The sequence below is a fragment of the Sinocyclocheilus rhinocerous genome, unplaced genomic scaffold (genome assembly GCF_001515625.1).
Source record: "Sinocyclocheilus rhinocerous isolate Xijiao unplaced genomic scaffold, SAMN03320098_v1.1 scaffold541, whole genome shotgun sequence".
NCBI classification, from domain to species: Eukaryota; Metazoa; Chordata; class Actinopteri; order Cypriniformes; family Cyprinidae; genus Sinocyclocheilus; species Sinocyclocheilus rhinocerous.
Window position 1 is genome coordinate 2,565,857 of NW_015658519.1, and position 72,089 is coordinate 2,637,945.

Genomic DNA, 72,089 nt, shown 5'->3' on the forward strand with positions numbered 1-72,089 from the left:
GTGTAATTAAATGTGTTTATGCGGTTTAAGGTTCAAAAAACGTTATTTTCCACATACTGTACATTATTGTTTCTCCTCTATGCCCGCCTTTCTGAAACGTGTCGATTTTTACAAAGCTCATCGGTCTGAAAAGCGAGGTGTGCTTTGATTGGCCAGCTATCCAGTGTGTTGTGATTGGCTGAATACCTAAAGCATGTGACGGAAATGTTACGCCCCTACCATACTGTGATGCCGTGTCCCGGCGCGACAAGATAAAAACAATAAAACCCATTACAAATGAGGCATTTGTTGCATCCAGTGGGGACATAATTACTTATTATAATGACTTATTCTGTCTTTTTACGCGTTGCGCGTATCGCACTGCGTTAACATAAAACCATGTCTGGAGAAACGACAAACAACAAGTGCTACTCTACACTGCTCAAAACTCGCGTTTGAATCGTCAGTGGCAAATTATTTAAATATAAAAAATGTACTTACAGGCTGTGAGTCAGAAGCGCCAGACTGTCCTTGCAAAGTTGGAACTGCCCCACTTTATAGAAAGCATTGTAGGCTATACTCTCCCAGGAAACAGTCCTCATCCTCCGCAAAATGCGCTGCATACAGATCTTCTTTATGCACCAAGAGCTTGTAACACTCCAAAGAGAAAGGAAAAATTGAAATCGCATCATATGACCCCTTTAAATATAATCATGATTTGTCCGATTTATGGACTAGTGAGGACGCATAAAATGTTCCTGTTAATATGTTTAAATAGATCAAGTTAATAAATTATTTTTTTAAAGAATATTCCAGTTGGTTTTCTTTGAAGACATCTTATATTTATGCTGATATCAAAGGCTTGTCTTAATATAGTTTTGTTCTAGATAAAGTGGCCTGGAGCAGTGGAGGTCCGTAAACAACTTAGTTCATTGTAGGCTGTCTCAGAGGCTCATGCTTCAATCGCATCTTAAATCACAAATGTGCCATGAAAATATGCCAGGCCATTTGCGGCCAATAAAGGCAAAATTGTGATAAGAATAGAGCATCCTCTCTAGTCCCCCATACCAAGAGCCTGCTTTGCACGACCACATCTGATCCCTGTTGTACTGAGTTTAATTCTCTCTGTATTTTCTTCTTTCAGTTGTCTTCTATTCTAAGTCTTGTGATTCTTCTAAAAAGCCCACATGGCAGTTTATAACTCCAAGGTTTAAGATATCAGGGTGGAGGTTGAAAGAATGGAGATATTCCAGTTTGGCACCAAAAGGGGTTGTTGGGGAAAAACAAAGCAGGATGGCTCTTACTGAGGGGTGTCAGATAGAGGTGCTTTGATGTCTTCCCATTTGTTTCCTTGAATGATTTTGAGGAAGACTCAAATTTTCATAGATTTGTACAGACTTGCCAGTGACTGCTTCTTTCATTCACACCTGCAATCAACATGTCCAACACATGCCTGTTTCCCATTGACTCACTGTCTGAGACTTAGTTGGAAATACCCTGCTATCAGTCCAATCAAGAGGGGAATGTGTATAAAGGATTGCTCAATATCATAACATGGGAGCAAATAAAGTTTTCCTGGTTATTTTAAGCATCATGCTCTTTGCCTTGTGCCCTTCCATCGGAAATCTGCTGCTTGATCTCAACGTACAGTCCAACCCGAATGATTAAACATTGCTGCCAATTCACTCTGTAGAATTCCACCCATGCCCATTTATTATGGCTTTAGTTAGGCGGAACCTGAGGATTCATAGACAACCACAGGGCAAGTAAGAAAAGTTACCACCCTGTCTGCCATAGCAGGGTGTTACCTCTCCATTTCCTGCTGGTGACTTGTTTTTTACTATTGAAATAAACTAGGGGAGACCAAGGTGAAGGTATACACTGTCCTATTTGGGGACAGTAGATGTTTTTTTGGAAATATTGTTACGGCCTTCCACATTTGCTGTTAATGTTTCCTATAAACTACTGGTCAAAAGTTTGGAATAATTAAGATTATTAAAACAGTGAAAATAGTAATATTGTGAAATAATATTACAATACTTGAATTGATTTAAAAAAAATACAAAATAAAATGTTTTTTATTCTGTGATGGCAAAGCTGAACAGATACATTAAAACTGTGAAAGTAAAAACATGCAGTAGAAGTCGGTAGAATACAAATGCAAAGAAAACCTATGCTCGTTTAGTACTAGAAAATATGCTTAAACATTTATAAGATATGCCTAAATACGCAAAGGTTGATCTTCTAGCTCTAGTAATTTGTATTCCTATCTTGTGTCAACACGTTTGCATACCTTTCAGATTGGGTCACACCTTTTGACACCTTTTCTCTGTTAATGTGACATCACTGCTCAGCCTCTCTGTAGTAAAACAAGGCTTTATGTTGCCATGGATTTACTTCGACCACAACTGGGCCGTTTTCTTAAATTACAGGACTTCCAGTCAAAACCATTGAGCGCTCGTAGCTGCTGTGAGAGCCCCGGTGGATGTAAACGGAACTGCAGCTGCTGGGTTAAATGGCTCTTTTTCTCTTTTTTCACTTTTGATCTCTGAGCTCACACATTCCGATCATTCCTCATTCGCTCAGTTATTTATGAGAGCAGAGCGCACGCCTACTAGCTCATAAGCCAACCCGACCTGAACACAACGAGGAGATAAAACACACACAGAAGACATTAGTTGGATTACTTGGATTATTACACATGCAATTAAAAGAATCCGCGTGGAATGAAAGTTTTAGTTGGTAAATTCATCGTTAATGTTCATTCTACAGACATGGAGTTTAATGATCAATAGCAGCGAACGCGTTCGTTCACTATAGTGCCTTAATCGGCAGAAAACGGAATATATGAAACTATGTGTAACACCGATTAATCCGAATCGATTTGAGGACGATATATTGTTGTTAAGTAAAAGTTAGAACAAAATTATGGTTTATGGCGTTTAATTCGCTCTGGACGTATTAACAGTAATAACGAAGATTTCACACTGAGTTTCTGTGAGCGCGCTGCTGGTCTGGATGATCACTTTTTTTTTTCTTTTTCTTTTTTTTGAATAGTTGTTGCTAAATGGAATGTGTTGTTTTGGTTTTATTTTGGAATTGCTATTATTTTATATATATTTTTGTAATTATTTGACGTAATTATTTTAATTTATATGGTTGTTTACATTATTATTATTATTGTTGTTGTTGTTGTTATTCTTAATTTTAACCATATGGTACAAAGTGGATATGGCTGACCTGTCCCTATCGCAAGTTAATATAGTTGGTTTTGTCATTAAATATTTGCTTATTATTTGATTTAAGCAAGTTAAAACATGTTGCCAAATAAAGTTTTGGGTGACAACATTTTTACAATGTAAAGATGGCTTAGATTTATTTTATTTTATCTTATTTTTTTAATCTTTTTATACTGTTGCTTAATATGACACTTTCTCTAAATTGATAATAATAGTTTAAAATAATGAAATAATAGAGCATTTAAAAATAGTTAAAAAATAATACAGCTCTTAAACCTTTATTACTATCTATCTATCTATCTATCTATTTCAAATAACTATTGACTATTTGAAAAATCATAATATTTTCTTGGATTGGTCTCTTGCCCTCCAGGTCCAGTTCAGATCATAAATACTCGTCTCCATCAAATAAAATGAGAGGTGAAGAAGCATCTGGTACTGTCCTGCACAGACTAATCCAAGAGCAGCTTCGCTATGGAAACCCCACAGATGCCCGCACACTCCTGGCCATCCAGCAGCAGGCCCTGCGACGAGGAGGTGTTGGGGGTGGCAGCGGAGGAGCTGGTTCTTCACAGTCTTCATCTGAGAGCCTCAGCCAGGAGGAGCCCCAGTCTCCTCAGCTCTCTGCGCGCCAAGAACCCCAGGGTCAAGAGCACCAGGTCGACTACCAGCACTCTGAGAACTACACAACATACCCACACCACGGCGAGGAGCTGCCCACCTATGAACAAGCCAAGGCTCAGTCTCAGCATTTGGCCTCCCAGTGGTGCCAACCGCACAGGGGCTGCTCACTGCAGGATAGTGAAACCATCCCGAAGCCCTGTGAGGAGGAAGACAGCTGGGATCCGAAGCGAGGCCACATACGGTCACTCAGTGAGCGGCTTCTGCAATTTTCAGTAGAGCGCAGTAAAATGCCTGCAACATGTTCTGCCAGTTACCCTCAGATGCATGGATATCATGCAAACCAGCACTTACAATATAGCCAGCAAGGACTGGAGTACAATAAGCAGGTTCCTTATACCGAGTACCCCTTTCCTGCACAACAAGCAGCGGAGTATGAACATTACTACAAAGCACCACCACCATTTCATTCCCAGCACAACAGGTAACAATTGCAAAATTTACACTTAACCACAGCTAACATTTGATTTGGTAACACAGTATATGCATTTTCTCCAGTTCTGACGTACTTTATAGGATGTGTCATTATGACTAACTGTCTGTTGGCTGATGCTATTGCTGAGTATGCAATATGCGACGTGCTGATGTAGTTTGTCATCCAACTGCACTAATGTACTAAGATGAACTGAATCTCATCGTTTAGTTTTTTATCTAACATGATGATTATTATCTTGTGCAGACTTCAAACACCAGAGGTTTGCCATAGACTCTCCACATCTCCCCCTGCTGGCAGGGAGGTCACAGCTTGCAGTCACAGTCAACTGGAAATGCTCATGAACGAGAATAAAAGACTGAAACAGGAGCTAGAGGGACACACTGAGAAGGCCCTCAGAATTCATAAGGTAAAAGCACATGACTCTGAAATTTACTTTTTGTGCAAAAATTTGGAAAATTAGGTTTTTGGGCAAGGCTCTGGTGAAAATACAGATCTTAATGGGACACCTGTCTGAATTTAGTAATTTTTCGGTTTAATAAAATGACACAGGCTATATGTGTCTTACAACAGGTTATATGTAATGTTGTATTATATCTTACAACAATTCTCTTTCTGTTCTATTTAAATTCTATATTTAGCGAATAGTGGCAGGCTGTTTACAACAGATTATATATGAAAAATTTTCCATCACATACTTTGTTGACTTACAAAGACAGAGACACTTTATTTGTGTATATGTGAGTGATTATTACATATGAATTATTACATATACTGGATAAATAGAACCAATAAGTAGAACAAGATTATTTTGTAGTTTTCATTTGACTTTGGCTAAATTCCAAAAGGCAATGAAGTGTTTCCAATGGATTACATCAGTGCAGTTAAGCTGTTGCTGCACTCTGAAAGAATGATAATAACACAGGTTTGAGCGCTTACCCATCAGGCCACTGCCTTGTGTAAACATGCCTGGGATGATGGAGTCATGGTTAATGCCATCCTGGTCTTTCCATATGGGACTCCAGAACACCTTCTCTGTTCTGTGCTCTTAAGGAGCGGTCATATTTACAATTGCTTGTTGAAATTTCGAGAGCGAAAACCAGTCAATCCAATAGGAATCTGCAGTTTCGAATAATGGCGAAAAAGTTCAGTACATAGATTTTGCTAGTTTTCAAAATGGTTGCGTAAATTTGCATGCTGACCAAAGCAGACAGTTTTGAAAGTGACTTCTGTGACTTCCGTTATGCATTTCTACACAATTGACAATAGACCTTTTTTTGCCCACAAAATTTCACTAATGCAACTGCGCCTTTAATCATAACCAGCAATGCTGATTGCTAACCATCTTTAAGTATTTCTGAGACTGTCATTTTTAGATTGACACATCTGACTTGCTATTTACAGTAATTGTCTTTTCTTTTTCCCCCAGCTGGAACAAGAGATCCAAAGGATCTCAGAGGCCTACGACACTCTGATGAAGGGCTGCGCTAAAAGAGAGACTCTAGAGCAAGCGCTTAGAAACAAGCTGATGGCTGAGATCAAGAGGCTGCAGCAATCAAGCATTCAAGCGGCAAAAGAAGCCAAAGCTGCTGAACAGAACCAGCATGTTATTGAGAAGCTCCTTCTGCAGAGTGAGTTCACGAACACAGCAATATTAAGCCTCATTACTGCTTCACATGCTCTGGATACTTCTTAATCCAGAGTTGAACTCCAAATGTGAAGATCTGTTTTTCTGTTGAGTCATTTTGCTTAAAGAGGGAACGTGTTTCCAATTAGAACATTCCAAGGCAGGAATTTCAGTCACATAACAGTGCCTTAGTTGATTTGAACAGTCAGAGAAGAGGATTAAATGTCAGAAGTGACTTTAGCTTTGTATGAGACAGATAACCACTGTCACTGCTCTCGTCTGCTTCACATGGACAATTAATGAAATGTTCTGCTCAGCGATCACTTGCTGTTCGCTAAGAGTGGGAAGGTGATGACAGTGACTGATGGGAAATAAGCAAAACAGTCTGAAGCTCCGGGATGTGGGTCAAAGTGAGAGTGGGTCACTGCTTCTCCTTCCCTCTGCATTCCTTAAGCGCTTGCGTAAATGAGGCGCTCCGGATTTTGCGATTGAATTCCTGAGCAGGAAGTCAATGGGGAGTGGTGCTGGAGAGGGCCTGCATAAACATTCCTTCAGCTTCTTTCTCACGTCCTCACATAAATCTCTATGCTTTTTATGACTGGGCATAATGGATTAGTATGTACTGAAAATGTATGCTTTTGGCAGATGCTTTTATCCAAAGCAGTTCTTGCATTTGAACCTAACTACAAGCTACAAAGACTGTCAAAAGGTCATTTACTATAATATAATATAATATAATATAATATAATATAATACAGGCCAATGGTTGCAGAACCATTTAGCTTTAGCTTTAATTTATTTTTAGCTTTAATTATTCATTAGCTTTAATTTATTTTTATTTTATTAGTTAGTTGCCTGCACTAATATGTATATTTGAGTTAATTTCAGTTTTATCTCAATGAATGAAAACAATTTTAATAGTTAACAATTTCAACTAAGCACTTAAATTTAACCTACAAGAATGGCTTGGAACTGAACCAATACGTTGCTAGATTAATACATTACACAGATGATTTATCAAAACAGTACAAATCATGTATAAATTTAAATATTAAATATTTAAAAAAAATAGATGAACCATATTGTGACATCACAGCCAAAATGCCACCATCCACGCCACTTTTTTAATATCAAATAACACCCATGAACGTGCCTTAACTTGGCATGTGGGGACCATCTTCGGCTCTCAAAGCAATGGACATATCCATTTAATTTACAAACACAGATCTCAATTTTTTTTTCTATCTTCTCTGACAGATGAAGAACAGCAGCTTCAGTGTGCACATCTGGAGCAGGAGGTTCAGCATCTGCGAAACAAAGTGGAGAACCATCAGTGCAGAAGCGAGGCCCTGGAGATTGCACTGAGGTCCACGCAGACACGCAGCCAGCAGCTGTGGACAGAGCTGCAGAGGCAGAGAGCGTATGTGGAGAAGGTTGAGCGTCTGCAGGGGGCTCTAACTCAGCTGCAGGCGACCTGCGAGAAAAGAGAAGGGCTGGAAACACGCCTGAGGACACGGCTGGAGCAGGAACTGCGGAGCCTCCGAAATCAGCAGGTACTGAGACAAAACGGTGCTTTGTTTTTAACTGTTCTGATGTTTCTAAGCATTGTATTTTAGGGCTGTTTCCTTCCAGTGAAGCTAAGAATAGCTTGAGACTTCAGATCAAGACATTGCAGCAATCTTACACTTTGTTTGCTCTTCTCTGTCCACAGCGGCAGCCGCAGTCAGTCTGCAGAGCGTCCCACGTGAGTGTCTTCACACTGCAAGAGCTTCTGCGGGAGAAAGAAGAACACATTCTGTCGCTGGAGGCCGACAAGACGCACTGGGAACAAAAATACTTGGAGGAGAAGACCATGAGGGAGTTTGTGATGGATGCTGCTGCCACTGCTGCAGCTCAGAGGTAAAAAAGGAGATCAGTGTCAAAACCTTCAGAGTATATTTTGTATATGTTAAATTTAACAGTATATGTTAAATTTCTAATTGCTTTCGTCCTAAACTTTACAGAGACACAACCATCATCAACCATTCGCCCTGCCATTCGTTCATTGAGGAGCTCCCATCATCTGAGTACAGGAACCAGAAGTTAGAAAACAGGTAAGAGAGCCACCCTCAATGCACCTAAAAATACATTTCAGTTGCGTTTAATGATCCATTTTAGATTTCAGGATTGTATAGGACTCATAAGTTTAATATGTTGTCAGGATCCGTGCCCTGTACTCCCAAATCCTGGAGAAGGACACAGTGATTAGCATCCTGAAGCAGAAGCTGCAGCAGGAGCAGAAGAGAGAGTCAGGTGCTGAGCCCTCCATCACCATCGCTCATTCAACGGTCACACACACTGCCCAGGGCAAAGGTTAGTGTCAATGCTAAGTAGCGTTCACTAGCTAAGATTTTACCAGCTAAATTAGTGTTTCACTAAAATTAGCATTAGTGTTCTCTGCTAATTTATGTTTACTGCTTAAAGGGTTAGTTCACCCAAAAATGAAAATTCTGTCATTAATTACTCACCCTCATGTCGTTCTAAACCCGTAAGACCTCCGTTCATCTTCAGAACACAAATTAAGATATTTTTGATTAATTCTGAGAGCTCTCTGACCCTCCCATAGACAGCAATGTAATTACCACGATCAAGGTCCAGAAACGTAGCAAGGAGATCGGTAAAATAATCCATGTGACATCAGGGGTTCAACCGTAATTTTACGAAGCTACGAGAATACTTTTTGTACTCAAAGAAAACAAAAATATCCAGAAAAAAGTATCAACTGAACGTAAACAGTGTATTGCTGACACAGAATAGCATACGCTGTTTACGTTCAGTGGATACTCTCCAAAATGGCACCAGGGTGACGCGGAGGAGACGAATTGTTGAATAAAGTCATTGTGTTCTGAAGATGAACGGATTACGGGTTTAAAACGACATGAGGGTGAGCAATTAATGACAGAATTTTCATTTTTGGGTGAACTAACCCTTTAAGATTTGATAGTTGTTGCCTGACTAACATTACCATTAGTGCTTACTGTCAATTATTGTTAACTAGTTAAGAATTTACTAGTTAAGTTATTAGGTTTTACTAGTTGCAAGCTAAGTTAACATATATTGTGACTAACTTTAGCATTAGAGTTCACCGCTAGTTAGCAGTTACTAGTTAAGTTAGTGTCTGACTAACATTAGCATTGATGTTTACTATTAATTAACTTTTACTAGTTAGGTTAGTGTTCACTGATAATTAGTGTTTATTTAAGCCTTTACTAGTTACAAGCTGTGGTTTTACTAGCTAAGTTATTGCTTGACTAACATTAGCATTAGGGTTCACTCCTAATTAGCATTTAGTATCTGACTAATATTAGCATTAGATTTCACTGCTAGTTAGCAATACTAGTTAGCATTGATGTTTACTATTAATTAACTTTTACTAGTTAGGTTAGTGTTCACTGATAATTAGTGTTTATTTAAGCCTTTACTAGTTACAAGCTGTGGTTTTACTAGCTAAGTTATTGCTTGACTAACATTAGCATTAGGGTTCACTCCTAATTAGCAAAGTTAGTGTCTGACTAACATTAGCATTGATGTTTACTATTAATTAACTTTTACTAGTTAGGCTAGTGTTCACTGATAATTAGTGTTTATTTAAGCCTTTACTAGTTATAAGCTGTGGTTTTACTAGCTAAGTTATTGCTTGACTAACATTAGCATTAGGGTTCACTCCTAATCAGCAAAGTTAGTATCTGACTAATATTAGCATTAGATTTCACTGCTAGTTAGCAGTTACTAGTTAAGTTAGTGTCTGACTAACATTAGCATTGATGTTTACTAATAATTAACTTTTACTAGTTAGGTTAGTGTTCACTGATAATTAGTGTTTATTTAAGCCTTTACTAGTTATAAGCTGTGGTTTTACTAGCTAAGTTATTGCTTGACTAACATTAGCCCTACTAGTTAATAGCTTTGCTTTTACTAGCTATGTTATTGCTTGACTAACATTAGCATTAGTCTTCACTGTTAATGAACTTTGACTAGTTAGATGCTCATACTAGTCACTAGCTAAGCTTTTACAAGGTAAGTTATTGTCTGACTAACATTGGTATTAGTGTTCACTGTCAAATTATTTTTTACTAGTTACAACGGTGACTGACTAAAATTAGCATTAGTGTTCACTCCTAATTAGTAAAGTTAGTATCAAAGTTAGTATCATTAGTGTTCACTGCTAAGCATTTCTGAGAATAACATGAAATTAGCTGAGAAGAAATTGTTACAATTCTTATGGATCTTTTTCCAGGGAAGAGTCATTCCAGTGACCCGGCGACTGGTACGTCCCATTTGTCACTCGCTCCGGTAGCAGCCCCGGGACAACCTGAACCAGTTCTGTTAGAGAAACAGACGACAGATCAAACCTCCCACATTGAGACCAGCTCTGGTGAGTCAACTTTTAGCCGTTTCTGTGTGATATGGGATATGAGAACATAACTGAAAATATTACACACTAATTGAGAGATAAAGATTAAAAGTCATTTGTGGAAAAGTCGTTTGGGATCTTTTTAAATAGGTCTACCACTGATGGCTTTCTCCTGATGTAGTCCCTCATTTTGCGATAACTGATTCATATTTGTTAATATTTTTCATAGATAACATCCAGAAAGCACCATCTGCTGTGGACCTTTTCAAGGGCCTGGATGATGTGACGGCTGAAGCAGTGGAGATCTTCATTTGATGAAGAACACTTGGACAAACTGCCCTGCAAAATAAATGTTGAGGAGCTCTGGGAGAGATTAAATGACACCACATCACAATACTGTTGTGAAGCAAGAGTCCAGATAAACAGCAGAGCTGCTCAAAAATCTCATGTGAAAGAGGGAGCTGAGCTCTTCTCTTAAAACTACATCTCCAGTCTGCTATGTTTTGAAAGATAAGACAGTAAACTGAATTACAGAGATGTTTGCTGCTGGTGAGAATCCTATATTTTTCGGTATTTACAGCCGTCCCGTACAGGAGGGTGGACACAAACTACTAAACTGTCCTCACTATTGCATTGTCCCTCCTCTCAGAACACCTGTGGTAACTTCACATTCCAGTTCAATTGACTTTCTTCTTGAGACTGATGCTCTTTGCATGTATCTTTTCCACCCCACCTTTATCGATCGTTATAAATGGTTACATTTTTCTCATGTTTTTCTATTTATGGCTGCTACGCCCTTCAGCAAAGTTATTCTTTTACATTGCATTTCTAGGATCGGCATGCTTAACACTGTCACGATGTGCGAGACAAAAACATTATATAGACCTTGTAGTCTAAAAGAACTGTTAGAGAGAAAACCAATTGTATTATATTATAATTTGCTTTCTTGTATTTTGTTTTTGAATGTGTTCGCTCTTAAATGGCACATTTGCTGGTCAAGGTGTCATTTCAAAGTAAATATTAATATAAATTTTGTACAATTGTTTTGTTGTGTTTTGAATGTAATGCTGAGGAACTGATGCCAAAGAGCATTTCAGTAAAGTTCATGTGTTCAAAACACATGGCCAAGGGTTGACCTCTTCTATTTAATCAATGAAAGATGTGAATGTTCTGAAACATTTCATACATTTACAATAAAGCTATTAATATATAAAATCATGCGTCTCTTGGTTTGTGAAGCCCTTGGGAAATTTTGGTTGGTTCCAGCAAGCACCATCCACTGGATTTCAGCCCGTTTCACACATTCCAGGTTTTCTCTCACACATACAGTCCAAGAAAGATGAGTAATTATAAGCGAATACCAGTGAGGGGCATTCCAGCTCTCATATTTCACCAGAGAAAACCTCACGCTATTTCCCTCAGGCTCACCTTTAGCCACATTTTATACTCAGACTTCTGAGGCATTCAGACAAACATTCTGCTTTTGAGAGAGAACAATAGATAACTCGCTCAAAGCTGACTTACCCAACACTGACTAACCAATCCGGCCTCCGAATACTACTGTCCCTGACAAAGCCAACTCAATATTTCTTAGTGTAGTCACATGCTTTGAAACATTGTATTGATGTCACACTCTGTGTTTCCAAATATAGAACAAGGCTACATCTGTATTAGATGTGATTTTTAGCTTTTAACTAATTCCTCTTTGTGACAGTAATGAAAGGCATCTTAGACTCACACTGCTCATGAGGAAGTTGTTTGTGGGTGATCTTACTGTAAGTCAGTTGTTTAGTACAAGGTATTCAAATGTGTAAAAACCGGGCAGCTCACACATACCCAACATGCAATCCTGCTAAATTTGGTATGTTTTTAGGTCCAAATATCTGAACATGTCATGAAATCTCACTGAAACTTTGGAATTCAAAACTTTATTAAAATCTGGAGATAAAGTTTTATAAAGATTTTAAAATGTCTGTTTTTATTTAAGAAAATATTTGAGATTCTGCACAAACATTTTGCTGAAAATATAATTTGATATAACTTGTCACATGCTTAAACATATAACATATGCTGATAATATAACTTGTAATGAAGCAAAAAAGATCAAATAATAAAATGTCAAATGGAAGAATTTTCCCTTGTGTTCTCAGACTTTTAAACCGCACTGTGCATTAAAACCTCTCAAAACTGACTTGTAATAGAAGGTGTATAAATAAACCAATTAATGTTTTAATTACTAATAAATCTTTAAATACATTTTCTTAAAGGGGAAGGTGTATTTTATGGTTTTAATTATACTTAGCTGAAATTAAGAAGTCAGTGGGAGGTCCATATCATTGGGGTACAATGGGACAAAAAATCTATGGTAAGTAAGCTAAAGCATGCTAGGATGCTTCACTATTTATGGTATTTCACAGACAAAAGTTTGATTGATGAAGGAATCTCAGGAATTCAGGTCTCAGTTGTAATGAGTGAACAATGCTTGTTATTGAAAATAAGACGGCCACGTCTTACATATTTACTACACTAGTAATGCCTCTGATTATGCATTTATGCATAAATTAAAAACATGTTCCCAAACAGACAATTTCCCCATAAAACTTGAAAACTGTAACTTGCCAAGTTACAAACTACTCAACAAAAAGATACTAACTAAAGATAGCTAAGGTTTATAAGTGGAACATATCTGTCAAATTTGAGATTTTTAAGATTATTTACCATTAAAAACAGTATTTTTCTGGCAAAAGAAATAAACTATATCAGGATGACAGCATCAATGTACACTACAGACAACTAACAAAGCAAACAAACAAAAGTGCATCATGAACTAATTAACACAGTTAATTTCATTTCCAACAATGAAAACTCAAGGAAATTGAATTCCTGTAAAATTTCATTCAAAACTACCCTAAATCACTGGACTGCCATACCTACATTAAAAAAGTGAAGAAAAAAAAAGCAAGTCAGACAATGGAAAGTATGATTGGTCAGTAAGGCATAAGGGGGAATTGTACGTTAAATGACAATTCAAATGAATAATTGAATAATTTTTTTGATCCAGGTTGAATACCTTTTAAAGCACATCAGTATGGTGACAAAGAAGTGCAAAACAAATCACAATTCTGAAAACAAAATAACAAATTACAAACGCAAATGCAAGTCTAAAAAACAAAATAACAATTCAGAAAACACAACAACAATTCAGAAAACATTATGACAAGTCAGAAAACACAATGACAAATTCGAAAACAAAATAACAAGTCAGAAAACACAACGACAAATCAGACAAACCGGAAGAGGTAGGTATAGTTTGAGACAGCGCCATTGGTTTGGGATTACTCACCGCTGACTGGACGAGACATCTGTCAATCAAGTATACAGGAAGAACCAGCCGAAGAACAGCAGAGTCGTGGTAGAAAGTTCGAAGATGGTATTAAAGTAGCTCAGTTTAAATGTATTGTATGAATTGCCCTTACTATGGAATAAAAAATACGGGGTGTCTATTTACATTTAGTTAAAAGTGACTATAAGTCATTAGCTCCAGTGGCGCAGCTGGATAAGTGCGTGTCATTGGCTTTTTGACGCGATCGACCTGGATTCGATCCCGTTTTTTGCCGAACTTTTTTTTCCTCCCACACTGTGGCACTGGATCTTCATAACCAACACAAGAACAAACTTGGCTCCAGGTGAGTGTATGTAAACTGAGAAAATCTTAGTTGGAATGAAAAGGTTTAGCATTTTATGGCTGTATGGGAACCAGGAAACGTGCAATACACTGCAATTCATCTTGTTTATAAGCGCAGTGGAGGCCTTTTCCTCCTCACAGAGAGAAATGCTGCCAACATTCTTTCGACTTTTGAGAAGCACTTGACATTTTTTACCCTTGGGTTTCTTCCTCAACATGAACAAAATGGAGGACTCTGGAGCGTTTGAAGGTCAAATGACACATTCCTGAAGCTTGAAATGTGGAACGCCAGCAAATATGAAGTTTGAGCGAGGGTGCAGTAATCCGCCTTACAAATCAGAATTAAAGCGGTTTGTTGAAAAACAACATTAGATTAGATGTTATATGAATGTTGGGTCAGCACAATCAGCCAAGAGCCAAACAATTCTGAAAAGCAGATTAATTTTCAAACGAATCCAGCATGAATTAGGTCAGCTTGCTGTCCTGGCACATGCTGGTCGGATGTGCTGTGCTGTCAGAGAGTAGATTGATTACTTCAGCCGTACACATTTCCAGCATTGATTGATGACTGGATGGAATAACCTTCAATTTGGATTCTGAATGATAGATCTGAAACATGCTGCAAGGGGAATAAATTAAAGCAATCTATATTTGGAAAACATTCATACTTTTATTCAGCTGTATTAAACTGATCAGAAGGGATAGTAAAACATTTACTATGTCACAAAAATTCTATTTACTTAGCAAATTATTAAGCACCACAACTGTTTTCAACACTGATGGTAATAAGAAATGTTTCTTGATCACGAAATTATCACATTAGAATTATTTCTGAAGGACCATGTGACACTGACGACTAGAGTAATGATGCAGAAAATTCAGGAATAAATTACATTTAAAAATAGAAAACAGATAATTGGGATATTTTTTTCCAGTCATCTCAATGGTAAAAAGTGTCCCCAATTCACCTGAATGTATATACTACCTACTTTTACCAAGTAATATTTCAACAATTTGTTTTTGTTCTATAAATCCTTTATGTGTTTACAAGAAGGTCTGTTGACTGATACGATAGCTCCATAACTGCTCAAAGACAGCTGTGCTTGTAATAAAAAACCTTATGTTTTAGTATCCACCAGCATCCTATGGTTTCAACAGAAAAATAGCTCCAGACTGAAGGTTTCAGATGTCAGCCTGGGTTAGTAAGGCTCCATGACGTTGTGGCATCAAGAACATGTTTCTAATAACATGAGGCTCACGTCGGTAAGACAAAATAAGGCTCAGGGCTGGAGAGAAATGGATACATTTCACTTTTAGGCATGACATGAATGAAATGGTTTTTCGAGTCCCCCACAGTGAAGTGTTGTGTTTCTGACTTCTCCCTCTCCTGCCCAGGGTCCTGTGTTATTATTTGGTAATAGTGAGCACATGGCAAAGTGTGCGTCAGGGCCAAAAAGCGTGCTCTACACTCGATTACCATGATTGCTGTGGAGCATTAATGCTGGATTTTCCAGTTTTTGCACAAGGCTTTCTTTCAGTTTCATGGAACGGCTGAATTGCTGGTCAAGAGGCCAAGGGTTGAGAGAGGCACGCTGGGATATTTCTGGTTTAGTGGAAGAATTAAACCGTAAGAGAGGCTGTGAAAATCCCAAAAGTCCTAAAAAATAAATCCTTGTTTTTCAGGGGATTTTGAAGTTCATTCTGCTGTAGTAAATAACATGAATTAAGAAGAAATTCATGTGACAAATAATGATTGCTAAAAATTCAGCTTTGCCATCACAGGAATAAATTACATTTCAAAATATAGTAAAACAAAAAACATTTTAAAAAATCTTACCAACCCCAAATTTTTGAACAGTAGTGTATGATGCACTGTATATCAGTTTGGGACATCAATAGTCAAATAGATCATATCAATATATTATAAACAAACTGCAAATACTTCTGTAAATATATAAATATATAATTATTATGAATGAAATGTGTGAAACGTGTGCAATTTAAATTGTAGAGTATTATTATTGATTACAAATTGTTCAACTAGTCATCATTCATTCAAAATTAAATTCAAAGCCATATTGATTTTTACATTTTATATCGTTAAATATGGTTCCATCAAAGCAGCATTAGGTTAGAATTAAACTGTAAAAATACTGCCACCTAGTGTAACATTGCAATGCAAAGTCAATGAGATGGTGGACTAATGAAATAAAAATAAATACTCAAGCCTATAAATTTTTTTTGAAATATATATGCACATAGAAGAAGCAACAAGCAAAAACATTATGAGTTCACTGACAGATCTATACTAGTTACTGTTACATATTAAAAAGTGATTTCTGACATCAATTATTAAACAATTTGTTTTACTTCCGCAATATGCCAAAAATCACATTAACAAATTCATAGTATAATTATGGTAAAGATCTAAAAAAGAAATGCCACAAAAAAACAATCCAACTACATTTTGATCCTCCTCGATTTCCGCACTTTTGGTATCTCATTCAGATACATGTCCTTGTAAGAGGACAGGAGATCACTTATTCTATAACCCTGCAAGACACAAACAGTCAGAGAGGATATTAACATATGCACATGTGTGACACTTGCTATAGTTGTGTGTGTGTGTGCTGTATTTACCATAGAAGTCTCACAGAGCAGAGTGTTGCCCTGCACCAGGCTGCCGATGGTCAAGTGAAAATAGGTGTTTCCGCTAGACCAGGAAGTGATCTTACTGAACAGATGCATCGCAAGCACCTCCTGCAGGCGAGCCAGCCAAAACACTTGTTAACTTCACAAACTACACAATGCTGAGGTGAGCTGTACATTAGAGCTGCATACAGACAGATTTGTACCTTTGTCTTAGGGTTGATGATACTAACTCCTTGCTTGCTGACTGATAGCGTAATAACACTGGGGTAACTCTTCTCTGAGGTTTGCTGAGAGAAAAAGGACAGTGAGTGTCAAGAAAACAACCCCCTTCTTAGCAATTAGGGTTATTTTTAGAGTTGCCCTGGTTACCTTTACTTCGAAGAAAACACATCCGAAGGTAGGCCACTGTGAGATCGTCTTCAGGAACTGGAGTTTGGCTTCATCTACAGTTATGCCTGCCTGCTTGTTGTACGCGTTGATAATGTGCTGCAAACCAAAGACCAAAACGATTCTGTCATTCATCGTAATGTTAGGGCCAGGGGTTACTAAAATATACTAATACTAAATAATGCGTCATACGTTCTCAAAAAAGTCTCTTATATGTTCACCAAGGCTGCATTTAACATTAAAACAATAATATAGTGAAAAATGATTACACTTTCAAATAATGGTTTTATTTTAATATATTTTCAAATGTGAATTTTCAGCAGCCAGTACTCCAGTCTTCAGTGTCACATGATCCTTCAGAAATCATTCTAAGAAGTTGATTTGCTGCTCATTTCTTAAAGGGATAGTTCACCCAAAACTGAAAATTCTGACATTAATTACTCACCCTCATGTCATTCCAAACCTGTAAGACCTTTGTTCATCTTCGGAACACAAATTAAGATATTTTTGATGAAATCCGAGCGCTTTCTGACCCTCCATAGACAGCAAGGGTACTACCACGATCAAGATCCAGAAAGGTACCAAGAACATCGGTAAAATAGTCCGTGTGACATCACTGGTTCAACCATAATTTTATTAAGCTATAAGAATACTTTTTGTGTGCAAAAAAACTAAAATATATAATAAATAATAATATAATAAATATCTTAATTTGTGTTCCGAAGATGAACGAAGGTCTTACGGGTTTGGAATGACACAAGGGTGAAGTAATCAGTGACAGAATTGTAATTTTGGGGTGAACTTTCCCTTTAATATGATCACTGGTGAAAACAGTTGTGATGATTAAGAGTTTTGTGGAGCCCGTGATACATTTTTTTCAGAATTCTTTTAGGAATATAAAGTTTTAAAAAATAACGATTCAATTAAGAATGAAAAACAAAAGGACACCAAACTTTTGAACAGTAGTGTGTCTATGTAGGCACCTTACTAAGGTTTGGAACAAAGTCAAAACATACAGGACTATAATAGTAAATAAGAGGCTTGAGGATCACCTTTTTCAAGTCATCAGCAGTCATGATCCTCTGCTGATCAGCTGGTACCAGATCTTTCAGCATTCTAGGGATCATGACAAACTGTGATTTATCCGTATCAACCTGAATACGGAACAGCAGTCCTGCCAGACTGATCATGTCCTCTTTAGATACACTATGGTAACCCCGCAAATATTTCGGCAATTCCTGGGAAAATATAAAGAAGACAGTTAGGCAAAGTTGCACAGCAGGAAAGGGTCATAAAACCCAGAAATGAGTTGCCATTTTTACACTTTTGGTTTTATTGCATGGTTTTATTCCTGCTTTATCAAAAGTTTTTGAAATGGGTTTACGGTTAAATGGGTAATACCCCCATCCTGATGTTTTAACTCTTTACTTATGAAAAAGGTGGTGGCTAACAAGTTGATAAATGGGATCTTGGCTAAATTGGAGGTTGGAGACCCTTTAATGTCATCACACCACATAGGTAAACTCTGAGTTTGATTTTACTTGTAGATTTAAAAAAGAAAGTTGAAACAGGTGTCGGAAGCTTAGTGGTGGTGATACTGAAGTTGTGTGACCATGTTGTAGTTTGTTGACAGCCTAACTTTTACTTTTTACATCTGCAATTGTATTTATTCTTCATTTGATTATCTTGAATAAAACGTGTATGAATCATAACTTTGGTTGGTCCCAGAGCTTATTTTCTGCAATAATTCAAAAGCCATTGGAAAAATCCTAGTAGATTTTTGTAGAGGGAACCAGGGTGATGCACACTGTAAGGCAGGTTAAAATGATGCTGTTCTAGAATTCAGCTGACAGTATTTGGCTTGACCAGATAAGGAATGATGATCAGATAGACAACATACCTGGGGAAAGTGGAAGGTTAGGTCAGCAGTTAGGTCTTTTCCTGAGATCACATTAAACCAGAGCTTCCTCATGAAGAGCACCAGGTAAGGGACAATAGCTGGAGCAGCTGTATTCAGGATCAATAATATTTATAGTGAGTGAGAGTCTGATTATAATGCACCTACTGAATAAAAAGTTGGGTTAATTACAGTAGCTAGTATGTTATACAGCTCACCCTCCTTGACTTTTTTTCCTTTCTTGACGACATCTGTGAGTTGCCTGAGGTTGTCAAAAAAGTACTCTTTAGAATCCATACTTACTACCTGAAAGGATCAGACCAATGAAGATTAGCATGGACCTAAAACAACACCATCAGGAAAAACATAATGACTGAAAGGAAACATGTCTGAAACCTTCGTGGATGTTTTAACAAACAGACTGTATCCATCTGATGAGGAGAGCCGGAGCTCTTTGGCAATGTTGCGGCATAAGTCTTTTATCCTCGTGGTGGTAGTCACCTCAAATATCTAAAATTAAAAACAGGGAGTTTTTTTTTTTTTTACATGGAAAAAGTAAAATGAGTAAAATGGTTAAAACAATTTGAAATGTCACTTCTTACTTCAGATGTATCGTTGGGAAAATGAACTTTATGGAAGATCTGAGTGCTGTTATTCTGAATGGCGTCCACTTCCACCTGGTGAGGAGGCAACTTCCTTTCCTCGATACTGTATAAGACAATAAACATTGCTTTTTGGATTGATTTTAGCCCTCATGTTCTGTTCACGTTGGCATCTAATGTCTAATTCACTCTACACTAATAGACAAACACCAACAGACACATTTGTTGAGTTTTGTTGGACCAGTGTGTTACCGCTGTGGATGCAGTAAAATTGGCTGTAGGAGTGAGAGTGTGTGTTTGTAGTCCGTTTGTTCATTGGTTCCCATTGATTAGTCTCCCCAGTTGTGTCATGTTATCTGGTTAAGCTAGTTAGCAGCCTGTATACAGTATATAGCTCTAATGTTTCTCTTGTTCCTTGTCAGTTGTTGAATGTAATGTTTTTGTTTTTGCTCATATTACCTGTTCCTTGTATTCCCTGACTTTTGTTGTAACATGGATGAAAACTAGGGATAGTCGTCACAATGGCACACACTGTATAAAGGTCCTAGAAACTGTTTTATGAAATGTTTGTCTACTGAAGGTTTTTTTTTTTTCAGAAAGATGTTTTCATCAGCTGAACAATGTTGTTATACAACAGTATAATCCGTTGAACGAACTGTACTTCTATCCCTCACAGCCTCATTTTCATTCCTGTCAAAAATTAAATATGGTGCCACCCTAGGTCAATACAGGCACGACTTTCATTGCACGTTCATACACAAGTATTCAAGCCACTATTGTAAGCTGCTGTTTGAACAGTAACAGTAAGAAATAAGGTCTTTATGATATCAAAATGTTAGATACCATATAAATGTCATAATTCTTGTCACCAGTGTCAATATCACAAAAAACTAATACTAGCCTAAATTAAAAAAGCTCAAGCTCACTTAAGACAAGTAAACAGTCAGTGAATAAATAAGAACAAACCCACCGCATATTCCTCACTGTGTAAATGAAATATATATTTCTTCTTTTACAAAAGTGATTTAGTCAAGAGCAGTGAGAGATTTTCTCTCTTTTGTTGTTTGATTAACATGAATGACAGACAGCAGGAATATAAGACTGCTGTCATTTTAAGAGCTGCCCGGATCTAATATACTGTTATACGTGCAATCTTTCTCAGCTGTTTGCTTTCACTTAAGACCTAAATTACTGTGCTTACGAGGATACTTGTAAAGATGGGCATTTTGACACATACAAGTGTGTATATTTAACCGTTCAAGGTCTATAAAGTGGCAAAAATAACTCAGTTGTTTCAATACTCCCACGCTCTATGAGCACCGTCTTCACATGCGCCTCTCTGACACCGCTCAGAAACAGTCTCTCAGACAGCGCCGCATATAGCGCATATATGAATACTCTTTCACTGCAGATTGCATTTCAATGGCTCAAAATCAATCGCTTTTAAACCACAATGCTTAAAATCACATGCAAATGAATAATTTTCGTGACCACAGAAAAGGCACATGAGTGCAAAATCTCTACTGGTTGACAATTTCTACCGGTCTTCTGGTATATCGCCCACCCCTAGGCACATTTCACCTGTTAGTAAATGCAGTTGTGAATGTAGCCATACTATAATCTAATGGCTGTCTGCATTGGTCGGTGTGTGTAGTTGCAGCATGAATTAGCCTTAAGAGACAAACTGTTTGAGTATGTAACGCTCTACCTGAGCATAGCTTGCATCCTCTGCAGGCAGGTGGAGGCCAGAGGCTCTCTGGGTCTGGACTCCAGAAAACGTTGAGCATATCTCAGTAGCAACTGACTTGGTGGAAAGAGACCACAACACAGCCACAAAAGCTGCCAACCTCGCTCCATACTCAACCTGAGAGATAAACAGAGAGAAACAAACAAGACTGCAATTTAAAAAAAAAATCAGATAAAACAAACCAAGCAACATTAGATCATATTTGGGTACCAAAACTAAATGAGTTAAAACTAGCTGACAAACCCATGGCTGTTATTAGTCATCTGCTTCATTATTTGGCAGTAGATCTCATCTCTTAGTTCCACGTGTGCTGTTGCTGGCCCAAAGATCTGGTTTGTTAAATCAATGGGTGTCCGCACATGCTTGACTGGATAATCTCCCATATATTTAAGGATAGGTAGAGACAATGTTAAAGAAAACGGTAAGCATCATTCATTAAAATTCACTCGGGTCACATGTTTTGGGAAGTCGTGGCCTAATGGTTAGAGGGTCAAACTCATAACCCAAAGGTTACGGGTTCGAGTCTCGTACCGGCAGGGATTGTAGGTGGGGGGAGGGAATGTACAGCGCTCTCTCCCACCTTCAATACCACGACTGAGGTGCCCTTGAGCAAGGCACCGAACCCCCAACTGCTCCCCGGGCGCCGCAGCAAAAAATGGCTGCCCACTGCTCCGTGTGTGTGTTCAATGCTGTGTGTGTGCACTTTGGATGGGATAAATACAGAGCACTAATTCCGAACCCCCAACTGCTCCCCGGGCGCCGCAGCAAAAAATGGCTGCCCACTGCTCCGTGTGTGTGTTCAATGCTGTGTGTGTGCACTTTGGATGGGATAAATGCAGAGCACTAATTCTGAGTATGGGTCACCATACTTGGCCACATGTCACTTCACTTCACTACTGAAGTCTTTATCACTTATACTGTAATCCACAAAATACAACTTATTTCAAAAGAGCTATATTAGATGATACAAATGATTCAGTTTTCATTTTCCTCCTCATTTGATCAATGAACAGGAAGGATATCTGTGAAGCAGTCAGAAGCGAGGTGGCAGAGCTCAGAGTTGCCCTGCAGGCTCCTGAGCAGCGGCTGTTTTAGAGGCTCTTTGCTGTTGGCCCACAGTTTCTCTTTGGCCCCTCCTTTGCCACGGCCACCTTCTTTTGACTCCCTGTGACCCATTGAAAGAGGTACAAGATGAGCATTTCAGAAGCTCTGGCATGTTATCAAAACTAGTAACTTTCAAGTAACTTTTTTGGAGGGAGCAGCTTTCATTTATATCAGGTGAGATGAGTGCAAACTGTGCATGTGTTACCTGAAATAATCAAAAGAGAACTCCTTGAGCGTCACAACTGCAACTTTCTCTGTGCTGAGCTCCTCCTTCTGTGGCAACACCGGCATCACTGACTTTCTTCGCGCTGGGGTCAAATTCAGCAAATTCTAGAGGATAGAAATCACTCTTTACATTTCTATTCTTGTCAAACTTAATTGACTTACAAAACAAAGCTTATTTTGCGACCCTAAAAAAGAACCTTGTTGGGGGTTTTGAAAACCATTTTCTAATAAACGCGCATTAAAAATCTTTAAAGGAACTTTCTTTAAATGTTTAGAGGCAGTTTAAAATCTTTAACTCCCTTTAAATATTTATTTCCAAGACAAACCCTTAAAACACTGATAAAAACAATTAACATAATAATGGCCAGTGCTGAGAAGTAATTTCCTCCACAAATTAGCGTGAAATAAAAGAATCATGTGTACCAGTGTTTCTTCTGTAGGCCTGGTCAACATCGGCAAAATCCGAATGGCATCTAAGGAAACTGCTCCGATTTGATTTGTCCTCTCATTCCTTGCTTTGATCCAGCCTTCAGAAGAATACTCCCCATCCTTTATGATAAACAGTACATCACCCCTTCTGTAGCTCAGCAATGTGGGATCCCCTGAAGGGAAGAAAAAAAAAACTGAAAGATGAATATCTAAGCAATTTCAACCAGTTCAAGAACCAATTTAAATGTTAGAAGATGCCATCATCCCAAATTAATGTAAGAGTGATTCTTAAATTTTAGTTCTTTACATTTTACTTACATTTTATTTTCAGGAGAGATTATACTATTGTATTTTTTTACCTAAGAATTTCTATATGTGGACTTAAACTTCCCCTCTGTAACTGTAATAAATGTAAAAAAAAGCAACACTGAAAGAAAATTGGTGTAGAAACAATTTTCACTCAGAAATTGCTAGCAAATTTCATAAATAATTACAAAGAAATGGCAAATAACGTCGAATTAAATGTGACATTTTGAAATACAAAGACTGAAAACATACTCCAATAATCTGTTTTATTTACAACTTTGAAAATTTGACACTTCTGACTGTTAAATTCTTTGAAATTTTTTCACCAAAAAGTGAAACATGTTATTACTATCATACATCATCATCACACATTATTTGTCAAAATTTGAAATAGTCCTTAAGTTGAATAATCACCCTGAAATGTGAATACTACAAGGAAAACTGTAAAAGAAGCACCTTGTCTGCTAAGGTCCTGTATTGCCACAGCATACACTGATCTCTTCTTAAGCCCTGAGATGAACATGCTGACCAACTCCACTAATTCTCTTCCCTTCACAGCCTTCAGCTCATACATCCCCTTTGGAGTCATCAAGCACACAATCCCACCAGACTTTTCCTCACTGTCGGAGAAAAGTTAGGAAGGGAAGGAACGACGGAAATGAAAAAAAGGAAAGTCAGCTGGTTCATCTAACAAATTAGACTGAATCTAGTCTTTGAAGCGTAAGTACTTTATCAATGCTCTGGTGTAATTTAGGTGCTTCTCCATGGAGGTTTATCATAAAAAGCAATATTTTACCTCATCTCAATACTTGACACCTCAGGATAAGAGAGCTGTAGAAATGCGGCTTCTGTCACATCCTGAAAGAAGACTCCCTTCCAGTTCACAACAACTACAAACTGGTCTTGAGGCACTGAGGGACCTGAACACAAATTTTTCACAGTAACTGATAAAAAACTACAACAACTTCACAAATTCAATGCATTAAAGGGACAGTTCACCTAAAAATGATAATTCTGTGATCATTTACTTAGACTGACTTTAGAAACACATAACTCTTTCTTTTGTAGGACAAAAAACAAGTCGTCCAAGACGAATGTCCAAGCTGCTCTTTTCAGTACAATGAAAATGAATAGTGACCCTGACCGTCAAGCAAGATTTTTAGTGAATAACAACTACATTTTTAGTCTGTTCCTCATACAAAACTATCATAGGGCTTCAGAAGACTTGGAGTCATATGGTGTACATTTATGATGTTTTTATTGTGCCTTTTTTTTATCTTTACAGCTTTGTATGGAAAAGAGCAACATAAACTTTCTTCAAAAGCTCTCATTTTGTGTTCCACAAAAGAAAAAATGTCATACAGGGTTGGAACGACATGAGTACAGTATATGTAATGACAAAATAACTACTACTTTCTTTCTTTCTTTTTTTACCTGAAACAATTTGAGCCTCATAGAACTTGGAGAAATAAATTGGCCACTTCTCCCGTGCATATTCAACAGTTTCCGCTTTCACTTCATAGGCAGGTTTAGTAGAGTTTATGTAAGGACCCTAAGAAATTACGAAGGATTATGGCTTGCCAAGCACTACCCAAATCAAATTTTGTGATATAACGGCATATACCTGTATTTACAGCATACCTGTGTGTGTGCAGAATGAATCATCTGCATTAGCTTGACCACAGACTTGCTCTCAATTAAAGTCATGTTCATGCACTCACGAACAATCTTCTCTGCGGTTTCCATACTGCTTTCAGAGCCATGCTGTACATAGTAATGTTTGGCCGCGAGCTGCACATAATCATCCTCCTAGATCAAGATTATGGGTCAACAACAGAAGATAAGTTACAAATCTCATTCCTATTAAAATATATATGAACAGTTCAAATAAAGAGCCTAGATTTACCTTATCAGACTGATAATCACCACTTTTGAGTCCGTGGATGATCTGCCTATAGATGAGCTCTGTGCTGACTTGGTCAGATGAACAGTCGTGCCATGGAGTGAAGATCTCTTTGCGGAAGTAGAAACGCCAAGGAGCATGTTGTTCCTCTCTCCCCTGCCTCTTTTCATCCTGCTCACAAATAGACACGGTGTCCAAGACGTGCTGACTGCCACTGCCAAGAGACCAAATCTGCAGCAAGAGATGCATAAATGAAGACTCTATTACTATTGCTCATTAGTTATATGTGAGGTGCATCTTGATATATAGCCATTCAGATGATACAAACCTTCTCATACATTGCAACATACAGGGAGAAGCCGTAAGTGTCCTGCAGGTTTATTTTCTGGATAATCGAATTGCACACCTCTGCAGAAGTGCTGGCTGAATCCACAGTGAAAGTGATGCTTTTGCCGTCCATCAGACTCACAACTACTGTAATGGGCTTCTTGTTCTCTACAGACTTGCAGGAAAAAAGGGCTTGTCATTTTTAGAATAAGAGGAGTATTCTTCATCTTTTCAGAGGGATTGCCTACCTGTAGTTCAACCCAGCATGGTGGCTCACTTCTTTCTCCATTGGCTAAAGTCCTCCGCAGTCGCTCTGAACAGTAGGAGGAGTACTCACTTGGCCCATAACATATGAAGCTCTGCAGGTACTGTGGCCAAAAGATTATGGAACATAACACACAACATAACCTTAACATGATGTGACGTGATGTGATGTGACGTTACGTAATGCCACGTCACATAACATCACGTAACGTAACATAACATAATGTAATGTTGTCACATCACATCAAGTCACGTAATGAAACGTAATGTGACAAAGTAACGTAATGTAACACAATGTAACCTAAGTAACAACATACCAAAACATAGCATGAAATAAAACATTACACTACATAATAACAATACATAAAATGTAAAAAAAAATAACGACATAACACAACACAAAACAAAACGGTATAACATAACATAACAACATAAAACAAACATAAGAAAAACCGCATGACAATACACGATATAACAACATAAAATGAGATGACATAACACATAAAACATAGCACATATAAAACAGCATAACAAGACATACAACATATCATAAAATATAAAACATGACAAAACAACAACATAACATAACACAAAACATAAAACAGCATGAAATAACAAACAAGAAAACATAGCATGACATATAACAACATATAAAACGGTCACACTTTATATTAGGGTCTCTTAACTAGTTGCTTATTAGCATGCATATTACTAGAATATTACATTACCTTATTCTACATCCCTAATCCTACCCAATACCTAAACTTAACAACTACCTTACTAGCTATTAATAAGCAGCAAATTAGGAATTTATTGAGGGAAAAGTCGTAGTTAATAGTGAATAAGTGTTCCCTATATTAAAGTGTTAAATAACACTTTTCTCAACACATTTCTCATACCACAACATTACATGACATACAGTATAACATGACATAACATTACAAAACAACATTAAACAACATACATAACAACATAAACAATCTGCATGACAACACATAACACAACTAAACATAACATAAACCAACATATAATAACATGACATATAACACAACAACATGTAATATGACATATTTTGTGATAATGAGTGGATAAATTCACATTAGCTCTTAAATAACAGAACAGAAATCAAATAGTATTTCATACCTTACTGAGGCGATCCGTCGGGGGGAAAATACCCAGACAGATGGACAAAAGAACCCAGCCTCTGTTTGTACTTTTGGGGTTCTTATTGGCTGTTAACTGCTTAAGGATCTGACAGTAGATTTCATCTCTGAAAAATATATATAAACTCATAAAGATGATCTAACAATTATCTCTCTGTGTGGGAAATATATTCCACATTGTGAAGAATGTAAATGACCAATGGCCCATCACATTCACCTTATATCTTGTCGTACGATAGCATATCCTACAATAATATGCAATTTCTCCAGTGGTGTCATTGGACGATCATAAGTTGCTCTCTCTCCAAACAGCACATCCTCTTCCTCCTGAACAGCCTGCATTTTAGGTTGTGGTTCTTCTTCTGGCTGCAAATTTCATTGGAATGATTATTAGGAACCATGATGCAGTTAGCTGTGGGTAATGATCAGTGCTTTAGTATACCTCTTCTTCAGGAATGGCTGAGTGTTTTTTCTTCCCTGTCCCCTTCTGTTGCTTAATTTTTTTTCTCAAAAATTTCTACAATTACAAGACCAACAGACAAATAAACCCACAAAAGTTTGTTCGATGTAATATAATTCTATAAGACAAGTAACAGTCACATTTCTGTTGGGTTACTGACTATTATGACAGTATTTAGCAGTTCTTTATTTGTGGTTTGGTCCTTTGATGTATTTTTTAAAAGTGTAAATATTTAATTTTCTTCCTCTGTATTCACATCAAAATCTTTATATTGTTATGTCTTGCATTTTTTCACCAGAAGGCATTTTACCTGTGTGTGTACATTCAAATATTTAAAGCAATATAATATATACTAATATCAAACAGCACGAAAATGCATGTTGATCTGGTTGGTCTTTTCAGCAGCGTAGGCACTGGAGGTTCTGTATGAGCTGAACATCTGGTAAATGTAAAAAAAAAAAAAAACCTTTGTTTTATAGTGTCTTGTTTGTTTACCTGATCTAATCCAACAAGGTTACTGAGTCGCCGTGCTTGTCTCTCACCAAGGTTCATCTGAATGGGGTCAGGTATAGCAGAAACACGTTCTTGCTTCGGCTCTGGAAGATCTCCCATAAACCTCAGTATGATCCACCATACTGTCAAACAAGCCTGGAGGAGGAAGGAAAAAGCGGAGAAAACCCCCCCCCCAAAAACAATACAAGACACAGTTGATCATCAAGATTTGCTTTTGATGGGAACATGTTTCTAATGAGAACAGCACTTGCCAGGGCATCCCCTTCATCTTCATGGTAGAGCAGGGGCTGTCGTAATCTCTGTTGGATATGTGAGAGAGTAGATGATCCTTGGAAGTGTAAAGAAGCAAATTTAGAGAAAGAGAACTCATCGTTCTCCTTCTCCTTCTCTTTCTCATTCTCCATTTCTTTCTCCTTTTCCTTCTTCTTCTGCATTTGCTTTTCCTTTTCCTTTTCCTTCTCCTTCTCGTCCTCGTCCTCTTCATCTTGACTGTCTTCACTGCTGTCTGGTAATGACATCACCTTCCTCTCCCTTACAGGGCTCTCTACTAATTCAACCTCTTCTAACTTCACCGGCTCGGCCTCCAAATCCTAGAAGAACATCAGGAACCAATCACACAACATCTTGCATTCCTAAATGTCTTTGAAAGGCATAATGTACAGTATTATCACTGGATACAGTATCCATTAATTGATTGTGTATCAACAATTAAAGTTGGAGCTGACATAGGCTTATTGGAATTTTTTGAAAAATGAATTTTGATCAGGAAGTGTTAGTTGTCCTGCTTCCTTGATGCGCTGTGAAGATGACTCTAACCTCAAACCCCTCAGGAGCTGGGCCCTCTTGTCCTACTATTGCACTTGGAAGGAAGCCAAAGATATTCTCCACCATTTCCTCATCATCCTTATCCTGGGATTTGCCAGCTTCCTCGTTTTTTCTGAGCAGCTCCTCTAGGTGTTGCTGAAGCGCTAGTGCTGTACGTTCCTGAGCCTCTTTTTCTTGTGCAGTCAAAAATGCCTAAGACAGAACAAGGGTATTAATGATAAATGCTTAAAAAAAATGTTTTTGTGGAAACGGTGACATATTTTCTTCAGGGTTCTTGAAATGAACAGCATTTATTTGAAACAGAAATCTTTTGTGACATTATAAATGTCTTTACTGTTAATTTGGACGAATTTAACACATCCTTGCTGAATAAAGGTAGGCCTATTTTTTTTTAAAATAATTTAATCTTACTTGAAACCTCTGAATTGTACTGCATCATGGTTTCCACAAAAATATTAAGCAGCACAACTGTTTTCAACATTGATAGTAATAAAATATGTTTCTTGAGCACCAAATCAGAATGATCTCTGAAGGATCATGTGACGCTGAAGACTGGAGTAATGGCTGCTGAAAATTCAGCTTTGCCATCACAGAAAAAAAAAAACATTTTAAATACAGTGAAACAGAAAGAAGTTATTTTCAATTGCAATAATATTTCACAATTTTACTGTATTTTTAAAATAAATGCAGCCTTGGTGAAACTTATGCTATGACATAAGAAATCCAAACATTTGACCGGTAGTGCATATAAAACAAAAACAAGACAAAAAATTCTGCAAAAAGTACTAAAAACCAAGAAATCTGCTCTGTTCCACTGTACAATCTCACATCTGTTTTCATTCTCTTGAGGGTCTTCCTGGCCAGCAGTCCTCTGGTCTGTGCCTGCAGCAGTATCACTGCATCCTTTTTGCGTTTCAGGTCTTTCCTCGCGAGGTAGCCACGGGTCTGTGTTTGCAGAGTGATGGCTGCAGCCCGTCTGCGCATATACTCCGTATGGAGCTGCCGACTGCGCACTTTTGCCTGCAGCCGAGCAAATCCTTGCTTGAGCTAACAGGGAAAACAGAAACAATAGGAGGCATTGTTATGAACGTAACAATATTGTAACAATACGTCATTGTTTCAACGTAAATTATTTCATTACACTAATTTTAAGAGCTATTGCATATACTGTAGACATTAGATGTTCCTGCATAGCTTACTTTGCAAAAGTCTCTTCTGTCTCTGTGGCCACGCCAGTTTTTCTGCAAAACCAGAGCTGCCCTCCTCTTCTTTACAAAATTTGCTCTGTATGTGAATGACGAATGACTTAATTTAACATTGCTGTACAATTACATAAAAAATACTATGTAGACACGCGACAGTGGGGAACGAACCTGTCCTTATGGGCAAGCATTACTCTTTGGATGATAAGTGCCTTGCTGTAAAGCTCTTGCTCTCTCTCCAGTTCTAGGAAGGAGTCATGATGATCCTGTGACAGAGTGAAAGAAGAAAACACACAGTGCACAAAAATTCTTATGTGAAAAACGATGACATAAACAGTACAGATGTAAAATTAGTATTGAGAAATATTACTCCTAAGGTACCCTGAGAAAGACTTTGGTTTTGCCAATCTTCCAGTCCTCTTCGTCTTTGATCATAGCCCTGCAGATGGCTGCACAGCAGTTTGCAGCAGGCTCCTGATGAACAAATAACAAATATTTCCATTTATATCAAATCATTCCAACCTAGAACATTCATCATTGTTTAAAGCTGAACATGTAATTCTTTTCATTTCTCATATGTCGGCTTCATTGTGTACACAATTATAAGTGAATCATTAATAGTTTGATTCACAGTGCATTAACTAGTGTTAACCAATACAAATTCTGCAGGCAACGTCTGCAAATGCAGAGACTGACATTAACTAAGATTAATAAATGCTCTAGAAGTGTTGTTTATTGTTGTAAGCTCATGTAAACTAATGTAGTTAACTAACGGAACCTTATTGTAAAGTGTTAATAGAGACTTTTAGATCAACATTATATATACATGATTCCTAGCAACCAATCACAGCTGAATTCAGCTATATTCATCAGTTATCACTTTATAATAATTCTCATATTCAGAGCATCACATCTGTAAACAATCATATTAGGCCCATACAGTGTTTGGGTCACAGTGCACAGTCTTCAGGAGCACACGGTAGCGCTGCAGGAAGTCTTTGAAGGTGTGCCGGATGGGATATCCCGACTTGCGTATTTTAATGGTCTCCAGCATTCCAGAGTAGCGAAGCTGCTGCATGCAGAGCTCTCTATTAAAAACCTGAAAAGCAGGAAAAAGAGAAAGCACGATTTGATTATAGTTCTGATGGCTACACAATATAAAATATGCAACTATAGGCATGTGAATTGGTACCATGGGCATCTTTTTGTCATTTGGTTTGAAGCAACGTATGAAGAAGGGCTGACAGAGAGACAGGGCCTTCATCAGAGAATCCAGGGACTGACGGAACTGGCCACTCAGAGTAGATATCTGCCGCCTTGAATCATTTACTTGCTGTGTGACACAAAAAAAGACACAGTATATTGCAAAGCTGTTGCCATTGTCCAGTCAATACTGTCAGTCTACCGTATAAATGTGCCATACTCGTAGTGAGTTCTTTGGCGTCATGAGGATTTTGTTGATTTTGTTATTGTCCTTGACTGAGTTTTTATTCGTCTCCTTTTCAAAGATCTGTTTGAGCAACTTGTTGGAAGATTTCTGAACCAGCTCCATGATGTCCACGCTCAGGGAGTCTCTGTTCTTCTCCAAAAATCCTGACAAAATACAGCACTTTTAGATCAGAGGCAATTTGCTTTTTAAAATAACTATTGGGAAATGCAGCATGCATGTCAAAACCGAGTCTTTAAGTAATGAATTGTACCTTCACAGTCATAATAAACCGTCCCAGCAAAGTGCTTAACCCCAAATTGCATGCCATGGTTGCTCTTGGATGACATGTACAGTTTGTTTCCGTTATGTTCTTTGTTCATTTTGTTTAACATTGTGGCATCTGTTCCCTGCATTGAAAACAGGACAACGCAAGGTGAGCACAGACAAAATATCCATAAGCATATACACCACTCATGTAACTTATGAAGCTCACCTTAGGAAAGGTGCTCTCCTCATCAATCAGAGCCAGTATGTTGAGAGGTTTAACAGCCAGCAGGTCAAGGGTTTTCTGGTTGTCACTGAAAGCAATGCGCTTCCATGAGATTTCTTCTTTACTGTACTCATCCTGCTCCAGCTTGAAGATGTGCCCCACAAAGAACTGCTGCAGGTGCTCATTGGCATAATTAATGCACAGCTGCTCAAAACTAAACAAAAAGAGGGCAGAAGTACAGAGAAATTATATTTACGACTCGAGTATGGGTACTGTGTCAATATCTATCTATCTATCTATCTATCCCTGAAATTATACTTAAATGTAGTAATGACCCTAGTAAAAAGTAATATATTTAAAGTACATTTATTTCATACTAAGTATAGTTCAAATCTATTAACATATTTACTGACATATTGCTCGAGACTTACTGATATAAAAATTATAATCAAACTTCATTTGGAGTATCACTTGTGCACAATGCACATTTCTTAATATTAAGCCTAAAATTTGTTTTAATATCACTATTGATGAGGATCGTATGATCTTTGAATAATATCGGCAAGATATTTAAAGTGTACCTAAAGCAAACTTGCAATAGTTCCACTTCAACACAATCCAATCTACTATATCTTTAATTGGATCTCAGCACTACTTCCGCACAATTAAAGTGCATTAAGTACTAAATTAGTTTAAGACTTTAAGTATACCAGTTTAGTATACTAAAAGTATGGGTATTTTTATTAAGTACATAAATACGTAAATGTATTTGTAGTATACTTAGCATATAACAAATGTTAGTATATTTATTTTTCACTAGGGGAAGTACAATTGCTCAAGTACTTTAAACCCCTGCTAAATAGTCGCATTAATTTATCATAAATTTTTTTAATTTAACATAATTTTTAGTTTAGACAACAGACACTTACCTGTTCTGAGGGAAATTCTCAAAGCCAAAAATGTCAAGCAGACCAGTGGACTTGCGCGTGTAATTTGGCTCATCCGTCTGGGGTTTGTGAATGGCGCTGTTTATTTTTGTGAAAATCCAAACAAACAGCCTTCCGTACATGGCCTGGCAGGGGGTAGAAAAACATTAATTCACATGTGCAACAATAATGGGAATTTATGAAGCCTGAATGTTGATTGTACTGTATATACACCATTGTTCAAAGGTTTGAGGGTCAGTAAGTTTTTTTTCTTCTTCTTCTTCTTCTGGAAAAAAACATTTGGACAGTATGGTATGAGGATGTGGGTACCTTGGCAAAAGCATCTCTGGTGTCTGTGGCCTGCTCTGAGCTGAGGGGTTTCATGACTATCTCTCTGTTTGTCATGAAGGAGCGATGGGTAAGACTCTTTTCGAGAACAGCATCATCCACCTGCAAAGTGACAGAAGTGCTGTCATCAAATACATTCATCAGCAAACGTTCGATTGCATAAATATAGCAAGCTTTTAAAAAAATTAATTGAGGATAAAGTGCTAAAAGCAGCTAAAGAACATTTCTCTGTACCTCCAGCAACTTGGCAGTGACAGAGAAATTATTGGAGGACATGACGTCACAGCTGTCCATGTTATTCATTATAGTGCCTGAAAAAGATCAGGAGCAAATCACTTAACTTTATGACATTCCTAACTACAATAACTTCTGTGTGTGGGAAGACAGTTGAAATGTTATTACTGTAATAGAAAGGTTATTGACACTAACTCTGAAAGTCAATATTGCCCATGTGGAGAATGGTAGCGAGTAATTTGAAGATTTCCCAGCAGTCCCTGTCTGAGAAAGTGAGGATCTTTAGAGCAGAATGAATCCGTCCGAACTCATCATTATCGTCCCGACCATCACAAGTCAAACAATCACCCTAAAGAACCATCGGAAGGGTCACTTATTGCACTTGTACCTGAGTCAGTGATTATCAGTATTAAAACCTGATAAAGGAATCTGAATTTAGGGAGCAGGAGTGATTTTAACACTCAATGGATATAAGACCAATAATGTTAAGATGTAATTGTGAATTTACGTTATTTGACTTAATTATGGTATACATTTAAAATAGCAGAAAAACTACAAAAATTTGGGCTAAACATTTAGCAAATACACAAGCAAAAATAAAAGCGTTACAAGTACTCTCCGCTCTAAAACATAATCAACTTGAATTGAAGCGCTCACCTCAGTCAGGTACTTGAACTGTGATGCATCACCAAGAGAGAGAGTCTTCTTATGGTCACTTTGCATCCCAGATAACATACAATAAAAAATGTGGTAGTTCCTTTCCTGAGGTGCCTAAAAATTAAATTAAATACATTCATAATTAAATTATCTTAAAATAATGAAATTAAATTAATAAAAGAACATTTATTTACTCCATTTAATTATTTTAGGTTTTAATCATTCTTTTAATCATTTTATCATTTTAATAATTCAACATCATAAATATCAATTAATATTTATCAAACAGCAATTTCAGACTATTTGAAACTAATGAAGCTCATAAAAGTGCAGAGCCAGTCCAAGGCTCTTAATGTTTTTCTTCAGCACGGACATATTAGTACAGTACATATTACAAGGTACATATTAGTACCTTGGATGTACATATTGGTACTTTAAAAGTATATGTGACCCTGGACCACAAAACCAGTCTTAAGTTGCACGGGGATATTTGTAGCAATAGCCAAAAATACATTGTATGGGTCAAAATTATCGATTTTTCTTTTATGCCAAAAATCATTAGGATATTAAGTAAAGATCATGTTCCATGAAAATATTTTGTAACTTTCCTACCGTAAATATATCAAAACTTAATTTTTGATTAGTAATATGCATTGCTAAGAACTTCATTTAAATGTGCCATACTCGTAGTGAGTTCTTTGGCGTCATGAGGATTTTGTTGATTTTGTTATTGTCCTTGACTGAGTTTTTATTCGTCTCCTTTTCAAAGATCTGTTTGAGCAACTTGTTGGAAGATTTCTGAACCAGCTCCATGATGTCCACGCTCAGGGAGTCTCTGTTCTTCTCCAAAAATCCTGACAAAATACAGCACTTTTAGATCAGAGGCAATTTGCTTTTTAAAATAACTATTGGGAAATGCAGCATGCATGTCAAAACCGAGTCTTTAAGTAATGAATTGTACCTTCACAGTCATAATAAACCGTCCCAGCAAAGTGCTTAACCCCAAATTGCATGCCATGGTTGCTCTTGGATGACATGTACAGTTTGTTTCCGTTATGTTCTTTGTTCATTTTGTTTAACATTGTGGCATCTGTTCCCTGCATTGAAAACAGGACAACGCAAGGTGAGCACAGACAAAATATCCATAAGCATATACACCACTCATGTAACTTATGAAGCTCACCTTAGGAAAGGTGCTCTCCTCATCAATCAGAGCCAGTATGTTGAGAGGTTTAACAGCCAGCAGGTCAAGGGTTTTCTGGTTGTCACTGAAAGCAATGCGCTTCCATGAGATTTCTTCTTTACTGTACTCATCCTGCTCCAGCTTGAAGATGTGCCCCACAAAGAACTGCTGCAGGTGCTCATTGGCATAATTAATGCACAGCTGCTCAAAACTAAACAAAAAGAGGGCAGAAGTACAGAGAAATTATATTTACGACTCGAGTATGGGTACTGTGTCAATATCTATCTATCTATCTATCTATCCCTGAAATTATACTTAAATGTAGTAATGACCCTAGTAAAAAGTAATATATTTAAAGTACATTTATTTCATACTAAGTATAGTTCAAATCTATTAACATATTTACTGACATATTGCTCGAGACTTACTGATATAAAAATTATAATCAAACTTCATTTGGAGTATCACTTGTGCACAATGCACATTTCTTAATATTAAGCCTAAAATTTGTTTTAATATCACTATTGATGAGGATCGTATGATCTTTGAATAATATCGGCAAGATATTTAAAGTGTACCTAAAGCAAACTTGCAATAGTTCCACTTCAACACAATCCAATCTACTATATCTTTAATTGGATCTCAGCACTACTTCCGCACAATTAAAGTGCATTAAGTACTAAATTAGTTTAAGACTTTAAGTATACCAGTTTAGTATACTAAAAGTATGGGTATTTTTATTAAGTACATAAATACGTAAATGTATTTGTAGTATACTTAGCATATAACAAATGTTAGTATATTTATTTTTCACTAGGGGAAGTACAATTGCTCAAGTACTTTAAACCCCTGCTAAATAGTCGCATTAATTTATCATAAATTTTTTTAATTTAACATAATTTTTAGTTTAGACAACAGACACTTACCTGTTCTGAGGGAAATTCTCAAAGCCAAAAATGTCAAGCAGACCAGTGGACTTGCGCGTGTAATTTGGCTCATCCGTCTGGGGTTTGTGAATGGCGCTGTTTATTTTTGTGAAAATCCAAACAAACAGCCTTCCGTACATGGCCTGGCAGGGGGTAGAAAAACATTAATTCACATGTGCAACAATAATGGGAATTTATGAAGCCTGAATGTTGATTGTACTGTATATACACCATTGTTCAAAGGTTTGAGGGTCAGTAAGTTTTTTTTCTTCTTCTTCTTCTTCTGGAAAAAAACATTTGGACAGTATGGTATGAGGATGTGGGTACCTTGGCAAAAGCATCTCTGGTGTCTGTGGCCTGCTCTGAGCTGAGGGGTTTCATGACTATCTCTCTGTTTGTCATGAAGGAGCGATGGGTAAGACTCTTTTCGAGAACAGCATCATCCACCTGCAAAGTGACAGAAGTGCTGTCATCAAATACATTCATCAGCAAACGTTCGATTGCATAAATATAGCAAGCTTTTAAAAAAATTAATTGAGGATAAAGTGCTAAAAGCAGCTAAAGAACATTTCTCTGTACCTCCAGCAACTTGGCAGTGACAGAGAAATTATTGGAGGACATGACGTCACAGCTGTCCATGTTATTCATTATAGTGCCTGAAAAAGATCAGGAGCAAATCACTTAACTTTATGACATTCCTAACTACAATAACTTCTGTGTGTGGGAAGACAGTTGAAATGTTATTACTGTAATAGAAAGGTTATTGACACTAACTCTGAAAGTCAATATTGCCCATGTGGAGAATGGTAGCGAGTAATTTGAAGATTTCCCAGCAGTCCCTGTCTGAGAAAGTGAGGATCTTTAGAGCAGAATGAATCCGTCCGAACTCATCATTATCGTCCCGACCATCACAAGTCAAACAATCACCCTAAAGAACCATCGGAAGGGTCACTTATTGCACTTGTACCTGAGTCAGTGATTATCAGTATTAAAACCTGATAAAGGAATCTGAATTTAGGGAGCAGGAGTGATTTTAACACTCAATGGATATAAGACCAATAATGTTAAGATGTAATTGTGAATTTACGTTATTTGACTTAATTATGGTATACATTTAAAATAGCAGAAAAACTACAAAAATTTGGGCTAAACATTTAGCAAATACACAAGCAAAAATAAAAGCGTTACAAGTACTCTCCGCTCTAAAACATAATCAACTTGAATTGAAGCGCTCACCTCAGTCAGGTACTTGAACTGTGATGCATCACCAAGAGAGAGAGTCTTCTTATGGTCACTTTGCATCCCAGATAACATACAATAAAAAATGTGGTAGTTCCTTTCCTGAGGTGCCTAAAAATTAAATTAAATACATTCATAATTAAATTATCTTAAAATAATGAAATTAAATTAATAAAAGAACATTTATTTACTCCATTTAATTATTTTAGGTTTTAATCATTCTTTTAATCATTTTATCATTTTAATAATTCAACATCATAAATATCAATTAATATTTATCAAACAGCAATTTCAGACTATTTGAAACTAATGAAGCTCATAAAAGTGCAGAGCCAGTCCAAGGCTCTTAATGTTTTTCTTCAGCACGGACATATTAGTACAGTACATATTACAAGGTACATATTAGTACCTTGGATGTACATATTGGTACTTTAAAAGTATATGTGACCCTGGACCACAAAACCAGTCTTAAGTTGCACGGGGATATTTGTAGCAATAGCCAAAAATACATTGTATGGGTCAAAATTATCGATTTTTCTTTTATGCCAAAAATCATTAGGATATTAAGTAAAGATCATGTTCCATGAAAATATTTTGTAACTTTCCTACCGTAAATATATCAAAACTTAATTTTTGATTAGTAATATGCATTGCTAAGAACATTTGAACTTAATTTCACCCTCAGATTCCAGATTTTATTAGTTGTATATGTAATAAAACTATATAATATAATATAATATAATATAATATAATAAACAAAGTCATTCTACTCATTGGGTTTGATGACTGTTTACATTCACTTTTTCTGACATTTGACCAAGTACGCAAAGAGCAGAACTTATATCTCTAATTGTACATTGACCACTCACATATTTTATGATATGTGACCCTGGACCACAAAACCAGTCTTAAGTCGCTGGGGTATATTTGTAGCAATAGCCAAAAATACATTGTATGGGTCAAAATTCTTTTATGCCAAAAATCATTAGGACATTAAGTAAAGATCATGTTCCATGAAGATATTTTGTAAATTTCCTACCATAAATATATCAAAACTTAATTTTTGATTAGTAATATGCATTGAACTTCATTTGGACAACTTTAAAGGCGATTTTCTCAATAGTTTTTTGGGTTTTTTTGCACCCTCAGATTCCAGATTTTCAAATAGTATCTCGACCAAATATTGTCCTGTCATAGCAAATCATACATCAATGGAAAGCTTATTTACTCAGCAGAAGTCTTACCTGATGACAGACACGAGACTTCTCCAGCAGGTACTGCTCCATGTGAGCTCCCTCTATATCGCCTTCTTTATTGAAGAAGACCTCCACATATTTCCCAAAGCGGCTGGAGTTATCATTCCGAATGGTTTTGGCGTTCCCAAAGGCTGTAAGACATGCATAAGTGAGACAGCTTTCTATGGAAATGATTAAAATAGTCCAACAAACAAGCCTGTTCAGCACTTACCCTCCAGGACAGGGTTGGCCTGGATGATCTGCTGCTCTATCCAGGAGTGCTGCCCGCTCACAGCAGCCAGGAACTGAAGAATCAGTTTAGTGCTTTCTGTCTTCCCTGCACCAGATTCTCCACTGACACACAAACCAAAAGCATTTATCATGTATTGTTTGCCAAGATTTGCACAGATAACTTTATCTTGTAAATTAATAAATATAGCTTTCAGATGATTTATAAATCTCAATTTTGAAAAATTGACACTTATGACTTGTTTTGTGGTCCAGGATCACATATGTAAATCATATCTTATAATCACACTTATAAATCATATGTAAAAACATTCTCTTACAAGTGCAGCATTAGTGTGGCCACTAAACATGCCATTAGATTAGATTCTTAATATTCAGAAGAAAAGATCATATATGTACCTGATAATGCAGCACTGGTTGCGTTTGTTGCGGCGCATGTTGTAGTAACAACTGTCAGCGATAGCAAAGATGTGCGGTGGGAGCTCGCCCAGCTTACGCCCGTGATACAGGTCCACCTGCTCCGCCGTGTAGATGGGCAGCATCTGATAGGGATTCATGGCCACCAGGACAGAGCCAATATAGGTCTAAACAGCACACACAGAGAAAACTACATATATCACATAGCTTATACACAGCAGGATCCAAACAGAAGAGGACACATCTGGAAATCTGGGATTAAATTGAACTTAATCTAAAGATTAAACAGAAAGTTTAAGGATTTACAACAAAGAAACATTATGATGTAAAATTAATAATGAATATTTTAGATTCTGCACTATTGCTAGGTTACTAATCAAACCAAGTAAATTTGTGAGACTGAGCGATTCTTTATACAAATGGTCAGATGTTCTTCTTAAGATCTCACACCACTTTTTGGATCATGTCAAATCATTCTAAAAAACATGATCTTTCAGTTTTATACAACGCTGTTCAGTGTTGCTGTCATTAAGGCAAAAGCACTATAGGTACTCTACTAAGACACTATGCAATTCATTCACTATGCAATATTTTAATTAATCTTTTCACTCAAATTGTTATCTGCATAACTAAACTTGTTATTAAACAATTACTCATTTTAAAAAATTCAATTTTCCCCACTGCTCTCAGACATAGATATGTATACGATATGCTCTCAGACCCTACTGTACGCAGATATTGCAAATACATCTAAAAATACATCACACAACCCATGAGGTTTATGCACTGAAAAATTTTTTCCCAAGGACAAGTTATTTATTTTTCATTGGCTCAAGTTAAAAAATATAGATGTAAATCATTACCCTAATTTTTTTTAATTGGATGAATGAAACATTTTTTTCAGTGTGGTAAAAAAATAAATAACATTTGTTTGCCAGATTTTTACTGCATTTTTAATTTTATAATTTAAAAAGGGTTAGTTCACCCAAAAATGAAAATGAGCCCACAAATTGCTTACCCTCAAGTCATCCTAGGTGTATATGACTTTCTTCTTTCAGACGAATCCAGTCGGAGTTATATTAAAAATTGTCTTTGATCTTTCAAGCTGTTTAATGCCACTCAGCGGGTGTTGCATGCATCAGTCCAAAAGAAGTTAAATAAAAAGCGCCCATCCATAAAAAATAGTGTCTCACACAGCTCCGGGGGGTGAACAAAGGCCTCCTCTAGCTAATCCATGCGTTTTTGTAAGAAAAATATCCATATTCAAAAACGTAATAATCACTTTAATGTAGCTTGTGCCAACAGTTGTGAGCTAGATTAAAGTGATTATTACATTTCGATTAGGGATATTTTTCTTACAAAAATGCATCGATTCGCTACAGGAGGCCTTTGTTCACCCCCCGGAGCCGTGTGAGACATTTTTTATGGATGGGCGCTTTTTATTTAACTTCTTTTAGACTGATGCATGCAACACCCGCTGAGTGGCATTAAACAGCTTGAAAGATCAAAGACAATTTTTAATATAACTCCGACTGGATTCATATACATATACATATAAGTCATATACACCTAGGATGGCTTGAGGGTGAGTAATTTGTGCGCTAATTTTCATTTTTGGGTGAACTAACCCTTTAAATCTAAATCTACATTTAACAGAAATTTTATATTGTAAATGTGAGCTGTCACACAGAGAATACAGTTTTTCACTGTAAATTCTAAGATGTTTTTTTACTTCCAAAAACTGTACATTCAGTATTATATATCAGTATTTTAAAGTAGAATTACATGAAACGTCTCATAAGATCTATTACAGTTTTTCATCATAGAGTAAGCGAACTTACCATTAACCAATGAACAGATTTTTACTGTATTTTTAGTCTTCCACCATTCAAATTATGATCATTATTAAAAACAACTCAAATACTAATTAGGAAAAGCATTATATTTAATTTGATGACTACAGAGGCTGACTAAAAATCCACAAACCAATTCATTTTATACAGTAAGCTGAATAAACTTACATATATACTGCCCTGTTTGTGGCGCACCAGCAGGTTTCTGAGTAAACCGGCTTCACTGAGGTCCCCCAGTCGGATCATGTCATCCACACCCTCCACTGAGGTGGGGTGCATAAGCTTCAGACTGGCCTTCTCCCCCTCCGGGATATTGCACTCCTGGGAAACCAGCACTATACATGAGATTCATCCGACTACGCAAATGTAGATGAATTAGAATACTAGAATAATACAGAATGTGTTGTGATGTAATATTCCATTACAGTGGATTATTAGGGGATAGCAGGGCTAGTTGAATATTTGCAAGGGTATATTTAATAATTTAATGTTTTTAAATAAAAAACATTAAATGGCCTATAGGTTTTTCTGTTAAAAAACAAGATTATGATTCATATGTAATATTATTATTACATTATGTAAACATTATTAACACATTGCTAATTATTTATTAATATAGCACATTTAGCATCACAATTAAATTAAATATCCAATTAGTAAAAAAACTGTAAAATGACAAGACTACATAGACACACTAGCAAATGTTTATCAAATATCTCCACTACTCAAGACGACAGTGTGAAAAAATGTGTTGAACTTAGATTTAAAAGTCTTCACTGATTAATTGAATGTTTCAAATATGTAACATTTAAAAACACAAATGACAATTTGCTCCACTTGTATTTTATGAAACATACCCTTGTACTGATAATACAGATCAGACTTTGTTTTAAAATGTCCCCAACAACGACAAAATATCTGATTATAGAGACATTTTAGCCTGAAGGACAGAATTCTCAAAAATAAAAATTTAAGATGGTACTGTAGACCACGTAGCTAGAGAAAACACGTTTTGAGTAACTGGATCTTAGACTCAAAACCTTACAAATAAAAGCCCTTGTGACAGTTAGCACCGGTCTCTTTACTGTACAAGTCATCGCCGAGTCATGTTTTTACCTTCCCTTCATCATCAATCAGGCAACACTGTCCACTGGCTGAGACCTTCACATACCCTCCAATAGGGACCCCAATACTGGAGTCAATCCAGAAGTGATCCCCCTAGATTCAGATTCACATTCACATGAACTACATTTGAAAACCAAACACTACTCACAACCAATTCAAACATCACAATTTCACAACAAAAACTTAGGGCAAGAAAGTAAATAAATGAACACACACCTTTTTTAACATCACCATTTGAACAATCCCTTTTGTCCCACAGGCATCTAATTGAAATTAAAATCCCCAAAAGATAAGTAAATAAATATATTAACCAGTTGGAAATGTAACCCTCATTGAAGCGTGTACAGCTGAAAACTATGAATCTTTTCGTTAACTGTGGACGACCCTCGCTGACTGATTCCGAGAAGGAATTAAAAAAACATTCGTGTCCAAACGTAATTTTTCCATTCGCTTGTGTGACAGCAACAAGGAAGTGTCCCTAGTGTTCATTCTTTATGGCCCCTAGACTTTGCTCCACCATGGGCTGATTATCACCATCAACCACTGAAGAGATGTCATTAGAAGTCCAAAAGCTTGACTTTTTGAGGTTCCAATGAGCTGAATTGCAACAAAGTCAGAAACAAATAATAAATTAGACAATGACTTGAAAATCACAAGCTTTTAGTGGCTTGATACATTTACACGTGAAATCTGAAATCCCCTACCCATTAACTACGCACGACATGTGCCTTTTGGACTTTTCACACAAGAGGAAGATGGTACCAGAGGACAGCTTTATTATTTGAGTCAGAGCGGCTGTTAAGCAGTAAAACTGTGAGATTCTAGAGGATACATTCATTCAGTCTCACTGCACAGATACTGGAATTGCTTGGGCGTCATATATAAGCAGTGGTTTTCATAAGACGATGATGTCGCACACACTGATTATGAAAATATACAGAAGCAGTCAGCAGGTTTCAAAGTACACAGTTAAGGTCAACACTAATACATCCTTATTTCCTGGAGGTTGACGGTATATTCAGACTTATTATAGCCCTTAAAAACAAAGCTTCAGTACTGTAGCTGCCACTTAGATAAGCATAATTAATGATTATGTTTGAGGAATAAGGATGTAAAGTGTTACGTTCTGTGTTATTAGTCTCCATGGTGATACGATGGAAACCAAACCAGCTGGATAACTCTAGAACCATAAATGACTCAAGAAAGGAGGGATCAATTATTTAAGTGCTTAGAAACTCCAAATGTTAGTCACAACCTATAAACCGATAACCATTACTTATCTAAACACATTCTATTCCAGCCCCTAAGACAACCAGACAAGCATCTTGACTTGGACAGTGGCTTCATAATGTAAATAAAAAGTGTCTGGATTGTCACAGAGGGAAAACACAATAAACAACACCTTATTTTCAGTTTTTCAGGAAAAATACTAAATTTAAAGACCCACTTGTTTCAAGGAATTAAACTACATAGACTGTCATTGAAAAGTTTGAGGTCAGTTCTTTTTTAAAGAAATTACTAGCAAGGACGCATTCAACTGATCAAAAGTGACACAAAAATGTTTCACGTTTTCCACAAAAATATTAGCCAGCATGACCGTTTTTAAACACTGGTAATAGAAAAACATGTTTCTTGGGCAGCAAATCAGACTGAAGTAATGGCTGCTGAAAATTCAGCTTTGCCATCACATAAAAATATATTAAATATATTAAGTTATTTTAAATGGCAATAATATTTCACAATTTTGTGGTTTTTATTTCCCCTTACTTCCTTTAATGTTTTGGCCATTCAGTAAATCATAAACTAATCAAAATGATTTCCAAAGTAACCACATGAAACTTTACTGCTCAAGCCAGCTACTGTCATTAAAAGTTTGTTTAAAGGAACACTCCACTATTTTTGAAAATAGGCTCATTTTCCAACTCCCCTAGAGTTAAACAGTTGAGCTTTACCGTTTTCGCAGCAGGCGCAATGATATTATGCAGTGCCTGAAAATAGGTTTATTGGAAGTTACCTAGCTGGGGACTATTTTCAGGCGGTCTCTTATGCTCACAGAGACTGCATTTATTTGATAAAAAATACAGTATATACAGTAATATGACATTATAATTTCAAATAAGTTCTCTGTAATATATGATAAAGGGGGTCATTTAGAACTGCTTTTTTATTATTTTGTACTGTTCTCTGATGTCCCCTTATATCCCCTTACAATGTTATAATGTTATCAAGATTCTTACATTAAAAACATCATAATTTAGATGTAATAAGCTATTTTCTGTCCTGTTTTCAACCCCCCTCATCAGATTCAGAACACTGTTTGAATAGGCGTGGTGGATTGTAGACGCGGAGGTAAACGCCCACTGCTATGATTGGCATGTTGTGTATGTTTGACAGACAGCCTAGATTCCTCACAGATGGACACTGCTGTGATTTAGGTTAAAAACATATAAATGCTCAGTATATATCAAACGATCAATAACAGACAAAAAATAGTGATCACATATTAAAACCAGTTACTCACAGTTGTGTGGTGCAAAATTACTGTTGGATCCAATATAGTTGGCACAGGATTGTCTTGTAGTTTCAATCATTCTGAAAATCCCGCGTCGAATTGTGCCTTGTTTGTAAATGAATCCGCGGTCAAATTAAGTGAAGAAAGGATCAAGTTCTTACTGACTCGGTCTGGAACTTCATTAAAAAATAAAGTTAATCCACTCTTTCCTAATATTGGGATCAGAAAAAAGGTAGTGTAGACTGTTTTTCCACAACTTGGCACTGAACAGCATCTTGTGTTCGGAGCCATGTTTATCGTTTGATTTCTGCATAATCCCGCGTTCGACCCTCCAGTTATGCGCGAATCGGTGGGCGGGGCCAAACAGGCAGCGATGTAGAAGCAGGCATTGATCTTCCTCTGCGGAGGCGGAGTTTAGCCACACTATTACATCATAAAGTGGTACATTCCACAAGCTGTCATTTTGGCCGACTGGATTGAATATTTAGCTGTTTTTACTAACGAGAATGTTTTGAGTTCTGAAACTTACAGAACGTTTTTTTATAGTACAATCAATGACTTATATGTCAGAAGATCAAGGGAATTTTGGTTTCTCAGTTCATGACCCCTTGAAATTAATATATTGTTTTTAAAATGCATTTATTCTGGGCATTTTTGCCTTTATAGGACAGATCAAAAATGACAGGAAGCTAAGTGTGAGAAAGATGGGGGACGGGGGACAGGGGGGTAGTTGGGTCCGGAAAGGTCCTCAAGTCGGGATTCGTACTGGTGACACCCCTAGCACAACAGTGCTGTATGTTGACATGGTGCCCACAAGGTTATCAGCGCCAACAATTAATATATTGTTAAGTATATGCTGATTCAATGTGAAAAGAACTTAAATTTATCAGTTGAAAACAGTTAGCCTCCTTAATAATTTTGCGGAAACTGATATATTTTACCACATCATATTTTTTACTGTTCTTTTGATCAATTTAATGTCTGTTGAATAAAACTATTATTATTATTATTATTATTTAAAAAATGTAAATACAGTGGTAAGCGATGATTTTGTTGCTTTTATCAGAGGGAATACACCAATATCAACATTTGTATTAAATTAGACTTTGTAAAAAAAAAAAAAAAACAGATTCATGTACAAAGTGTCTTTACTTCAGCAGCGGAGTGCAACATGAAATGTCATTCAAAATGAAACTGAGTGATCAAACAGTATACAAGGCTTTATCTTTGCCACAAATTACACTGCTTCAAGCAACTTAACTGGAAAAATAAACATAATATTGTTCATTTATGAAGAAACGAAAATGGAAGAGGACTTATTTTATTAACATACTTGGGTTTAACTTAGATACACAACTGTGTGCATACGCACAATCAAATCTCTCCTCTAAATTGTAATTGACATGTCATATCTGAACATGATTTTCACACCTTTAATGCTTGAATGAAATCCCCCCCCCCAAATAAAGAGCCAATCCAGAAAGCCATAGCTGGAGCAGTGCTAGCAAGACTGATGACACATAAAACATTCCTCACAAATCAACAGGCAGAGACGTGAGAAGGTAAAATGACACAGACATTTAGACTCCATTAAACCTTCACCAAACCCATCCTATGAGGCACACGGAAAGGCACAATACTCCATTTCACCAAAGCACCTTTAACGTTTCCCACAATACACGTGGTAAAAAACTTCAGTCTTTGTTCACCTAGGACGGAGAGGATGGTGTTGTTATGGCTTCTCAATTCTTATTGTTTCGAACGCTACAATACAAAATGGAAACCTTTCAGTACGAAGAACAGCCATTGTGTAATACAGCCACAGTACAGACTGTCAATAGCAGGTCACCATTCAAGGCACCCAAATGAAAAAGTGGTGAATATAATCTATAGACTTGAAGATGTACAACATTGCTTTTACGGATATCTGTGGCTCATCCATGGATGATTACGTATAACATCCAACAACTACTCTCAAGTAACCTCTTTGTGACTGAATTAAGATGTCTTGATTGAAATCAAACATTCAGACATTCATATTTCAGTGAATATACAGTTAAGGATGCATGTTGTGGTTAATTTAACATTGCTGTTCCCTACAGATTCTGGGAAAGGAAGGGTGTGCCAGATGAAGACATCTTGCCGACAGACCAGGACTGTCTTCTGGTAGAGATAGGGTGAGGCAGGGCAGTGTGCCTGCATGCTAGGGGTCGAGGTGCAGGAGGGTCTGTGGTCGTGCTGAACTCTGTCCCATATCTGGTCAGTTTGTCTCATGCTCTGTCCTTACGCTTCAGCTTATTGAGCTTCTTTGTGCTGCTGTTCTTGTTGAGCATCTTCATCACACGCTCCTTGTGATCCAGCACCTTCAACATGGAGTCACGGGCTTCTGTGATCTGGTCCATCACCAGCTTGCAGCGCTGCATGTTGCCCTATTCAGTGAAACAGTATTATGATTAAGATTTATTAATTATTCGGCAAGGGCACGTAAAGCTAATCAAAAGTGACAGTAAACCATTTATAATGGGACAAAGGATTTCTATTTCAAATAAATGCAAAGGATGCTGAATAAATCTGATCAGTTTCCACAAAAATATTAACTGTTTTCAACTGTTTAACTGCATTGATAATAATAAGAAATGTTTCTTGAACAGCAAATTATTTCTGAAGGATCATGGGACACTGAAGACTGGAGTAATGATTGCATCACAGGAATAAATTACATACTAAAACATTAAAATAGAAAAGTTTTTTAAATTGTAATAATAATAATAATTCACAATATTCCTGTTTCTACTGTATTTTTGATCAAATAAATGCAGCTTTGGTGAGCATAAGAGACAAACTTTTTTATTATAGTAAAGATGCACGGATAATAAAATTAAATACAGGCATCACAACATTATAATGTATAGTATGAAAAAATGTATACTTATTCTGAGATTCTACATTTAACAGGGTTATTACACTAAATCATTATTATTAAAGAATTTAATTAAATCATTTATTGGGATGTTAAAAATGTAAGTGAGCACTGCAATGACACAAAGGTAATCAAATATAAACATTGACTGTAACCAATGAATAAAAATAAACACATGATAACAACCCGTACGAAAGTGTGGGTAAAAGTGATCAGCAGCTCAAACCTGAATGAGCTCATTTATACGGTGAAGATCATCATTGGCTCCAGCCTTCTTCTTCGGGACGAGGCCTTCCTGAAGAGTCGTCAGACGACTGTAAACATCACGTTCCAGATTTGTCTGCAGACAGGTGACAAAACACACTCATTCTGACATAAGCTTGACATCACCACCGTCTTGTAATGAATTAAAGAGAAAGTCTCACCAGCTGCATGAGCTGAGCTGCACAGAGGTGAATTTTCCAGCCCTGGGCTCTGCACACCACTCCTTTCTGATTGGCCACATCCTGCAGGGTGCCTTTCTTGTCCTCTGATTGGACAACACAAGCTGGTATTAATGAATGATGATAGACTATATAATTGTATTAATGCAAATAAGATACTGTGTGATGAACCTAGACAGACCCTTGACACGGATGTCACTGTATCTCGGAAAATGGTGGTATGCCGCCTTCCAGGGGTTGCGGTAGTGGCGCAGTAGAGTGATCGGAGGCCGAACTCTGGTAGGAACATACCGAACTCCCTCTTCATCTGCAAACAGATTAAGAAACAGACACACTTAATATAGGCATTAGAGGCTACAATGTCTTAGTAATGTAACTGGGTTTCTTAAAGTGAAAACTTCAAAATCAAATCATATTACATAACTTGTAATAAGTCAAAATTGTACAGATAGTCCCACAATTGGTGCCATCAGTGCAACTGTAGTTGCTAGTCATTTCCAGGACAGCTTACAAAGATGTTTCTGATCTTTATCTCTATGTTGTTATATCTTAATCCAGCAATGTTATTACGTTTGGCCTCTGTTCTGTTATGTTACGACACCGTCACTGTTGCCATTTCACAATGTACCATTTAGAACAAAGGTTGGCTGACTTTCACAGGTAGAAGGCGGTAAGGTGTCTTAAGATATTCCAAGTTTTTTTTCAGACATAGGAGAGACAACAATCAAAGACTTGTTATTAAGTATTATTATAGTGTTTGTTGTACTAGTTTTTAAATTTTATTTTAATGTGATGATTAAGTAAAAATAAAAATAAATATATACAGGTGCATCTCAATAAATTAGAATGTCGTGGAAAAGTTCATTTATTTCAGTAATTCAACTCAAATTGTGAAACTCGTTTATTAAATAAATTCAGTGCACACAGACTGAAGTAGTTTAAGTCTTTGGTTCGGCGTGGCATGGAGGTGATCAGTTTGTGGCACTGCTGAGGTGGTATGGAAGCCCAGGTTTCTTTGACAGTGGCCTTCAGCTCATCTGCATTTTTTGGTCTCTTGTTTCTCATTTTCCTCTTGACTATTAATCGAATGAAACTTAGCATAATTTAACAGCAATTTATTAAAAGTTAAAGCACTATGAAATGTTTTATTTTTTCCCTCAAATTTATTTTTATTTTTACCCAATTCTGTGTTTTCCATTAATATTCTGTATTCCATTTTAATGGTTTCATTAAATTTTAATAATCAAAAGCATCTCTAAATAAGTTGAATTAAATAATTGATTTTATTAAAAAAAAAAAATTTTTTTTATTGTTTTTTCTATTTCTTTTGTTCCCCCCAGAAATACTGTGTTGTGTATTTACATTTTTCTGGTAAATAAATTCTGGTAAATATTATCTTCTGGTAAAAATTCCTTAAAAATAATGTTTTAATAATAATAATAATAATAATTTATTAGCAGTAATAGTACTATGATCACATTAAGGAATATGTTTCTGTCACAGTTTCTTCAAGTTAAAACTTTTATTTTAATGGGTTGCTGTGAAGACCCTTAAAGGATTAGTTCACCCAAAAATGAAAATTCTGTTATTAATTACTCACCCTCATGTCATTCCAAACCAGTAAGACCTCCGTTCATCTTCAGAACACATATTAAAGAGACAGTTTAATATGTCGAAGGTACGACAGTTAGCGGAAGCTAGAGATTAAGGTTTATAAAGTTGTAAATATGGATATTTTTCTTACACAAACGCATCGTGTCGCTTCAGAAGGCATTTATTAACCCCCGGAGCCGTGTGGATTTCTTTTATAATGGATTGGTTAAATTTTTTGGACTTCAAATTTTGGGCTACCATTCACTCCCATTATAAAGCTTGGAAGAGCCAGGATGTTTTTTAATATAACTCCGATTGTATTCGTCTGAAAGAAGAATGTAATGTACACCTAGGATGGCTTGAAGGTGAGTAAATCATGGGGTAATTTTCATTTTTGGGTGAACTATCCCTTTAAGATATTTTTGATGGAATCTGACAGCTCTCTGACCCTCCCATAAACAGCAAGGATCCTTACACGATCAAGGTCCAGAAACATATGAAGGAGTTCGGTAAAATAATCCATGTGACATCAGGGGTTCAACCGTAAATTTACGAAGCTACGAGAATACTTTTTGTGCGCGAAAAAAAACAAAAAAAACGACTTTATTCAACAATTCGTCAACAAAACGTAAACAGCGTATGCTGTTCTGTATGCTGTTCTGTGTCAGCTGTGCCATGAGGATTCGTTTTCTACGTTGTTTGCACTTTGATCTGAACGAAAACAACGTATCCGCGTGACGCAGCTGGCACAGAACAGCATACGCTGTTTACGTTCAGTGGATACTCTCCAAAATGACACCAGAGTAACGCGTAGGAGACGAATTGTTGAATAAAGTCGTTTTATTTTATTTTTTCCTTTGCGCACAAAAAGTATTCTCGTAGCTTCGTAAAATTACGGTTGAACCCCTGATGTCACATGGATTATTTTACCGATCTCCTTGCTATGTTTCTGGACCATGATCGTGTAAGGACCCTTGCTGTCTATAGGAGGGTCAGAGAGCTGTCAAAATTCATTAAAAATATCTTAATTTGTGTTCCGAAGATGAACGGAGGTCTTACGGGTTTGGAACAAAATGAGGGTGCGTAATTAATGACAGAATTTTCATTTTTGGGTGAACTAACCCTTTAAGTTTCTGTTTGTATATGATATGATAGCTATATGCAAAACAAATGGTAAAATGTTCATAAAGTGACTCTCAGAGCAGTTCTAGAGATTAAGTTCATGTGTTCATGTAATCATATATTGAGGCGGCAGAGGCTGAAAACAATGCGAGTGTCACGCGCGCTTCAGTATGTGTGTCTGCGCCATTCATTCACACAGAGACACAGAATATGCAGGATTTTATATTTAAATTGTATTTTTGCGGCTTAATATTCACAGACACTAGTTCATATAGCATTTTGATTTAAGTGTACTGACCTACTTTTGATTTGTAGATCCAAAATTTGGCAAATTCCGTGACATTCCACATTATACAGTAAATAAAATTTTTATTACTGGATTCCGCGATTCTGTCCACGTTTTCCGCATCGCAGAAATCACAGAGCCCTACAAATAACCTTTCCCCAACTAGCAGTTCTGCAATGCAAATACCTCATTCTTATTACTGTAATGTGAAAAAATGTTTTATTATTAAATAATTTAAATATTTTGTTATTATTTAAAAGACACTTATAAAGTAACATTTGAAATATCGTACAAGTATTTTTATTGAATTTAATTTGTGCTGATCCTAATAAAATAGAATACAAAAATTCTAATAGTTTTAAAATCCTATTCTAATAAAAAACAAACAAACAAAAAAATAATAATGAAAACACCACTGTCCTACAAAGTGAAAACTCTCAGATTATAAAGCCACACGTTCAAGGACCTTTCTGAATCTTCTAAAAATCTTGAAGAAACAGCTTCATAGTAATGAAGCTTACCAATGTATTCTTTAGGAGGGGACTTGCGCTTCTCTGCACGTTGGCTGAGGGGTTCGGGTGGGAACTTCTCCTCATCTGTGCTGTTGGTCTCCATCATCTCGCTCTCCTCAGTGGAGATGACGTGCTGTTGCTTGCGGGGCTTCTTTCTGGGTGAGGCTCCAGGGGTGATGTCTGCAGCAGGGACTGCCAACATCTGTGCACCACTGTTTGGCCCTGATGCCACTGAGGGAAAGCAACCGCTTTATTAGTTACACCATGAACTGACTGACAATTCTGCCTCCTGATACGTGTTTCTCTGAAGTATAACATCATTCTACATCATCTTTTCATTGTTTTAAATAAGTAAAATATTGGTTGAATTAATTAATCTCATTGTAAAATACAAGGGGATTCATTTTCAGGCTGATATATAGGTTGACTATTAGCGTAAAATCTTGTTTGCATGAAGACCCCACCTGGTTTTGTACTATCCATAGGCTCCACCTCCTGCTTAATATTCATCTCTGGGAGGGTGGAGCTGATGGCACATGCTGAATTAGTGCTGGCAGCTGGCTGAGTGGGCGGGGACACTACATTGGCCATGGAGGGGATTTGCGGGGCGACTGCCATGGCAGCAGGTATGCTGGGATCAGGTTCTTCCTAACAGCAGCACTTTAATAAATCAACAGAGACAGATTAATGACAATTTTGAGAACATCAATATATATATATATATATATATATATATATATATATATATTTTCTCAAAAAGAATTTTAAACTACTAAATTAAAAACATACTAGAATGTCATAGAAACTATTTATGGTAGATTTTCATCAGTGCTGTAATTGTTAACAAACTAAACCGAAAACTATAAAAAATTGTTTTCAGTATTTCAAATACAACTGAAATAAAATAAAACACAATCATTAGGCAACTAACTAATGTAAACATTTGTTGAAGTACTAAAATTACTACAACTATAACAAAAATAATACAAACTAATAAAAAATTAATAAATATGACAAAAGCACAATTACTAAAACTTAAACTAAAGTTAAAATGAAAAAAAAAAAAGCTAATTCAAAACATTAATAAATACTATAATATATAAACAACATGATTCTCATGAAAAGAAGTGTTGGTCATATACATTTAAAATTGTTGGTCATATTTATACAAACCATTCTGAATTACATAAATTCAGAAGGAAAAAATGAAATTATATTTCAAGTAAAGAAACAAACACCTAAAACCTAACACCTTTTAGTATCAATATTTTGTGAAATATTTTGCAATATGAAACTGTTTTGATGATAATTAACTAATATATATATATATATATATTTTCTCAAAAAGAATTTTAAACTACTAAATTAAAAACATACTAGAATGTCATAGAAACTATTTATGGTAGATTTTCATCAGTGCTGTAATTGTTAACAAACTAAACCGAAAACTATAAAAAATTGTTTTCAGTATTTCAAATACAACTGAAATAAAATAAAACACAATCATTAATTAGGCAACTAATGTAAACATTTGTTGAAGTACTAAAATTACTACAACTATAACAAAAATAATACAAATAATAAAAAATTAATAAATATGACAAAAGCACAATTACTAAAACTTAAAACAAAAGTAAAAATAAAAAAAAAAAAGCTAATTCAAAACATTAATAAATACTATAATATATAAACAACATGATTCTCATGAAAAGAAGTGTTGGTCATATACATTTAAAATTGTTGGTCATATTTATACAAACCATTCTGAATTACATAAATTCAGAAGGAAAAAATGAAATTATATTTCAAGTAAAGAAACAAACACCTAAAACCTAACACCTTTTAGTATCAATATTTTGTGAAATATTTTGCAATATGAAACTGTTTTGATGATAATTAACTAGTTAGCAATTAGCAACAGACTTCGTTAAAAAAAACGAAAAAATATTTAAAAATTCAGAAAATATCTGTTTCAATTGTTATGTAGTAATGGAAGAATCATGGGGGTAGTCATTAATGTAATTTTTTATTATTTTTTCTGGAGAAGATGATTTTCATTACTCCATTACAGTAATGAAAATGTTTTCTGGAATTAAAAGATATTATACTTTATATTAGAAGACATTATACTTGGGAGGAAACTAGAAAGTAGTACTCCTAAAAATAGTTTTGATATTCTTAATTTCCAAAATATAATTTTGTTTTTTGTTTGTCATTTTAGGGTGAAGCAGCAATCCGTATTCCCTTTTGTTTTCTACTGTGCAAATTTAATCTACACACACATATAATATTTGTCAATATATAAATTGGTGCAGGACTGTTTTGTATTTTTTTGTGCTGGTAAAATATGACATGGACATATCATAGTGAGAATTCCACTTGAACAATACTACAGAGAACATGTCAATAGTGGGTTTTTCGTGCTCACCCCTCATTGGCAGGTTTCTTGCGCAAAATACTGGGTCGAGGAGACGTCACAAGTAAGGGGGTTCCAGCGTTGGCACTCTGATTGTGCGTCTGGGCCACAGTGGTGGCAGGCTGACTGTTGTTGAATGCATTGCTAATAGAGTTAGCCACTAGTGTGGAACCATCAGCCAGAACCACTGAAAAAACAACAACACAGAAACACACTCATCTTTACCATTTTTTGTAACTTCAATGCTTGAGTGCTTGGTATGAACACATGTGGAGAACTGAAGGTGGATCTTAAGATTCAGAGCTGATCTGAGGCGCCTCACCTGAAGCTTTAGACTCTGTTGGGGGCTGTTGTTGGTTGACTGGTGTATGCTGAATGCTCGGGGTGGTGATCTGGGCAGACGTATGAAGGCCCTGGGCTGGGATGGGTGTGGGTTGGATGCCCTGCGCTGCCATGGCAGCCGGTTGGATGTTCTTAGTGTTGATCTGAGTAATGCGGTCCACCGTCATCAGCTGCATGGAGTTCAGATGAACTGCAGACGCGACTCCTACACTGGCTTGAGTGGGCATGGCTGCACTGGGCGCCTGAGCAGTTACTGTGTCCACATGACAAACAACTGTTAATAATCTAAAGCCAACATTTATTAGAACCCACCAATGTCAATCAAGTTTGCAGTGGAAGGAATCATTTATCTAATTTGATGTAGCACCATGGTACCTGGATAAGGGCGTATGGACGAGACAGAGCTGGTGATGGGGGTGTATGTGTGGGTCAGCGGGTACGGTGCTGATGGGTAGGTGGGCAGGAAGTACTGAAACTGCACTGGAACAGATTGTCTGTGGAGAGCCATAAAACATCCCAGACATATGGTTATCCTATACCTAATGTGAAAATAGCCAGTTTGCTGCCAAAAACACATTTTAAATGTAAAGTAGTTGGAAAAAGAGCTTATGTTCTTTAACATATTGAATAGACAGGATTTAAACCTGTTGTCAGTGCGGTTCTCCATGGTGATGGGGTTGGGAGAAGAGCGGTGACCAGAAATAGGGATGAGGTTGCCCCTTTCTCCAGTGTACTCGGAATGGATACGTGGTGACGTGTGTGTGATGGGCTGCGGGACCACTTTAGCTAAAACAGACGGGGCAAAATCGACAGTTAATTCCATCAGTTAAAGCTTTTACTATTTTACAAGCAAAATCTTCCTGGAAAATATGCTTGTAAAAACAACAGCTCTGTTGCGACTATGTAAAGGTGCATTCCCAGTTTAGTTAGACTGTTAAATGAATACATGCACAAAGTTTCCTGCATTCAACTAAAGTCATTTTAGAGCAAGTCTGTTCAGTCTGTCATTACAGTCGTTATGCCTCCAGGCAGCTATTTCCTGCCATGCAAGTACAGCTCCTATCTGTTTGAATGCAGAAAGAATGAAATCTATGTAAATAACGATTTAATAATATATTTCAAACCAAGAAAAAAATGACAACAGTGATCAGACAAGTATGAAAACTGCGCAGTGTTTTCCCAGCACAAGTGTCTTAAGGACTGTTCCACAGCTGTATGTGCAATAATCGTTTATGTTTCATTAAACAAACATGAAAAACATTGTTTAAACTCTTTCCAATTACAAAATTGTTATTGTTAAAAAAATACAGTAATCTGAAAAAGGGACTTTGATATATATTTTATAGTTTATTTTTAAGTATAATGTCCAGTTTTCAGTGTCACATGATCCTTCTAATATGCTGATTCGGTGCCCAAGAAACCATCATAAATGTTGAAAACAGTTGTGCGGCGTAATACTTTTGTGGAAACCGTAATACAGGATTTTTCAGGACTTTAGGATGAACAGAAATTTTAAAAGAACAGTGTCTATTTGAAATAGGTTTTTTATAACAATGTATATTCCCTGCTGAGTAATAATCTTTTAATTCTGACGGCAAACTTTAGCACGGCGATTTATGTAATCAAGAGTAAACGAACAGCCAATTGGCTGTGCGATATTGCAATTTGTGTATGATTGGACTGTCTCTGCCTTACATAGTCTCTGATTTTACCTTTAGGAAATACTGTATTATTGATCACATTTCACCATTAAGATTTCATAGTTTAAATCAATCAAATAATAATCTGCTCAAACTGTTACTATAAAGTCTTAAAGATAAATGAGCTAATCATTTTGTATACTACATCATACTACACTGAATGTCACAAAGATTGACACATCTGACTAATAAGTACAAAATCTCATATCTCTGTTTTTACTGTATTTCTATTTTTACTGTACATTTCTGCCATAGTCACCACTAATAACCTACTCCTAAATATAATGTAGAAACTTAACATTTTCTGTAAAGCTGCTTTGCAATGATTTGTATTGTGAAAAGCGATATACAAATAAAGTTGAATTGAATTTTTGATTTGAAGATTTAAAGATTTGAATCTCTAGCATTACTTGATATATTTACAATATTAGACAAAACCTACAATACAATACCTATATACGTCTATGCTACTAGAAATAAAAACAATTCCAGAGCAGATGAGCTAAAGGTAACTTACCCACAGGGATGGTGGATGTGGTCACTGCTGTGGCATGAGAGGAGTGGGAGGCCACCGTCATAGTGACAATACTGCTACTGGATATTTGAGTGTGTGGGGTGAAGCCTTTAAAAATGTGTTAAAATGACACACCAGGTCTTTAGTACTGTAATACATACGTAAATATAATAGTCTATGCAATTGGCATGGAGGTCTCTGAATCACTGGTGTGTAGAGTAGATTTATCACCCACCTGTGGTAGTGGGTGCTGGTGCAGTATTGGTGGCCTGAATTGGAGCCACTGTTGCAGCAGCAACAGGTGTCACAGTGCTGAAAATGGGCTTCTACGACAGAGCAAAAGAGAGGTATAACTTCCTGCTTTTTTTTTTATACATTTCCAAAAGGATGAGGCAGAATGATTTCAACCTGTGCAACAGAGTGAGAAAGGGCTTTCTGAGCAGCAATGGCAGGGTGGGAGGGCAGGGTGATCCGTGTGGGCATATCCCGTGAGGGTGGGGGGCGCTGAATACTCAAGGTGGCTTGGGGTGGGTGGATCGTCATTGCCGAGCGACTGGAATCCAGAAAAACAAAACCAGACAGTTTAATATTTTCAACAATTCAACTACTACAAATATAGAGATGCACAGAAATTATTTTTTTTACTGAAACACCGAAACTGAAAGTTTATTTAATAACACTTACATAAAACTGAATTGTAAATATTTACATTGCACATAAGGCAGTTTCTGTATCAACTTTTTAATGATATAATGATTTTTCTACTCCAATTAATTTTTTGACTAATATAAACATCTAAACAGAGGTTGTGATAAACCATTCTATTCATTACATAATGTATGTTTGAATAAATGTCATGAAACCAAGTTAAGTAACAATATAATTTATATGTAATAATGTGCATAAAATGTTCCTCACTAAGGTCATTAATTTCAGCTGATAAATAAACAATAGACAATAAATGGCTTATGTAAACGTATGTTTACGTAACAAGTTTACAAGCTGATTTATTGATGTCTTTCCATGGTTGAAACACTGATTAAACGATTACATGATGATACAGTAAGTTGTTCTATAACCTTCAACAAATCTTATGTTTATTCATATTTATTTCTTGCTATAACTAGTACAGAGAAAGAGATGTTTAGTTCATGTGTGCTCTGCGCTGCCGCCTGATCTGAAGCAGATACAGTCTGTCTTGCCACATTAAACAGCATAAATTACATTTACTGTTTAAATTTCATAATAAAATTGGCAGAATTTGAAACACCAGACTTGAGATTATATGATGAAAACCTTATTCTGATTATAGGTGAGCTACAAATGTTTAGTGAAGTTTTGTTCATGTACCACCTGAAAATAGCAGACTAAAGGTTCATCAAAATGAAAACTGATTGAAACTGAGAAATCGATATTGGCAACCCAGCACTAGTTTCCACACAAGTGACATGTTTACCTGTTGTAACTTATCCACGAAACAGATACTGACACAGTCAAAACGCACAATCGAAGAAGTGCTAATTAACCGTTATAATTTCAGCCCTCCCAAAATGTTTCATTACGGTGCGTCTTACCCGTGTACCATGTCTCCAGAGTGGGCAGCCACTGTAGTGATAACCGGAGACTGAGGTCTGGTTGCAGTCACTGGAGCCACTACTATAGGCAGCACTGCCGTAGAGGTAGTGACTATAGGCCTAGACTGTAATACAAACAGATATGTATGAAATGCATCAGGATGAATCTGTGTTCAATAGAACTGACAACATGTGTTAGATGTATGAACCTGAATCGGTTGGTGGATAATGTGCTGGACTGTAGGCTGCCCCGTGGCGGAGCTCGGACAGGCTGCTGGTCTCAGCACTGTGGTTCCTTTGGAACTTGACATCACAGCCGCAGCAGCCGCTCCTGTGACAACAGAACAAAATCAGTCAGTGTGCCAACATTACAGTTGGTTGAAATGGAAACCTGGGTGAAATCTGTAACTTGCCTCTGGGTAAATGGGAGGTGAATGGATGCGGAGGGGCAGCAGTGGAGCCGATCTGCAGCGCAGGGGCTCCGCTGCGGATGATCTGCACGTTGGTCATTAGATGATGCAGGTTACCAGTGTGACCCTTATTGTGCCAAAAACAACAGCAATTAAAACCAAACCAAACGTCACAGCAAGACCTACTGATGAGGAAATATGACCCCATACCTGTGGGGCAAGAAGCTCATGGGGTGAATCCTTTCACATTATTTTTTTTTAGAATATATAAAATGCATATCTCATATATATTATTTTTAACTTTTTCTTTTCTTTTTTTTTTTTTTAAATGGGCATTATTGTAAAATACTAGAATAAATATTCTGTGTAAATGTAGTCATTTTTATTTAGTTGAATAATTATGAAGGAATAATAATGACATGACTCAGTAACTCCATCAATTATAATAATTCAAATTTAAAGGGGTGGTTCACTGTTTTTTTCTAGGCTTGATTGTGTTTATGGGGTGCAGTCTAACATGTAAAAAAATTGAAATCGCAATCAACCACCCCTTTAAAAAATAAAAACACCAGCAACAACATGCCACTCTGGGCCTTCTCCCACAGTGCATCTTTACCCAAAGGCTCCAATTTGGACTTTTCCATAATAAAAACAATAAATAAAATACAAAATAAAATAAAATAGCAAATACAATTTTACGATATAAATCAAAATGAATTAGTGTCCAACATAATATCCAACATAAAGTAAATTTATATATATAATAAATGAAATATCTTTAATAAATTGTATATATAATAAATTCAATATAATATCCAACATAAAGTAAATGTATGTATGTATGTATGTATGTATGACATGACCCTGGACCACAAAACCAGTCATAAGTATCACAGGTATATTTGTAGCAATAGCCAATAATACATTGTATGGGTCAAAATTATCGATTTTTCTTTTATGCCAAAAATCATTAGGATATTAAGTAAAGATCATGTTCTATGATGATATTTTGAGAATTTCCTACTGTAAATATATCAAAACTTAATTTTTGATTAGTAATATGCATTGCTAAGAACTTCATTTGGACAACTTTAAAGGTGATTTTCTCAATAAATTGACCCTTATGACTGGTTTTGTGGTCCAGGGTCACATGGCTACGTTCACACTGTCAGTTTTTGGTATTGACAACCACATTTTCTTTAAAGGTGTGAGTCTCGAAATGTCCCGTTCACACAGCAGCTTACAGTTGTGTTTGGAATATACGTGGGGAAAAAAAAGATTGGATAGGGAAAGCTCTGGCTTCCTGTGGACGTAGCCTAAAATGTGATCTAAAGATGACACACAGCTCATTTCTCCGTCAATGTAAGTTACCGAAAACACACATGAAAACACGTAACACACGGTAGACACGCGTTTGTGTGGCAGAGCGGCTTTCTCTCGCACTGTATGAGGTGACAGACAACTAGTTGTCCAGTCCTGTTCCGTTCACACAGCGCGTGTGTTCCAAGAATGCGGTTGTGAGTCCTTTTTGACACGACAAGAGTCCAATGGAGCCGCGAGTTCTTTCGTCAAATCTTCATTAACCGACAGCAGCTTTTATATTTGGGTGGAGAGCAGAGCATTTGAATCGCGTGCAGAACACAAAACTGACGGGAGCGGCTCCGGTGGAAAATTGACGAGATCAAAGGCCCCGTCCACACGGAGAAGCATTTAGCTGTATACGCATACATTTTGTATCATATAGGCGTTTCGTCCACACGGATCCGGCGTTTTGGGAGAGTGAAACTGATATTTTTTGAAACCGGGTCCCAGAGTGGATAAATCTGAAAACGCCGCCCTTGCGTTTTCGTGTGGACAGCGAATCCGTATATTTTCTTTGGATAGGGAAAGCTCTGGCTTCCTGTGGACGTAGCCTAAAATGTGATCTAAAGATGACACACAGCTCATTTCTCCGTCAATGTAAGTTACCGAAAACACACATGAAAACACGTAACACACGGTAGACACGCGTTTGTGTGGCAGAGCGGCTTTCTCTCGCACTGTATGAGGTGACAGACAACTAGTTGTCCAGTCCTGTTCCGTTCACACAGCGCGTGTGTTCCAAGAATGCGGTTGTGAGTCCTGAAAATTTACAGGTGTGAGTTCGGTTACAGAATGCAGTTGTCACACCCGGAAATAGCCGAACTGTGTGTGAACGTAACCGTATTAAGGACTCAAAAACAGGACTGACAACCGTATTCTGCTGTTGTGTGAACGTGGCCATATATAATTAGCAGCATGTTTATTTCTGAAATTAATTTGGAGATTCAATGTGAAAATATAGTAATGATTTCAATTTTTTATGTAATGTGAGATAAATCACTATTACAGAAAACTATGCACTTGATTAAAAAAAAGTCCTTATATGTAAGCCAAATAACTTAAAATTAAAATAAAAAGTATTACTAACCTGCTGACCACTGATGGTCGCCACAGGAATACCAGAGGCCTGTGAAGACTCCATGGCAGTGGTGATATGACCAGACACCTTAGGGGGGAGAGTGAGGTGGCCCGGTGTTGACAAAGGTGCTGGAGCTATTACACGGCTTGGCGTGGGCGTCTTCAGAGCAGACTGGAGTAAAGAGAAGATAAATGTAGGCAAACATGGACATCCCTTTTTACATTTGCTTACTTTTGACTTTTCAGGAAGACGACAAGAGGGATCAGCTTTATAAACTGAAGGTACTTGTAAATATGCCGGTGTACCTTCAGAGGACCCTCAGTGAAGGCTAGGGAAAGACCCTGAGGGAGGTGGGATGGTGGTGCTGACACAGAGACAGGCGTGCCTGGCTGGATGGGGAGGTGCTGAGGGAGAAGAGGGGGCAGAGACTGAGCTGTTCCGTGGGGCGAGGGTTGAGTCTGGGGTTGCGGGTAGGGTCGCACCACTACCGTCTCCTGCTTGTCATCTCTGAACGCTGTGGCTCCGCTGGACATCAGCTCACGTGGAGCATGATTAGAGTCTTCATATCCTCCTTAAAGAAACCACATTAAGTCAATTGATGGTGTAAATTCAAGACTGTTTGTTTATGAACATCTCCCAAGTTTGTTGTCATCCACATGCAAGGTTTTCAACCAGGTGTCTATTTCAAACTGCACCACCGTTCAAAAGTTTGGGTCTGTATGTTTTTTTTTATTAATACTTTTATTCAGCAAGGATGGATTAAAATGATCAAAAGTGACAGCTAAGACATTTATAATACTACAAAAGATTTCTATTTCAAATAAATGTTCTTTTGAACTTTCTATTCATCAAAGTATAGATTCCACAAAAATATGAAGCAGCACAACTGCTTTTGGCAATGATAATAATAATAAATGTTTCTTGAGCACCAAATCAGCATATTATAATAATTTCTAAAGCATCATGTGACAATGAAGACTGAAGTAATGGTTGCTGAAAATTCAGCTTTGCCATAGCATGAATAAATTACATTTTAAAATATAGACAACGCTTGTAATAAATTGTTATAATATTTCAATTTTGTAACTGTATTTTTAACCAAATAAATGCATAATGCAAGCCTTGGTGAACATAAGAGACTAATTTTAAAAAACATTTTTTTTTAAATCCTACTGACCCTAAACATTTGAATAACAGTGTCTATAACTAAACATTTACTAATAATCCATTAAGCATCCAGTAAAATTACAGAGGTGTTAGAGTACAATTCTAGTTCTTAAAGGGGTCATATGATGCGATTTCAATTTTTCCTTTCTCTTTGGAGTGTTACAAGCTCTTGGTGCATAAAGAAGATCTGTAAAGTTGCAAAGACTAAAGTCTCAAATTAGTCTGTAATAGTCAATGCATCTTAAACCTGTGTTCTTCTGACTTCCTGGAAGTCCTGTAGTCTTGCTGCCTGGTGTTTGTCCTTGTCCCAGGCCAGATGGGAGTCCTGGACGTGGATACTGCTGAGAACTCATCTTCACGACCTCTCACGTTCTTCCTGAAGAATCAGAGGATAAAAAGGATGCAGCGTTCAATGGAGAAAATATGTGTTTAATTCAAACAAAGGACTACATCACATTGTCTGCAGGTTATTACTAGATATCTGAAAAGCTCACATTAGAGACATGGTGTACTATACCTAATGCTGAACAAATCCAGTCAATATTTTGTGTTCAGGTGGTTCTCTTTCATGCATTTTAATGTTATAATCTCCAAAACAAGAACTATTAAGTTGAATAAACCACAAAACATCCCTAATGGAAGGTGTATTTCTCAAATATCAAGTAGCAATGCCCTTCTCGCAACAGTGTCATGTCAGTGAAATACGCTTACTAGAGTTAGACAACCTTCAATTTAACGACAAATGCGAAATCAACACCACCTGATAGCAAAGTAAGCGCATTTAATCTGGCTGCATTATTTCTGAACGCTGGTGAATGTTACATTGACGATTGTCAGGACACCAGAACGGGCAGCTTTTGTTCCTGGGTGGGCTCGTGGGGTTACTATTCATCTTGTAGATGTTAAAACACATATGTAGTCTAATTTAAAATACAAATCAGTTCATAACCATATAACCCGTCTTTTAAATAACAAAGAATGAGTTTTAGAAATCAAAACAGTCGCGGCTGTTAGTCGCCCAAAGATCTTACGAGTCATTTCAACGAGACATGATCATTTCTCTCAGATACACATTAACGGTAGTAATTCTGCAACTGTATGAATGTGAACGCGACGAAAACGTTACTCTAGCAGCACTGTTGTGTTTACAAATGAAAAATCGCAGATTTACCGTAAACACGACGTCTGCACTCTCCATCCGTTTCGTATCCCGGCAAATCGACCATTGGCATCAATGGGAATCTAGCCGCAGTAAGCCACTTCCGGTCTTGAATTTCAAAATAAAATCCGGATTCCACTTCATTGGAGTCAAGTGAGCGAACCTGATAGGGTTCTCATGTTCCTATCTACACATGACCTTCTTCTTCTTCTTATATCTTTCCGGCAGTGTAGACGCTACTGGGCGTATTACTGCCCTCCACAGGTCAAAGTTTGAACTAAATTCTTATATACACACACATGACCTTCATCGCATCACACTTCTTATAAAGACCCTAAACAATTTTACTGCACACTCCTCCAGTTTACGCCATAGGTTTAGATGTTATTGGTCTGTATAGGGATACATATAGGTCCTTCCAATTTCAAATTTGGTGCCTTTCAAATTTCAAGTACAAGTTATGAAACTTATATTGTTAAATATGAATCGATTGCAATTTGAAAATTGGCTGGACACTATCTAAGGGACACACTATCTATTGATTAAAAAGTAAAAATTCACATCTTTATAATACTTAAGTCTATTAGGCTATTATAAGTTCATAACAGGCTGGACAATGAGTCAGTCATGTTTAAAATTTTATAAATAATCAGCATGAGGTGTATTCATTTTGTAGGCATGACACAAAAAGATCATATAAAATGTCAATTTATAAACACATATATAATACACACTGATATAAACTAAACGGAGAATGAGCTTTAATGGTTCCACAATTTCAGCTTTCCATATATGATAGCCTATATAATGCACATTGTTACATATTTACATAAATACTGTAAATGATCCCATTCCCCTTGATATGGATATGCTACTTTTTATGGTAGAGAAGCAAACACAGTGAAAAGACCTACTAGGCGTTTCCACCATGCGCTTCAAGTGTTATGGTTTTGGTTTTATTATGAGCATCTATTGTATTTGCAACAGTCCTGAGGATAGCTGATAAATGTATAGGGTTGTGAATGTTGTATGCATATTCCTGGATGTGATTATTCACGTGTCAATCATGCACAAACACAGATCACTGCAACCTTCCCATGATGTAACATACATCTGCCACAAACGTTTCACTGAAAACATTGTTTACTTTATAACCATACATTACTGAGAATCAAAAAGGGTAACTGGCAATCGACAATGAAGAATAACATGTCAAGCAGGTATGCTTTTTAAAAAGCAATGTCATCAGACAATACGTATCTGACACAAATACATTTTCACTTGTATAATACTTCAGGTGAACAGAAGACTCTTTTTCCAATCTCACCATTGGAATACAGACAAAACGTCCCCCTTTCAATCTGTGTGCATATTCTCTCATGTGATTGAATAATCAATAATATGACTTCAATAGATGCATTTAAAAACATTGACAAAAATCTGTACATTTTTGCAAGTCAATATTATGTGTAAAAAAAGAAAGAAAATAATCATAAATATAGTTATCAGATAATTACAAAGCACTGAAGTGACCAGAAAAAGTGCACAGTTACTTAAATAAACTACGTAAGAACTTCAAATGCGTAACAAATTGACTTCATGTCGCTGACCATCAAGAAACATAGAATAATGCACAAGACCTTCTCAGATCACACATGCATAACGTGTTCTCTCCGGACAGGTATTAAACCGTGTTTAAAAGGGTTTTGAATGTCAATTTCAGGCATTTTAATGTTGACAGATCATTTTTGGTCATCCAAAGACCAATGAGAGACTCACAAACAATTACAATTAAAAACATGATATTTTAAAAAGGCACTACAAAGGCAGATAGTTTTTCCCCTTTAGCTGATCCGAGGGAGCACCTATCATCAAAGCTTGAGAGTATGTACTTTATCCAACACATGGGGCTACAAAGCTATGCAGACAAAACCAGTATGCCGATAAGGTTTGATCTAGTTGGGCTCTTTCCACGCCACCACGCTGTGCTGAGTGGTTTGGCGTCCGTGGAGCAGAAGAGTGAAGGGGTAGAGAGGGGACACAGTCTTTCAGTCATCGCCCCTGCATAAAAGCCCGAGCGAAGGATCCTTTCCACCAGTGTTATAGCTTTGGTGCAAAACCTGTCTGAAATGTACCTACTTGTAATAATACGTTATCTCATCTACGGTGCCTATGCGAGATCTTGTCCATTTTGGACAGTATTGTGCCAACAGTTTGATTCTTAGTGCAATGCGCAGTGCTGTTATTAGATAAACCCTGAATACCGCCCCTTTAAGCCCCTGGTCCTTTTGTTTGCTTATTTCTATTACAGTATACAGTTTTTTTTTGTTTTCTCATTTCGCTTTTGTTTGTTCCTGTGCATTTATATGTTGCTTTCGATACCTTTCCCTCTGCCCCCTGTCAGTTTGGAGGCCTCTCTTACACAAAATCACGGCCGAGCAGCTTCCTTGTGTCATGTGGATGTGGCTTCCAGGTAGCTCTGGAGTTTACGTACAGTTGACTCATCCAAGGAGAACAGGTCAAAGTCAAAGGTTGTATTGGTGATGTTGAAATGGCCAGTCTTTTCTATGAGGTTCACAATCTAAAAGACACAAATGCATATATGGCAACCAAAAAACAGCAAACATCACTCCTGAAAGGTGACAAAAGTGGCATGAACAACACATAAATCAGCTGTTCTACAATGAGACATTACCAGAAATTCTTATGTAAGGATGCATTAAATTGATCAAAAGTAGACATTTAAATTTTTTCAAAAAATGTCAATTTCAAATGATTGCTGTTATTTTAAACGTTCTATTCATCAGTGAATCATGAAAACCACAGTTTCCACAAATATATTATGATTTCTGAAGGATCATGTGATACTGAAGACCTGAGTAATAGTTTTTGCTTTTGCCATCAAAAGAATGAATTACACTTTAAAATATATTAAAATAGAAAACAGATATTTGCTAACACTTTACAATAAGGTGTCATTCGTTAACATTAGTTAATGTATTAATTAACATGAGCGAACAATGAACACTACATTTATTACACTCTTTATTAATCTTTGTTAATGTTAATAAAAATACAGCCGTTCATTGTTTGTTCATGTTAGTTCACAGTGCATTAACTAATGTTAACAAACAAAACTTGTCATTTTAATAACGCATTAGATTAGTAAATGCTGAAATGAACATTAACTAAAGCCCAAAACACACTGCACGATTTTAGCAATCCTATAAGATCACTGCATGTCACACTGTGCGACATGGATCTAATAAACTTGGCTACGATGTGTGTGTAGACTGTACGATGATGACACCTATTGTCTCGTACGATACGACGCACGTTTCTATAAAAGAATGCGCTAGTGGTAAATAAAAAGAGCATGATAAATCACACTTTAGCAGTAGTTTTTATGTGTGCTGAAAAAAAGTGGAAGCTGCGAAAGAGGAAGGGATAAGAGCTTGAGGTAAGCAGTTTTATGTTTTAGCACCATGTCGCGTTGATTTCAAATATTCCCCTAACTCGAGGATCACCTAAAATACACCCAAATGAAGAAAAAAATATTGTTACCTGCTGTAAAATGTTCCTCTCTCTCAAAGCCATCAGCCTGCGATGGAGGTCCACAAGCTCCTCTGTATAAGCCTGTAATCAGATCAATCATTTAAAAGCTTCATTGTAGTTTTATGTGCGATAAAAATCTGTATTTCAGCCACTGAGGAGAATGAATCAGTTATTTACCCTTCCTACCTTGTCGTATCCCCTCTTGAGCATTTTCTGGCGGGTGCAAGAATCTGGGCTCTTATTTCCTAACATCTGACAAAACGATTTTTAAAATCAAATTCAAATATACAGTCAAACCAAAAATTATTTAGACACCAGATATAGTTTTTGATACCTTTTTACTAGTTGGGTGCAGGACACTATAGTTCATTTATGTAAGTGAGGATAGCAAAATAAAGTAAACTGTGACATATTATACCCACAAATTCTTCATACAGTGGACAACTAGTAAAATTTATAAAAATTTGGGACACAAATTATTCAGACACTTTGACCTGACCAAGTGTTTTTCTTTAATTACTAATGTGACTCGTTTTACACCACAGACTGAACCAAATTAAGCATTGCTTGGTAACTGGTTGACCTAAAATGGTATTATCTAATTGTATGCTTAAATTTAAGTCAGCTGACAGCTATTCAACCTAATTCATTACACACCTTTCTATCAAAGTTATCTGACATTATCAAGCTGAATTTGTTCTGACACAGTTTAACTCTGAGTTCTTGCCATATTGTATTACCATTTTCTAAACTATAGCGAATAAACTGTGATAATGTGAGAAATGTTGAAGGTGTCTGAATAAATTTTAGTTTGACTGTAAACCAGACTCACTGTAAAAATGATTCTCCTAGGTTGTAAATAAAACAGATTATTAGAGCATATTTTACACAAAAATACTATTTCAGTCTTTAGATTTCATGTTCAGTTAGGTACGTTACTTGACATTTCTTTGTAATTATTTGTGAAATTTACTAGCAATTTCTGAGTGAAAATTGTTTCAAAGTAAATCCTGCACCAATTTATATTCAGTGCATAAACCAGTCCAAAGTTTCATTGCAATGCCATGCAAATCTTACCTTGAGGTTTGCTGAGCTGAGTTTGGGTAGAGGTGAGGGGGCTTCCTGGCTGGGAGGACGGGACTCCTCATTACCATCACTCTCACTGTCCATGCTTAAACTGAAAACAGAAAAACGAACTTGTGAAAAGAATATAAATTAAATACAGTGTGCACCATGACTATGGTAATATTAATGTGTGGACATTTGCTTTTGATTTTTTTTATGTCTTCTTTTTAATAAAATTGAACTGAAATTCAAACACGACTAAATTAGATCAAATACAAAGTCCTTGGCACAGACCGAGAGTCCTGGTTAGGTGGAGTCGCCTTCATGAGCGTCTCAACCTCAGAGCTGCTGTCATCATCAGAGCCTTCAGAGCGCATATCCTCTACCATAGAACGGAGCGGCCCTGGACACAATCATCACGTTCAACCAAACTCAATGAGGTGACACACTCCTGATCATACAATTCATGATTAAACTCCGTACCTTGGCCTTGCTTCTGCGACGGCTCAAAATCAGAATCAGAGCTGGAGCTGGAACTAGATGGACTGGATGGAGCCGACTGCTAAATAAACAACATCCTTGAGCTTCACTACATTCAAATACATTCAAATCCATGTTCTGCTGATGGAAAAACCAAAACGTACCTCTGATTTGGAAGAGGCTTCATCCTCAGAGTTGGATTCGTCGGATTCTGGTTGCCTTTTCACTTCCTGCACCTCTGGTTTCATCTTTGCCCAGTGGCCTTTATCTTTAGGGGTTTTCTTCTCGGGGTATGTGGAGGGTGTTGTTGAGGTAATGCGGGGAGAGTTGCTGCTGTAGCTTCCACTCACAGGCCCCTTCATGCCCTCAGAGCCCATCCTCTTCTGTTTCTTGGTACTCAGCTTTGGAGACTCGGTGGCGGACGAGGGCCTCTTGCTCGGGGCACAAGCGTCCAGCTGTCCCCCTCCGCCCGTCACCGCTCCTCCACCTTTTGGAGACATGCCATCCATCTTGGACTCTCTGACTGTGAGTTTGGGCTCTTTGAAGGCTGCTTTGGGCACAGTTTTCCCCTCATCTTTTCCTCTTCCGTCTAGGGCTTTCTTTGAAAAAGAGGATGACGATTGGTCTCGTGAGGACTTGCCACTCTCGCGGTCGCTCTCTCTGGATGTGGCCTTGCTCTCTGAATCCTTTCGTGTGCGCTCTCGGTGCTCTTTGGTTGCCTTATGGGCTTTGAGGGCTTTGCTGCTCACACTTCCTCCATCTTTACTTGACTCCTACAGTAAAAGTTTTGAAATGACTAATCATTCAGTACATACTCAGAAGCAACCACATATCCACCCAGAATAAATGAGCTTGTTCACTGAAACTTCAAGTGATAGTTCACACCCAAAATTTAAAATTCTGTCACCATTTATTCACTTTCATGTCATTCCAATCCCATTAAAGGGTTTTAATACGGGCACTCTAATTTTCATTTTTGGGTGAACTAACCCTTTAAACTTTTGTTCATTTCCGAAACACAAATGAAGATATTTTTAACAAAACCTGAGAGATTTATGTCCCTCCATTGAAAGTCCCACCAAAACTTTGACGCTTCAAAAATTTCGTAAAGACACTGTAAAAGTAATACATATTAATTTAATGGTTTAATTATAAGATATGGTTGACTGAAGCTCAAATCAGAAGTCTGCATTTTTTGCGACCCGATGCGGCACGGGACAATTTTTGAATTGCTGAGTATGGGTGCGGGAGGGAAGATATTGATGTGTGTGCGGGAAGCGGGAGACAGAAAATGACTCTCAGGACTCCCGCAAAATATAACTATCCAAAAATAAATGAAAGGTTACTCAAATTAATTTCATGTTTTAAGGTACATAATGTTATTTGTCTACTGTGTTAAAAAAAAAACAGTTTACTGCCACAGGTTTGGATATTCTCTATGTTTTTCTTTTGTATGTGACAGCAAGGGAAAGCACCTTCCTCTTTTCTGCTTTTTTCATGTGTGTGGGAATTGGAAAATATAGCCTATGACAGTGGAGTGGGACAGAATCATATTGGAAAGGGACTGAAAAATCTGCATAACGTAAAAATCAAACTACGGGATTTTGAAGGCACGAGTGGGACAAAACATAAAAGTGGAAGTGGGAAGAAATATAACCTATTTTTAGCAGAAGCGAGTCAGAATGTTGCAGCCTCTAGTTCAAATGTGTTTGCGTGATACTCTTTGGTTTTACACGTCAAGCAAGCATATTTGATGTGCTCTATGTATGTGCGCTGATCAACGTTTATATGTAATTAAATCTGATCATCATATAAAGCGATTGTATCTCTACAGAAGACTATCATTAAACTGCTTGATTCATCTGGATTAGTTTAATGATCTCTTCATTAACTTTTTAAAAAGTTTCTTTGGAATGGCCTTTTAATGGAAAGTCATAGCTCTCTCAGGTTTCATTAAAAAATATATTCATTTGTGTTTCAAATATAAAGGGAAGTCATATAGCTTTGGAACAACATACACTAGCAAAAACATAGGATATTCTTAAACACTTCAACTTTTTTTTTTTTTTTTTATAAATTAATTTAGAATAATTTAAATAACTTAATGAACAAAGAATGACTTTATTACTAACCTTTACTGCATGAGAGGACTTGATCTTCTTGGGGTCTGAGAAGGCAGAGAGTGGAATAGTAGGCAGCATTGGATAATCTGGACTGGGCCTTGGCATCATCTCCGCTCCCTCAGGAATAACTACAGCCTGGGACAAGAATAACATCCCATTCCCAACAGTAAGAGAGAGTGAGAATCGGTTGAAAAGAGCTGATTATAGAGGTACAGAAAAAGCAAAGACAAACAGTCCCACGCACTCACCCCACCGGCCTTGACCAGCTTGCGTCGAAACTCGTGTGTGGGGTTGTTAAATGTGAGCTTCTCACAGCGAAGGTGGTTGACAGGTGGGTTGCCCTCCAGGTTCAAGAAAAGGTCATAATTAAAGCACACCTTTTTAGGCTCCTCCTGTGATAGAAGGGTCAAGCATGTTCAGGCTTTATAGATAAAAACAAATATTTAATAAAGAAATTGTGTTGAGAAAAGTATGAACGTCAGTATCAAACCTGAACCTCAGACTAGCAGTGTGTGAAATATTTACAGTCAAGTTAGGTCAAAGTAAAGTCTTTGGTAGATAACGTTTCAGGGAACGAGACAGAAAATGGAAAACCCCCATAAATATTCCACTACGTATTCTGGAAAGGTAAATATGCACAATGATAATGATATGAAACGGAAGTACGTCTTCAAATTCACATATTCTTACCATTAATACCCCCTCCAAGTTCTCTGTAGTTCAATAGCTTCATGTCAATTCTCTGTTAGCGTGTCTGTAAAATCTGTTAGCTCCCAGTGCAAATACTGAGTTCACCTAGTTGGGTGACCTTTACCTTTACTGAATTGCAAAACTCCTCATCACAACATTTTTCCAATAGTGGCAAAATAACACAGCCGCACACATCTAAAAAGACTGAGCGTAACACTGTGCTGAACTTTTCTTACATACCGGTTCTTCATAAAGAAAACAAATGCAGATATTGCTGTAGGTATGGGATGTGCTCACCTTGTTTTTGAAATAGACCTCTATAGGCATGAGAAAACCAGCATAGCCTGACTCTTCCACTTTATATGGGGGTTCTTTACAAACTGTGAAACAAGAAAAATGTATTGCTAAACATTAACAGTCTACACTGAAAGAGAAATATGAAACTAGAATGCACTATGTACATGTACATACTACAATATGGTGAAGTGTGCTATTTCTTTGCCACTACTGACACAATGGAATTGCAAAAATAACCATTTTTTCCGAACAGGTTTCCGCAACACTCCCCCAAATCACACCATTGCTTTAGCCAGAGTTTGGCATATCAGACCACTCAAACAAACAGGGAGATACTTTGAAAGCACTCCAGAGACACAGTGTTTACACGTATTGGGAAGTCTACAAATGGCTTACTTATAGTTGTCTCTGCACA

General features: G+C 36.9%; 4 protein-coding genes across 10 annotated transcripts in view; 1 reads left to right on the top strand and 3 right to left on the bottom strand.

The window, feature by feature from the left end:
• Positions 1-2,608: 2,608 nt before the first annotated feature.
• On the top strand, positions 2,609-11,558 carry LOC107722615 (angiomotin-like 2a). The gene is made up of 10 exons (XM_016531045.1): positions 2,609-2,721; positions 3,592-4,323; positions 4,579-4,741; positions 5,762-5,963; positions 7,217-7,512; positions 7,671-7,858; positions 7,963-8,052; positions 8,160-8,311; positions 10,236-10,373; positions 10,582-11,558. Exons 1-10 carry the CDS (start codon positions 2,681-2,683, stop codon positions 10,665-10,667), a joined length of 2,088 nt encoding a protein of 695 aa, XP_016386531.1. The 5' UTR covers positions 2,609-2,680; the 3' UTR covers positions 10,668-11,558.
• A 4,939-nt stretch (positions 11,559-16,497) lies between these two features.
• Positions 16,498-42,588, bottom strand: LOC107722614 (unconventional myosin-VIIa-like). The gene is made up of 48 exons (XM_016531044.1): positions 42,571-42,588; positions 42,346-42,447; positions 41,398-41,550; positions 39,359-39,543; positions 38,943-39,064; positions 38,720-38,862; positions 37,473-37,586; positions 37,011-37,164; positions 36,816-36,892; positions 36,564-36,683; positions 36,237-36,379; positions 35,311-35,521; positions 35,089-35,224; positions 34,812-34,981; positions 31,236-31,376; positions 30,984-31,142; positions 30,425-30,517; positions 30,215-30,309; positions 30,041-30,125; positions 29,670-29,888; positions 28,833-29,033; positions 28,538-28,606; positions 28,268-28,408; positions 27,999-28,151; positions 27,486-27,560; positions 27,261-27,409; positions 27,024-27,150; positions 25,865-25,984; positions 25,618-25,791; positions 25,293-25,520; positions 25,028-25,195; positions 24,821-24,938; positions 24,183-24,306; positions 23,843-24,006; positions 23,075-23,253; positions 22,632-22,756; positions 22,345-22,487; positions 21,566-21,719; positions 21,284-21,439; positions 19,576-19,681; positions 19,370-19,483; positions 19,192-19,279; positions 18,977-19,083; positions 18,129-18,314; positions 17,059-17,175; positions 16,893-16,976; positions 16,678-16,797; positions 16,498-16,590 (listed from the first exon to the last, which is right to left on the bottom strand). Exons 1-48 carry the CDS (start codon positions 42,586-42,588, stop codon positions 16,498-16,500), a joined length of 6,423 nt encoding a protein of 2,140 aa, XP_016386530.1.
• A 3,605-nt stretch (positions 42,589-46,193) lies between these two features.
• Positions 46,194-63,572, bottom strand: LOC107722618 (histone deacetylase complex subunit SAP130-like). Its single transcript, XM_016531050.1, is given in 21 exon segments — positions 46,194-47,295; positions 48,013-48,126; positions 48,212-48,315; positions 48,411-48,536; positions 51,752-51,973; positions 52,207-52,374; positions 52,377-52,402; positions 54,171-54,345; positions 54,481-54,753; positions 54,876-54,994; positions 55,145-55,286; positions 56,718-56,822; positions 56,950-57,040; positions 57,123-57,267; positions 58,289-58,413; positions 58,498-58,619; positions 58,702-58,825; positions 61,148-61,309; positions 61,444-61,709; positions 62,553-62,681; positions 63,477-63,572. Coding segments are annotated over 20 exon segments (2,874 nt in total). The 5' UTR covers positions 62,659-62,681; positions 63,477-63,572; the 3' UTR covers positions 46,194-47,136.
• A 580-nt stretch (positions 63,573-64,152) lies between these two features.
• Positions 64,153-72,089, bottom strand: part of LOC107722626 (protein ENL-like) — a 10,889-nt gene continuing 2,952 nt past the window's right edge. For 2 of the 7 annotated variants that reach the window (XM_016531062.1, XM_016531067.1), the window contains 10 exons: positions 71,675-71,757; positions 70,936-71,079; positions 70,697-70,822; positions 68,729-69,337; positions 68,568-68,646; positions 68,379-68,487; positions 68,097-68,196; positions 67,197-67,271; positions 67,029-67,100; positions 64,153-66,045 (listed from right to left, as the gene is read on the bottom strand). In XM_016531062.1, the coding sequence (XP_016386548.1) occupies positions 65,917-66,045; positions 67,029-67,100; positions 67,197-67,271; positions 68,097-68,196; positions 68,379-68,487; positions 68,568-68,646; positions 68,729-69,337; positions 70,697-70,822; positions 70,936-71,079; positions 71,675-71,757 (1,526 nt within the window). In that variant the 3' untranslated portion in view covers positions 64,153-65,916. Of the gene's footprint in view, positions 66,046-67,028; positions 67,101-67,196; positions 67,272-68,096; positions 68,197-68,378; positions 68,488-68,567; positions 68,647-68,728; positions 69,338-70,696; positions 70,823-70,935; positions 71,080-71,377; positions 71,575-71,674; positions 71,758-71,848; positions 71,869-72,089 lie in introns of those variants that run through there. The other 5 variants (XM_016531068.1, XM_016531066.1, XM_016531063.1 and 2 more) reach the window with 5 other exon arrangements.

Excerpts from the sequence above, each read along its gene's own strand:
- LOC107722615 (XM_016531045.1), top strand. The coding sequence starts at position 2,681 with ATGCAATTAAAAGAATCCGCGTGGAATGAAAGTTTTAGTTG. Across the intron at positions 2,722-3,591 it reads TGGAATGAAAGTTTTAGTTG|GTCCAGTTCAGATCATAAAT; the intron begins GTAAATTCATCG and ends CTTGCCCTCCAG. Across the intron at positions 8,312-10,235 it reads ACACACTGCCCAGGGCAAAG|GGAAGAGTCATTCCAGTGAC; the intron begins GTTAGTGTCAAT and ends ATCTTTTTCCAG.
- LOC107722614 (XM_016531044.1), bottom strand. Across the intron at positions 28,152-28,267 it reads AAGATGAAGGGGATGCCCTG|GCTTGTTTGACAGTATGGTG; the intron begins GCAAGTGCTGTT and ends TTCCTCCTCCAG. Across the intron at positions 22,757-23,074 it reads GGCCTACAGAAGAAACACTG|AATTTGCTGAATTTGACCCC; the intron begins GTACACATGATT and ends TCTATCCTCTAG.